Consider the following 72,089-nt stretch of genomic DNA (forward strand, 5'->3'; position numbering starts at 1 on the left):
AGAAAAGTAAATGGACTTCTAGACTGATATACCTGATAACATCTCTAGCTATCTGGAGACAGGACGTCAGAACTATAAAGGTGAAAATAATCAAGCTAGCTCACTCAAGCAACCCGTTTGGGCATATAAAAACAAAATAAATCAAGAAGCTATGACACAGTAAGCAAACATAAAATACACTGATACAATAACTTATAGATGGCTGGGAGACAACAGTCAATATCAAGTCACATAAAGAAACAGACCATGATCACCTCAAAAAGCTCTCAAAACAAAGAATCAAGGGATCTTCTCGATGAAAGTGCATTCCTGGAATTACCACAGGCAGAATACAAAAGATTAAGATCTCATTCAAGACATCAGGAATGAAATGAGGCAATACACAGAACAAGCCAAGGAACATACAGATAAAGCAATTGAAGAAATTGAAAAGATTGCTCAGGAACATAATGAAAATTTTAATAAGCTAGAAAAATCTGTAGTCAGCAATCAGAAATTCAGAAGTTTAACAATAAAATCACAGAAGTAGACAACTCAATAGAAAGTTAAAGGAGAAGAATTGAGCAAGTGGAAGGCAGAAATTCTGAACTGGAAGATAAAGCACTTGGCACTAACACATTTGAAGAAAAATCAGATAAAAGAATTTAAAAAAATGAAGAAAACTTAAGAATCATGTGGGACTCTATCAAGAGAAATAACCTACGAGTGATTGGAGTACCAGAACAGGGAGGGATAACAGAAAATACAGAGAAAATTGTTGAAGATTTGTTGGCAGAAAACTTCCCTGATATCATGAAAGATGAGAAGGTATCTATCCAAGATGCTCATCGAACTCCACACAAGGTAGATGTTAAAAGAAAGTCACCAAGACATATTATAATCAAACCTGCCAAAACCAAAGATAAAGAGAGAATTTTAAGAGCAGCTAGGGATAAAAGAAAAGTCACCTACAAAGGAGAGCCAATAAGAGTGAGCTCGGACTACTTGGCAGAAACCATGACTCATATAAAAAATTGAAGGAAAAAAATTGCCAGCCAAGAATCATATATCCAGCAAAGCTATCTCTCAAATATGAAGGTGAAATTAGGGCATTTCCAGATAAATAGAAGCTTAGAGAATTCATAAAAACCAAGCCAAAACTAAAAGAAATAATAAAGGGAGTTCTTTGGTTAGAAAATCAATAAAATCAGGTATCAACCCAAGACTAGAACACTGGGCAGAGCAACCAGATACCAACCCAGACAGGGAAATGAAGATAAAAAACACTCAAAACAGGGTAACGGCAATGTTATTATCTAAAAGAAAACAACATTAAGACCATAAAGAGGGACTAAGAAATGTAGTCATGGATCTTCCATATGGAGAGGAAAATAAGGTGCTACAAAGAAATAAAAGTTAGATTTAAATTTAGAAAAATAGGGGTAAGTAATAAGGTAACCACAAAGGAGACAAACTATCCTACTCAACAAAATAAAATACAAGAAAAAAATAGAGACTCAGCAGAAACAAAATCAACAACAACAAATATGAGGAAAGGACAACATAAAAAGATAATTTACTCAGCACGTAAAATTAAGCAGGAAAAAGAAGCTGTCAACAACACACACAAAAAAGACATCAAATGATAGCACTAAATTCATACCTGTCCGTAATTATGCTGAATGTAAATGGACTAAACGCACCAATAAAGACACAGAGAGTGGCAGAATGCATTAAAAAAAAAAAAAAAATCTGCTGCCTACAAGAGACACTGATTAGACTTAGAGACACAAACAAACTAAAACTCAAAGGATGGAAAACAATATATCAAGCAAACAACAATCCAAAAAGAGCAGGAGTGGCAATATTAATTTCTGACAAAATAGACTTTAAAGTTAAATCCATCAGAAAGGATTAGGAAGGACACTACATAATGATTAAAGGGACAATACACCAAGAAGATATAACCATATTAAATATTTATGCACCCAATCACAGGGCTGCAAGATACATAAAACAAACTCTATCAGCATTGAAATGTGAGATAGACAGCTCCACATTAACAGTAGGAGACTTCAACACACCACTTTCGGTGAAGGACAGGACATCCAGAAAGAAGCTCAATAAAGACACAGAGGATCTAAATGCCACAATCGACCAGCTTGACCTCATAGACATATACAGGACACTACACCCAACAGCAACCAAGTATACTTTCTTTTCTAGTGCACATGGAACATTCTCTAGAATAGACCACATATTAGGTCATAAAGCAAGCCTTAGCAGAATCCAAAAGATTGAAATATTACAAAGCACCTTCTCTGACCAAAAGGCCATAAAAGTGGAAATCAATAACAGGAAAAGCAGGGAAAACAAATCAAGCACTTGGAAACTGAACAATACCCTGCTCGAAAAAGACTGGATTATGGAAGACGTTAAGAATGGAATAAAGAAATTCAGAGAATCCAATGAGGATGAAAACACTTCCCGTCAGAACCTTTGGGACACAGCGAAAGCACTGCTCAGAGGTCAATTTATATCAATAAATGCACACATCCAAAAAGAAGAAAGGGCCAAAATCAAAGAATTTTCCCCACAACTTGAACAAATAGAAAGAGAGCAACAAAAGAAACCCTCAGGCACCAGGAGAAAACAAATAATAAGAATTAGAGCAGAACTAAAAGAAATACAAAACAGAAAAACAATTGAAAGAATTAACAAGACCAAAAGCTGATTCTTTGAAAAAAAATCAATAAAATTGATAAACCACTGGCCAAACTGACAAAAGAAAAACAGGAGAGGAAGCAAATAACCCGAGTAAGAAATGAGATGGGTGATATTACAACAGACCCAACTGAAATTAAAAGAATCATATCAGATTACTATGAAAAACTGTACTCTAACCAATTTGAAAACCTAGAAGAAATGGAGGAATTCCTAGAAACACTACCTACCTAAACTAAAACAAACAGAGGTAGAACAACTAAAAAGACCCATAACAAAAGAAGAGATTGAAAAGGTAATCAAAAACTCTCAACAAATAAAGCCCTGGCCTGGAGGGCTTCACTGCAGAGTTCTACCAAACTTTCAGAGAAGATTTAACACCACTACTACTAACTAAAGGTGTTGCAAAGCGTAGATAAGGACGGAATACTCTCAAACTCATTCTATGAAGCCAGGATATATCCCTGATACCAAAACCAGGTAAAGACACCATAGAAAAAGAAAATTACAGACCTATGTCCCCCATGAACTTAGATGCAAAAATCCTCAACAGAATTCTAGCTGATAGAATTCAACAACATACCAAAAAAATAATTCACCATGACCAAGTGGGATTCATACCAGGTATGCAGGAATGGTTCAACATTAGAAAAACAATTAATGTAATCCATCATATAAATAAAACAAAAGATCCACATGATCTTATCAATTGATGCAGAAAAGGCATTTGACAAAGTTCAACACCCATTCATGATAAAAACTCTCAGCAAAATAGGTATAGAAGGAAAATTCCTCAACATAATAAAGGGCATTTATACAAAGCCAATAGCCAACAACATCCTAAATGGAGAGAGCCTGAAAGCATTCCCCTTGAGATCAGGAACCAGACAAGGATGGCCTTTATCACAGCTCTTATTTAATATTGTGCCTGAGGTCCTAGCCACACCAATTAGAATAGATAAAGAAATAAAGGGCATACAGATTGGCAAGGAAGAAGTAAAATTATCTCTATTTGCAGATGACATGATCTTATACACAGAAAACCCTAAGGAATCCTCAAGAAAACTACTGAAACTAATAGAAGAGTTCAGCAGAGTATCAGGATACGTGATAAACATACAAAAATCGGTTGGATTCCTCTACACCAACAAAAAGAATATCGAAGAGGAAATCACCAAATCAATACCATTTATAGTAGCCCCCAAGAAGTTAAAATACTTAGGAACAAATGTTACCAGAGATGTAAAAGACTTATACAAAGAAAACTGCAAAACATTTCTGCAAGAAACCAAAAAGACCTACATAAACGGGAAACCATACCTTGCTCATGGATAGGAAGATTTAACATTATAAAAATGTTCCACCAAGAGCAATTTATAGATTTAATGCAATTCCGATCCAAATTCCAACAACTTTCTTTAATGAGATGGAGAAAAAAATCACCAACTTAATACAGAAGGGAAAGAGGCCCTGAATAAGTAAAGCACTACTGAAAAAAGAACAAAGTGGGAGACCTTACTCTACCTGATTTTAGAAGTTATTATACTGCCACAGTAGTCAAAACAGCCTGATACTGGTACAACAACAGGTACATAGACCAATGGAACAGAATTGAGAATCCAGACATAAATCCATCCACATATGAACAGTTGATATTTGACAAAGGCCCCAAAACAATTAAATGGGGAAAAGACAGTCTTTTTAACAAATGGTGCTGGCATAACTGGATATCCATCTGCAAAAAAATGAAACATGACCATACCTCACTCCACGCACAAAAATGAGCTCAACATGGATCAAAGACCTAAATATAAAATCTAAAATGATAAAGATCATGGAAGAAAAAATAGGGACAACGTTAGGAGCCCTAATACATGGCATAAACGGTATACAAAACATTATGAAGAATGCAGAAGAAAAACTAGATAACTGGGAGCTCCTAAAAATCAAACACTTAATGCTCACCCAAAGACTTCACCAAAAGAATAAAAAGACTACCTACAGACTGGGAAAAAGTTTTTAGCTATGACATTTCTGATCAGCGCCTGATCTCTAAAATCTACATGATACTGCAAAAACTCAACTGTAAAAAGACAAGTAACCCAACTGAAAAATGGGCAAAAGATATGAATAGGCATTTCACTAAAGAAGACATTCAGGTAGCTAACAGATATATGAGGAAATGTTCAGGATCATTAGCCACCAGAGAAATGCAGATCAAAACTACAATGAGATTTCATCTCACTCCAACAAGGCTGGCATTAATCCAAAAAACACAAAATAATAAATGTTGGAGAGGCTGTGGAGATATTGGAACACTTCTACACTGCTGGTGGGAATGTCAAACATTACAATCACTTTGGAAATCGATTTGGCGCTTCCTTCAAAAGCTAGAAATAGAACTACCATAAGATCCAGCAATCCCGCTCCTTGAAATATATTCTAGAGAAATAAGAGCCTTTACACGAACAGATATATCCACACCCATGTTCATTGCAACACTGGTTACAAAAGCAAAAAGATGGAAGCAACCAAGGTGCCCATCAATGGATGAATGGATAAAAAATTATGGCATATTCACACAATGGAATACTACGCATCGACAAAGAACAGTGAGGATTCTGTGAAACATTTTATAAATATGGAGTAACCTGGAAGGCATTATGCTGAGTGAAATTAGTCAGTTGCAAAAGGACAAATATTGTATAAGACCACTATTGTAAGAACTTGAGAAATAGCTTAAACAGAGAAGAAAACACTCTTTGATGGTTATGAGAGAGGGGAGGGAGGGAGGGTAGGAGAGGGATCTTCACTAATTAGATAGTAGATAAGAATTACTTTAGGTGACGGGAAATACAACAGACGATACAGGTGAGGTCAGCACAACTGGACTCAACCAAAAGCAAAGAAGTTTCCTGAATAAACTGAATGCTTCAAAGGCCAGTGTAGCAGGGGAGGGGGCTTGGGAACCATGGTTTCAGGGGATATCTAAGTCAATTGGCATAATAAAATCTATTAAGAAAACATTCTGCATCCCACTTTGAAGAGTGGCGTCTGGGGTCTTAAATGCTAGCAAGCGGCCATCTAAGATGCATCAACTGGTCTCAATCCACCTGGATCAAGCGAGAATGAAGAACACCAAGGACAAAAGGCAATTAGGAGCCCAGGAGACAGAAAGGGCGACATGAACCAGAGACTACATCATCCTGAGACCAGAAGAACTAGATGGTGCCTGGCTACAACCGATGACTGCCCTGACAGGGAACACAACAGAGAACCCCTGAGGGAACAGGAGAGCAATGGGATGCAGACCCCAAATTCTGATAAGAACAAACTTCATGGTCTGACTGAGACTAGAAGGACACCTTCTGTTGGCCCAGGACAGGAACCATTCCAAAAGACAACTCATCAGACATGGAAGGGACTGGACAATGGGTTGGAGAGGGATGCTGGTGAGGAGTGAGTTTCTTGGATCAGGTGGACACTAGAGACAATGTCGGCATCTCCTGCCTCCAGGGGAGATGAGAGGGTAGAAGGGGTTAGAAGCTGGTGAAATGGACAGGAAAAGAGAGAGTGGAGGGAGGGAGCGGGCTATCTCATTAGGGGGAGAGCAATTGGGAGTGTGTAGCAAGGTGTATACGGGTTTTTCTGTGACAGACTGACTTGATTTGTAAACTTTCACTTAAAAAAAAAAAGCACAATAAAAATTAAAAAAAAAAAAAATCATTAACCTATGCTTGCATTTAATTGTTCTTTCCAAGCCTGAGTCAAATCACTAGCCTTCTTTGAAAAAACATGAGACAAAGTGTGATATGACTTTTGATAGATGACTTACCCTGGATTTATTATTTGTGTCAATTTAAAATAATACAAAATTATGAAGATTCTAAAAGAGCTCTGTACACAAAATTATATAGACCATGGGGATTTACAGCTAGCCAAATATTTCTTAGATGCATTTCACCAATTCAGCTTATGGTAAAGCCTCTTCTCCTCCCTCTCCAGCCTTTACCTCTTCTTTCTTTATTTCTCTTACTTCCTTTCTTTCCTCAGGGGTGGGACCTGGGGACATCTCACCTGGTTTTCTAAACTAATTCTATTCTGGAAGAATTTCCAAATAGGTATTTCAAGAATCCAATGGTATGTTATCATGACACTTTAGCAAAAAAACACTTTAGCTACTGCAAAAAAAATAAAGCTTTCACCTGAAATGCTTCATGTAGAGCATGACCAACAACCCCTTTCTCTTGGACATTGTCCCCTGTCACATAATTGTTTACGTGCAGACTTATTTTTATGTCAATCCCCTGATTGGATTATGATCAATTTCACTCTGCAGGGTCATGAGGGCACAAGAAACCTTCAGCCACAGCCTTGTTTTGTAATAGAGTCTGTACCTCTTCAGACAGCTGAAATAGAATGAAAGGATTTGCTTTTCATCATAGGACAAATTAAATCTTAATTGCCTGTTAAAACACAAATGTCAAAAGCAAATCTTAAGGGCAGGGTTGTAGTCCTGTCATGTACCACGTTTTTGTCCTATTTGCATGCAAATTAATTCTTTTCTTCATTTTAAATACATATATTTCACAGAATATTCTAAAGCTTTGTTTCAAAATATTATGCAGTGATGCAACTTTACAAGAAAAAAAAGTATCCGTATACAGGCAGGAAAAACAAAACATCAACCAACCATATTTGTATTGAGTCTAACTTCAGATAATCACCTCAGGTAAACGCGGTTCTTTTAAACCGCAGCGTTCATAAAATCTGACACCGTGCATTAATCAGATTTCACGTCTTTTTGTTTTTGTCTTGATGGCATTACATTGTTTTAAATGTATTCATATGTTTCTGATGTACCTATTTCCCTTGTAGTTCCTATTAGATTGTCTTCGTTTTAGAAAGGACAGTAAAGTTTTGTCAGCAATAAGCTGTATTCTGCTAGGTCTTGTTTGTAAAGATGTGAGAGTAAAAAATAAAGGACATATTCTTAACACCCTAGCAATGCTGATGTGAGCATAATTAGTTAGTTTCATTCAATTATAATTCAAATATGGCATGTAATTGTGAAACTTATGGAACTATGAAAGTGGAAATTTTTAACGATGCAGGCTTAATTTCATTAATTTAATGCATAAAGCACATATTATACAGAGACAGACATCAAATTAAAAACTCTCAGACTCTAATTAGCTTTAGCAATCTCTTATGTCTAATTGATATGGCTGTCATAATTAATTTAAATAGTGATTTCAACCTGGCTATGATGCAGAAAAATGTCTCATTCATTAATAATCTTTAAAGTGAAATAACGTAAGATATGGACATATCAATAACTGCTTATGTCTAGATATAGATAATTATAGATTATCTGATGTTAAACACAATACAAAAGTGAAAGAAGTTTCAATAATGATAATTGAAAGTGGTGATTTTTCTTTGCCACCTATAGATAGAGACACACAGTCATGTGTCGCTTAAGGTCCACGATACGGTCTGTGAAATGAAATGTTATGTGATTTGAACGTTGCACAAACACCACATTATATATGTAGCAAAGCTATATGGAATACTTTTTGTTTCACTTCCAAATTGACATTTCTGGTTTGTATCTTGCTGCCGATAGCACTAGCACTGGTTTTGCTGGGCTTGGGAGCCATGATGCACTTCATAGTAATATTTACAAAAGAAAATTAGAGACATAAGGCTACAACACTCAAGGGGCATGCAATATACAAGAATGAATGTACTGGTTATGAGTCGAAGCATACACTTTTATATGGTAAACTTTTAATTTGTAAATAGGGAAAGTTCACAATAAAATAACAATAGAAAGTAAAGCACAGTACATATATAAGCCAGTGACATGGGCGTTTATTATGACTATCAAGACATATGTGTTATAATTTGTATACATACTGTACCATTATATGCCTGGCAGCACAATCACTTTGTATACAAGAGATATGAGATATACATGTTGTGTACAGGGAAGCTGTTGCATTCCATACGTCTGGTTACATTGGCTTCGTCTCGTTCTCCAATTGGGATTTCTGAACCCTATTATAAACTTAAGAAACTATGGAAGTATATGTGGTTGGACATTGCCCAAACAGACCTTATGCAGCACGTGACTGTTATAAAAAATATGAAAAAATTTAACATTTTTATTTAATATAGCCAGTTGATCACATAAGAAGTACTTCTAAAAATTTTATTTCTACAAGTACATTATCAAAGTCGTGTTAAAAAGTTATGTGATTAACGGAACTTTTTTAAATTCACAGGATATTCACTTTTTTAATCACTAGTTCTGAATCCCTTCTACCAAAATTACGCAAGTGAAATATTTAACTGATTGGAGAATCAAGCATAGATAGATATTTTAAACAAAAATGATAGGTACCTAGATAGCTAGACAGAAAGACAAACATAATGTGGATAGAAGAACAGGTTGAAGAAGGTGTAGGCCTTGGTAATGAAGTGTAATTAGTTATGAAAATAAATAAATCCTAGTTTGACTTTTAATTTTAAATCATGGCAGCAACATATTCCATTAATTGATCACCTAGACACCTCAATGTTTGTGAAAATGCACATTTGTTTACATGGTGACTTCTCGTCACTAAATGTATGTCTCTATAGCCATATAACGTCCTCAGATCTGTTAAGTCTGGGGAAAAATAACTGTCTACATTAGATATTGGGTAAAAGTATGCCCTATGATTTAAAAAAAAGATAACAGATAGTAAATATTATATTTCATTACTCATAAAGAAATTTAGAAGATAAATGTTACAATCTTACTATATAGTTTTCTTAGATCATGGCTAAACCACAGTGAAGAAATGGCGATCTCTGAATGAGAGACAGGTAGGAAATTTAAGAAGACAAATGTTACAATCTTACCAAGTGAGCTAGTAGTCACTGTTTTTCCATATACAGTCATGTTCGCAGGTTCCTTTCGATGCTGGCTATGTTCCACCACCTACATCCACAGCTCTTGTTTACTAGCCCCATGCCCATAGCTCCAATTCAGAGTTACAAAAACACTGCTCCTTTGACGTTCAGGAGGCAAGGGCTGCAAACTGTTGCTAGTCCCTGAGTGCTTCAACCTCCTTTGTAAATCCCCCTAATCTGCCTTCATGTTTATATAGCCCCTTCATTAAATGTTCTTCAAATACCCCTTTGAGTGTGTCATCTGTTTGGTATCAAGACCCTGAAAAATACAAATGTAATGCCATCCTATCTATTTCTCTTCCCTAGAACTCAACCCACATTTTTGATGATAAACCAAAACCCTCTTAGATATAGCCCTCTTATTTATAAACCAAGTGGGTTATAGATTTATAGTTAAACAACCAGCAAAAAATTAGAGTTCAATTTTGAACACATCAACTACAAATATAAGTATGTATGGTTAACTATATCGATATATAGTGTTATAGATGTAGGTATAGACAGGAATAATAGTGTACTTCAGTTAATTATTTTTCTCATAGAAAATATCCCACTGATTGAATGGCAAAAAGGATAAAATTGTGTTTAGAGCCAGAAAATCTATGTATAACAGAAGGAAACACTGTCTGGTCCTGCATAATCCTCAAAATCTTTGTTATGCATGAGCCCATTGTTGTAGCCACTGTGTCAATCCATCTCGTTGAGGGTATTCCTATTTTTCCCCGACCCTCTACTCTACTAAGCATGATATCCTCTTCCAGGTACTGGTCCTTCCTGAAAACATGTCCAAAATATGTGAGACAAAGTCTCACAACCCTTGCTTCTAATGAACATTCTGACTGTACTTCTTCCAAGATGGATTTGTTTGTTCTTCTGGCAGTCCATGGTATATTCAATATTCTTCACCAACACCATAATTCAAAGGCATCAGTTCTTCTTCGGTCCTCCTTATTCTTTGTCCAGTTTTCAACTGCATATGAGGTGATTTAAAACAATGTGGCTTGGGTCAGGTGCACCTTAGTTTTCAAGGTGACATCTTTGCTTTTCAACACTCTAAAGAGCTCTTTCAACAGCACATTTGCCCAACACAATGTGCCTCTCAATTTCTTGACTACTGCTTCCATGGGCATTGATTGTAGATACAAGTAAGATGAAATCCTTGACAGCTTCAATCTTTTCTCCATTTGTCATGACGTTGCTTATTGGTCCAGTTGTGAGGATTTTTGTTTTCTTTATGTTGAGGTGTAATCCATACTGAAGGCTGTGGTCTTTGATCTTCTTCAGTAAGTACTTCAAGTCCTCTTCACTTTTGGCAAGCAAAGTTGTGTCATCTGCATATTGCAGGTTGTTAGTGAGTCTTCCTCTAATCCTGACACTGCATTCTTCTTCGTTTAGACCCCAGTATTAGCTACTTACTCAGGAAACAGACATTGTTGGTCTCATTAATCAGAACTTCTTCGTATAGTCTAGCATCTCAGATTATTTGCTCAGCATACAGATTGAACAGGTATGGTGAAATGATACAAACTTATGTACACCTTTGTGACTTTAAACAGTGCAGTATCCCCTTGTTTTGCTCAAACGACTACCTCTTGATCTATGTACAGGTTCCTCATGAGGACAATTAAATGTTCTGGAATTCCCATTTTTCACAATGTTATCCGTAATATGTTATGATCCACATAGTTGAATGCTTTATCTGGGTGTGCCCTAAATGCAGTCCACGTGCATCCTTACAACAGAGAGGCATAGGGAGTTTTTTAAATTTTTATTGTAACCTTTTTTATTGCATTTTAGATGAAGGTTTACAGAACAAACCTGGTTCTCATTAAACAGTGCACACATTGTTTTATGACATTGGTTAACAACCCCACAACATGCCAACACTCTCCCTTCTCGACTTTGGGTTCCCTATTACCAGCTTTCCTGTCCCCTCCTGCCTTTTAGAACTTGCCCCTGGGCTGGTGTGCTCTTTTAGTTTTGTTTTGTTTTATGGGCTTGACTAATCTTTGGCTAAAGGGTGAACCTCAGGAGTGACTTCATTACTGAGCTAAAAGGGTGTCTGGGGGCCATACTCTCAGGGCTGCTCCAGTCTCTGTCAAACCAGTAAGTCTGGTCTTTTTTTATGATTTAGAATTTTGTTCTACATTTTTCTCCAGCCCTGTCCGAGACCCTCTATTGTGACCCCTGTCAGAGTAGTCAGTGATGGTAACCGGTCACCATCTTGCTGTACTGGACTCAGTCTGGTGGAGGCCATGGTAGTTATGGTCCATTAGTTCTTTGGACTAGTTTTTCCCTTGTATCTTTAGTTTTCTTCATGCTCACTTGTTCCTGAAGAGGTGAGAGCAGTGGAAGATCTTAGATGGACACTCACAGGGAGGCAGAGGGAGTTTAGACACAGATACACACAGAGGAGAAGGCCGTGTGAAGATGGAAACAGAGGTTGTAGTGATGCAGCTACAAGCCAAGGAACACCTGGGGTCACCAGAAGATGAAAGTGGCAAGGAATGGATTCTCCCCTAGAGCCTTCTGAGGGAATGTCGCCTTAACAAGATCCTGATTTCAGACTTCTGACCTCCAGGACTCTGAGAGAAAAAATATTTGCTGCGGCTGCTGACCAAAAGGTCAGCAGTTTGAATCCACCAGCCATTCATTCCTTGGAGACCCAATGTGGCAGTTGTACTCTGTCTTATAAGGTCTCTGAGTCTGAATCAACTCCGTGGCAACAGGTTTGGTTTTTTGCTTTTCAGTTTTAGGTCACTAAGTTTGTGGTGATTTGCTACAGCAACCACATTAAACTAATACAATGTGATAAAACATGGGCTTTTGACATGATCTGGAGTGAGTAATTTCTTATTGTCTTCAATTTCACATCTATAAAATCAATGTAAAATAGTTCCTACTTCATGGAATTTTTGTGAAGGTTAAAAAAAAAGTAGCACATTAAAGAAGCTAAGCATAATGATTATCATAAAATAAGAAATATCATTAAATATCAATTATTGCTAGTTTTTATCATTACCTTTAAACAATAATACAAAAATCCTTTAGGTTTCTTCTTCTATTTTGCTGCATAGGCACCCTGGTGGCCCAGTGGTTAAGCGCTCAGCTGCTAACTAAAAGGTTGGTGGCTCAAACCCACCAGGCGCTCTCTTAGAGGAAGATTTGTCAGTCTGCTCCCATAAAGATCATAGCCTTGAAAGCTCTATGGGACAATTCTACTCTGTCCTATCAGGTTGCTATGAGTCAGAATCTACTCAATGGCAATGGGTTTGTTTTTGTGTTCACTTACGCTGTGGCAAAACATTACTGATTCAAAAGTAATTCTTTGCAGAGATTTATTTAGATATTGAAACTAATAGCTACGTGGTGTCATTTGCTTTATTCACTGTTTTCATGTTGGTTGATAGAAATGCCTGTGTTGACATGAATCCTGAAAATCTGAGTATAAATTATGTCTGTTCCACTGAGATTCAGCTTACTAACCACACATTCTCAGTCAATTCCTCTCTTGTCCATTTTCCCTGTAGAAGCTAGAAAAGCTGAACAGTTACTTTCCAGCATTATTTGAAGCTAGGTGTGGCCCTATGATATAATTGTAACCTGCAGATATGGGTGTAAATTTCCTGGGCTGACACTGTTGCCTCGTCCCTGCTTTCTGTTCCCAATGTGGATTCAGTGTCGGAATGAGGCAGCTGTCTTGTAACTAATTAGTTGAAAAACATAAACCCAGTAAGAAAAACATAGGCAAAGGAAAAATATATATATATATACGTATTTCAGACAGGGTCCTGCCTTAATATCATAATCTGTTGAGTGAACAACAGCAGCCAACTGTTGAGCCAAATACTCAACCACATATTGGTCTTTTTGTTTGTTTGTTTTTTAATGCGTGAAAAAGCCAGACAATGAAAAAAGAAAACAGAAGAAAAATTGATGCATTTGAATTGTGATGTTGGCAAAGAATATTGACTATACCGTGGACTGCTAGAAGAACGAAACAAGTCAGTCTTAGAGGAAATACAATTGTAATGCTCCTTAGAATAGAGAATGGTGAGAGTTAGTCTTCCTTCCTTTGGACACATCATCAGAAAAAATCAATCCCTAGATAAATACATCATGTTTGGTAAAGTAGACGGTCAGCAAAAGTGAGGGAAACTCTCAATGAAATGGATTGGTACAATAACACAATGGGCTCAGACATATCAAAGATCAGGAAGATAGCACAAGACTGGGCAACATATTGTTCTGTTATACTTAACATAGCCATGAGTTGGAGCTGACTTAATGTCATCTCATAGCAACAACAAATATATCAATTTTACCACTGCTTGCAGCTGAATGAAGTCCCAACTGATACATTGTAAGGAGGGACCTGACAGAATGTTCTTTGGCTGAAAGCAGTTGTTCAAATCTTACCACTGTCTTGTGCTTCATGTGTGACATTAAAACATTAAAAAAAAAATTTTTAAAAACATTAGGTGAGGTAAAAAAAAGACCTCTCTTTGCTTTGGCTCTTCATTTGTGAAATTAGAATAATAGTTACGGCTCATAAGGCTACTATAAGGATTAAATAAACTTATAATGACAAAGCACTTATAGCAAAAAATAACTACTGTAAGTCTGATAGATAGATAGATGATAGATAGATGATAGATAGATGATAGATGATGATAGATAGATAGATAGATGATAGGTAGATAATCAAATAAATCACTTTTGTAAGAAGTTAGAATTAAAAAACTATTTCAGCTATCCTGATAGACAATTTACAAGTTCTTCACTTAATCACTGAAGCAGTTAAATCTTCCCAGTAAAGAAGAAAAAATATATTTTTTTCAAAAATTGGCTGTCTATTTTAAAATTACTTTTTTTTTTGCACAGCAGAATTTTTTTTTTTTAATTTTCAATTTCATCATATGTGAAATTTTCATGGCAGTTTCTATGAATTTTTAAGCAATGCTAAAGCTCCTTAGTATGTACTAATATCACAAAAACTGTGCATACATACACACACACACAGAGGAAATGAAAAGGAGAAAATCATTTCCACAATTCGGCTTGAGAACTACTATTTTTCAGGCCAAGAGATGAAGCTTGTAATTTTATTTTCTGGAAAGTTTGCAGTAAGCAAGGTATAAATTTTGAAAAAAGAAACACAAGAAAGAAAAGAAGATTCTGTGGGTATATGTATGGGCTTGAATGTGTTTTTAGTTCTGCCATTTGGCCTTATCAATTTTTTTTTTTTGGCCATTTTTTTAGGAATTAGCAGCTGCATGCAAATTTCCATTTTGAAAGCGGCCTTCGAGTGGTGAATTTGATAATTGTATGAAAATGAAGAGTTTTAATAAGCTGTGGCAACATAATAAACTGTCATAGAGGACTAATTATCACTTAAAAAACCTACAATAGCTGTCATCTTTTCATACTGAGAATGCAAACCCTAAACAACCAAAGAAAAAGGAAGAACAATCAACCTTCTACATAAGCATGTGAAAGAGTTATTTTCTGCTTTGTTAGGAGTAATAAAGGAACCAATTGTGAATAGTCATTCATCATGCAAATGAATGGAGTCATTTGTTAAATTTATACTTTATGAAACTGAAAAGACACTCAAAAATCTCTTTATTAACATTTAGGACAAAGTTGTATTTTTTACTCATATTTCTTAACATTTGTTGCAAAATGAAGTTTGTTCTTTCCTAAAACATCTTCCTGGTCATTCAAGTTCCCTTGGAAATATCAGGATTCCTGTTAATTTTGTTTTAAATTTCTTATAATATTGCTAGCTTCTGTTATTAGAAAATCTATTATTTAGAAATGTCAGACTGTTAGTAAATGTGGAATAAGGCTACATGATTATAGCATATATTCAGAGAACTAAAGACATATCTACCTCTCAAAGAAGGCAGACAACTATTTCTGAATATTTAGTCTTCAGTAGAAGAGTTAGAAGTCAAAATCTTTCCTCATCTCACATATTCTTAAATTGAATACATGGCCTTTCAGACTTAAGAGATTTGTATCTGTGAAAATGCCCAACATGTTGGAAAGCCCAGGTGCTGGGTTCCAGCCTGAGTCTGTTCTTTCCTTAAGAAGCCAAAAGTAAGAATTCTGCTTCCAGATAGTATGTGAAAGGACACCCTCAGAATGTCAAGAAAAATCTATGAAGTATAAAAATCACACTCATCTAATGGACTGTTGTTAGATGCAACAACACTTTGATAAACTGATTTCTACAGAGAAGAGATGCTGCGTCAGGTGTGGTCAAGTGGAGAAGTTTTCTCAAAGACCAAGAAGCTTTATTGATTAAGCAAGAAAAGGCCAAACAAGTTATTTTTGATGCAGGAGCCAACAGAATTTTGGCCAGTTCTAAATCAAATCAAAACTTGATAAAATGTGAATGGTCAACTTTTTATTTCAGCCTTTAGACATAGAAAAGGGTTTGTACACTCAAGGAAAGACAAAACAGAATAAAATCATAACACACCTCATTCTTCTACTATCTTCTATACACAATGCCATAACTATATTGCAGGGAATAAAAGAACTACCCTAACTATGAAGGAGCCCTGGTGATGCAGAGGTTAAGAGATCAGCTGTTAACCAAAAGGTCGATAGTTTGAATCCACCAGCTGTTTCTTGGAAACCCTATGCGGCAGTTCTACTCTGTCCTATAGGGTCACTATGAGTAGGAATTGACTCGATGGTAATGGATTAACTATGAAAAACTAGATTTTGACTGTGTATTGTGAGACAAATAATAAATAACTACATATTTAGTATATTTCAGTTATTAAATTTGTTATTCACAGGGGTACAGGTTAGCAAGTCAAAAACAAATCTCTGTGTATACTAGGATGGAGCAAATAACAAAATGTATTGTGAATATCATGAGTCAGGTTGCTTTCTGTTAGGAAAAGGAATTACAAATAAGGAAAATGACAAAGCTAGAGTGAACATGGTTGTGCAGGATTAGTATAGGAGGTATAAGCAAGAATTCACATACATGTATGGGTAAATGGATAGAAAGGGATGGAAGGTAGGAAGGTAGGAAGGAAGGAAGGAAGGGAGGGAGGGAGGGAGGGAGGGAGGGAGGATGGATGGTTGGTTGGGAGGATGGATGGTTGTTTGGAAGGATGGATGGTTGGTTGGATGGATACATGGATGGATAGATGGATGGATGGATGGATGGATGGATGGATGGATGGATGGATGGATGGATGGATGGATGGATGGATGGATGGATGGATGGGCAGATACAAGTAAAGAAAGAAATGTGTGTGTCACTATTCACACATATATTTCTAAGTGATTTTTAACGAGAGACCCTAGAAGCACTGACACTCCAGTAGCACTGAAAACACCTAGAATTCCTATCTTGGTTTCTAAATACTAGTTTTTCAATAAAATGAACCATGACATTTTAAAGAAATGGTTAATACCAAGATTGGGTCAGAGAAAATGCAAAATGATGAAGGCAGATTGAAAGGACACAGAGGCCAACTTGAATGAGTTGCCAATGAATAAACACAGAAGAATCTGAGCAATAAAATAAGTGATAATGCTGTATTATGACAGAGAGAATAAAATAAATATTGATGAAATGATACAGGTATAAAAAAGAGAGAGGGAAAGAGTAAGTGGAGAAAGAGAGATAGAAAGGAAGAAAGAAGGGCAATTCCTTTTACAGCAGAATTCCAAGTAACAAATGTAGAAGGAATAAAGAAATTTTAAAAAATAATAATAAAATGAGATAACACCAAGTATAATAGCTGGAGATAAAAATCATCAGTACGTGCTGAAATTAGTTAGTGAAAGCATGATAAGGGATAGGATATATTCATAGTCTCAAACAAGATACTGGTTAATTACAATGGAAAATGGTGACTTTAAAATGGAGAAACCAAGAGATTAAAGTTAGCATCACCAGTAATAAGACATTTTGACATCAAGTACCTCTTTATATGATCACCAGAAAACACAATATAATGTCTTTTGTGGTCTCTTTGTCACAAATACATAACCTTAAAATAATCATGAGACAACCTCAGACCAACCCAAACTGAAGAGTATTCTACAAAATAACTGGCCAGTAATTTGCAAACAGGTCAAGGTCATGAAAGAAAAAGAAATACTTTGGAACTACCACAGATTGGAGGCTAATAAAGGGACATAACAACTAAATGCAATGTGGGATTTTGGACTGGATTCTGGACCAGGAAATGGAAATAGTAAGAAAACTGGCACAATTCTAATAAGATCTGTAGATTAGTTAATAGTATTATATTAATTTTTTTTTTTTTGGTTTTGATAACTCGTAACTGTACTGTGGTTATATAATAATATTAACATTAAAGGAAGAATATATGGGAACTCCATGATATTTCTGCAACCTTTCTGTAAATCCAAAATTATTTATTTTAAGTTACAAAAAGCTGAGTCCGTTATTATGCCAATATGAGACATACATGTGAGACATACATATGTCATAGGAGACATACACTGACGTAGATGTGAAAAAAAAACATTTTTTTAAGTAAATTATCTGTCAGGTATATACTGAAAATATATGGTGGTCTTGCTCATCTCAAAGGACCTACACATCAACGGGATGAGAGCATTGTAGGCTTCAGCGGTCTTTCATTGACTGCAGCCTGAGGGAGAAGAAGGGCATAGGAGTTACAGCCTCCATATCTGAAGTCAATCAGATTTGGTTTAAAAATCCTGATTTCTATACTTAGTAGCCATTTTGGGCAAATATCTAAATACCCTAAGCCACAGTCTCCACTTTTACAGTATGGGGCACATTTTTTCATCTATTGCATAGAAGTTTTTAATAGAATTTACTCAGATGACTACAAGAGGTATTTTGAATGTGGCACCTGATACATACGACATTATTATTACCTGTCTACAAAAAGCTAAAGGGAGTTATTATTTGGTCACTGAGAATCTGCAGCTGTTTTTTTCTCAATTTTTGTATAATGCCAGGAGGAGATATTGATTAGGCTTTGAGGAAAAACACATCCACACTCTTACATAAATACTAAACAATCGATCGACAAAAAACAGATGAGCAGTGGTAAAGAGGGCAGCTGAAGTGGGTGTAACGAGGGAGATGGCCTATCCATAAAGCTTGCATTCACAGTGGACTGCACTGGACACTGCAGATGACTTTGCAGCTCATAACCTGTGAGAAGTCACTATCGATAACAGTAGCGATACGAGGTGGAGTTGTTTTTTTCTGGATTTTGGTTCTGTTTTTATTTTTAGGAAGCATTTGGCATTGCCTTTATATGTACACAATTTTCTGATGAGCTTTTGGTGTCAAACACTGAGAACAGAAATCGTTGAAACTAGGAAGTTCAGCCTGGCAGAGCCCTGGGTGACACAAAGCTTAGCACTGAGCTTAGTATTCAATCTAGATCAGAAGAAGATATAAAAGACGGATTTTTGGTTTTGTTTGTTTGCTTGTGTGCTTGTTTCCATAACTGATAGCTTATACGAGACTTGGATAAAGAATACAATGGTTAACACAACCAGATTCCAAAATGCTAGGATGATATATCTCAACTAAGGCAATAAAATAGAGACAATCAGACTTTTCAGGAATTGGGCCCAGAATCCAATGACAAAAGCAAAGGGTAAGACTAAATGAATCATGCATTGAAAATTATTGTTCCAGATATATGCTGAAGTGTTTCTGGATCCACAGACTCAGAGTCCTGATACAGAGCTCTGAGGCAAAATGATTTGGTTCAGGGTTTATTGCTGCATTTTTTTGTTAGAATAGTCTGACCCATTGAATAGTGAAATGACCTCAACCTATTGGGAAAAAGAACTTGAATTAGCTCCTTTAATTTGTCAGCGAAATTCAACAAGGGACTATGGGTAAAGACCAGATGAAATTCCTAAGTATATAGGAAATCCCTGGTTATTGCTATACAATTTCCCAAACAGTAATACATACCCGCATATGCTTGCCCATGCACTCGCGCATGCACACACACACACACACACACACACAGATTTAATTGTATTTCCTCTTCAAATTGTTTGAGAGATTATATGAGTACAGAAATGTTGTTTTCTTACTCCAAAATTTCTACCCAAACAGAATTACACTCATAAATTGTATTCCATAGGTGTGCAGCATATTTCAAAATTCCTGAGATGCTCTCTGGTGGCTTCTTGACTGGGGTGAGTTTGACAGACTGCATTGTTACAGTTGTCATGATATACACAAGAAATACTCTGTGTGGGATCATAGAGGGTCATGGCATTTGTAATCTTCAGAAGAGGTACGGAGGAAGAAATCTCATGTTTGGAAAAATGTCAAAGAAAGGTGGCATTGAGAATACTTAGGAGAATATAGGACTTTCAGGGAATTTTTAAGACAGTATGGAAAACCCAATTCAGAAGTAACACTGTCAGATACATATATTGTACATTTACTTACAATTTTATTAAATAAGCCAACATTTACTTGCATTAGATGGTATTTGTATGAGTACCTGGAAATTTTAGATGAAGCTTTAGATATACTTCTCTGTAAAGTCAAATCTAATAGGAACTAACAGGAGCATTGTCTCTTTTACCTATAATAGTAATAATTAGACAAAAGAAGAAATAAGTTCCCAATTCTGAATTATATTTCAGAAAATGTATTTTGGAGACAAGGGAAGGAGTATCATTTTCTCCACTCAACTTTCCTTCACGAAGCTGCCTACCTGAGGTCCCAACATAACGAGTGTGATCACGTTACTTTTCTTTGACTCTCAGTTGTCTGTAAGTAAAGTCTAATGTGCTTTGTGAGACCATCTGGCTTTTCTCCTACCAACACTCAACTACCTCCTCAGCTTTCTCTGAAGCGTCCTTCCACCTCACCTCCAGTAGAACCTAAGTCTATACTGGACCTCTCTTTCCTGAGCTCTTTTATTTTGAATAAGTTTTTTTTTTTTTTCCCCCTTGTAGAACTATGGTTCTCAATGGGGATGACTGTGGTTCCCAACTAAGGAGATATTTGGCAGTACCTGGAGACATTTTTGATTTTCACAACTGCAAAGATGCTACTGGCATCTAATAAGTAGAGGCCAAGGACACTGATAAACATCCCACAATGCACAGGACAGCCTCCCTTCCACCACCCCCCAACATCATCCAAAATGTAGATAGCTCCAAAGTTCAGACACTACTGTAAATTAAACACATCCTCCATTTTATACCTGAGGAAATTATCTTTAACCTTCTGGCCCAGCTCTAATGTTGCTTCTTCCCTGAACCTCCTAAATTTAATTGAACCTGTATGTTGTAGTTGTTGTTAGGGGCCGTCTAGTTGGTTCCAACCCATAGCGCCCTGGATACAACAGAAGGAAACGCTGCCCATTCCTGCATCATTCACACAATCATCATTGTGCTTGAGATCATTGACCTTTTTTGAAATCGCCGTGTCAATCCCGCTTGTTGAAGGTCTTCCTCTTTTTGGCTGAATTTCTGCTTTACCCAGCACGGTGTCCTTCTCCAGGGTTGGGTCCCCCCTGATAACATGACCAAAGTACATGAGACAAAGTCTCGCCAACCTCGCTTCTAAGGAGCAATCTGGCTGTATTTCTTCCAAGACAGATTTATGTGTTCTTCTGGCAGTCCGTGGTATCTTCAATATTCTTCACCAACACCATAAATTCAAAGGCATCAATTTACTCTTCAGTCTTCCTTATTCATTGTCCAGCTTTTGCATGCATAGCAGACAACTGAAAATATCATGGCTTGGATCAGGTGTGCCTTAGTCCTCAAAGTGACATCTTTTATACACCTGGGACTGGTACACTGGTACGCCGATTTGCTCATAGTAGGTACTCATCCTTTTATTTTTTATTGTTGGATAATCTGGCACTTTTTTTTTTTTTTTTATGATGAGTTTCCTCATCTTTAAAAGGAGCTGATAAAGGAGCATATGTACTGATGGAATAAGGTGAATTTTAACATGTAAATCATTGCAACAATGGCTGCCACAGAACAAGCACTGAGTAAATGTTATTTTCATTATTTTTTAATATTGATTATTCCCTTGTATACCTAATTCTAAAAGGCAGAGTAACAAAATTATATTCCCACTTTTGAGTTGCAACTTCCATCATTCCTGAAATCCTTGTACCCAATATTTTTCAGGAAAACATTTCCATTCATAGATACCTGCAATGTTTTCGTATAGTCAGCTTCAATCATCCCGTTTAGTTACATGGAGCATCCATTTTTACATTAAAAAAAAAATCAACAGCACTTCTCATATTCAAATCTAAAATCTAACAAAGTTAATATGTATGAATAACAAGTGTTAGTCTAGTGACAAATATTTCATTTGTCTACATTTATAGCATTGGCAGTGAGTTTGATGCTATTGGGCAGCTTGGATTATCTGGCATTGCTTAAATGTAAATAGAAACTTGGGTTCATTTTTTTCCTCTGGATTTTTCAGGCAAATTTTGAAACAAATATAATTTCAACTTACTACCAGCCCCACCTAGATAAATCATTAACATTATCCTTTTAGTATTAAGCTTGGAGTTACTGCATCCTGTGTAGAAAGAAAGTCAGGCACATCACTCCATCCATAAACAATTAAGGCCACATGGTTAGGTGTGATTATAATAATGGGCTCTAGATGGTTAGGTAAATACTCAAGACCTAACATTAGTTTATTGAATTAATGGCTTGTGACATGAGGATAGGAACTCTTTAAATGAGTTCATTTCTGGCAATCATTTCAACATCTTGGAAGCCCCCAACCTTATCAGAATTGTGAATTACTTCAGTCTAAAAATATTAGGTAAAAACGTAATAATCACTCTCTAGAGATGACTGCTTCTTCCTGGTTCAGATATGAGAAAAGAAAATAAAACAGGTGAATCAAGTGAATACAAAATAATCAAGTTCAATGTGTCAATAAACTCTCAAACCCATTTTTATGTTATCATAATTGCATTATCCATATTCTTTTTATGAATAACTGATCAGAAACTCTCTTGCCTTCTACCTTGTTATCTAACACAGGAAAATGAAACAATTAGAAACAAAGAAATAATTAGAAATAAATTTAGAAATAGTCAGATTTGCCCCCAAGGTAATTGTGTTAAATTATGGGATACCTTATTAAAAAAAAAAAAATATATATATATATATATATACACACACATAGGGAGGGTCACTATTAGTTGGAATTGACTTAATTGCAACGGGTTTGGATTTGGACTGAAAAGAGGGTTCTCATGGAACTCTGAGAGAATTACTTTCTTTATCTTTTGTGCTTTCCCTTTTCCTTCTCTTTTCTTATGATAGCCAGACAGACAGATATGCAGGCAGACAGACAGAAAGGCAGGCAGGCAGACAGATAGACTATAGTGATACGATATGGACATTTAAAGGAGCCCCAGTGGCACAATTGTTAAAGGGCTTGGCTACTAACTAAAAGGTAGGCTGTTAAAATCCACCAGCCACTGTGCAGTATATTGTGCAGTAGAAACGACCTGGTGAGCTGCTTCTGTAAAGATTACAGCCTAGGAGACCCTATGAGGCAGTTCTACTGTGTCATACTATGAGTCGAAATCAACTCGACAGCACACACAACATCATAGATGTTTAGCTAAATTCCCAGTATTTAATTAAAGGCTCACTTTTTGTCAAAAGAGGTCCCATTAATATCACTGATATTAAAAATATATATGCATAAATCCAAAACTAAACCCACTGCTGTCGTGTCAATTTCCACTCATGGCAAACTTATAGGACAGAGTAGAACTGCCCCATAGAGTTTCCAAGGAGCACCTGGTGTATTTGAACTGCCAACCCCTTGGTTAACAGCTGTAGCACTTAGGTTAACAGCTGTAGCACTTAACCACTGTGCCACCAGGGTTTCCATATATATATATATATAAATGTTGCCGTGGAGTTGATTCTGACTTGTAGGGACCCTGTAAGACAGAGTAGAACTGCCCTATAGAGTTTCCAAGGAGTGCCTGGTGGATTCGAACCGCTGATCTTTTGGTTAGCAGCTGCAGGACTTAACCACTATGCCACCAGGGTTTATATATGTGTGTGTATATATATATATATTTTTATATCTCATACCGAAAAACTTCTTATTATAAAACACAGTCTATCTGTTTTCCGAAGCTGAAACCTTCTGCCTTTACATTATTATAAAGACCATCTGGGAAAATTATTTAGTAAGAATTTTCTTCAATGGGTGAAAATAAAACATTAATAGTGATAGTCATGATTTAAGTCCATTTGACTTAAGTCAAAACCATCCTAGAGACAAATGTTAGATCTTTTAAAAATCTCTAAGAATCTACTTGTTACATAAGTATAACATACAGGGGGCAAACATGGCTTCACAATTTATAGAGTGCTCCCCATGACTCACAGGGGTAGCATTAAACATATTGACGTTTAAACAAAAACTGCACCTAGTTTAGATACAGACACGTGGAGTTAGCTACAGCTGAAAAGACTGAGCCCACCTACTGTGAGAATTTGCTGAAATGGTTGAAATGAAAAATCAGATAAACACATAAGAGGTTCACTTAACAGAAATCTTTCTCCCTCTCTCTCTTTCTCAACAGCATTGACAATTAGGACTACTCAACACTGACATCAAGTATTTCAGGGTGACCTTGGGAGCACTAGATGTCTGGTCATTTCTTACGAGTGTGCTAAACGTACAAAATCTCTAAAGCAGGCAGGCAGTCTCTTTAATTTCTGCCCAGAAGAATTGACTGGAACCTCTTTGTCAGCTAGGGATCGCTCCTTGCTGGTGACCTTGGGTTCTGATCCCTTTACCTTCCAGCTTCTGAGACTTGCAGATAGGCCATAGATATTGTAGGTCTGGGTCATTTTCCCTTTGAGTTACCCCAGTAACGGCCAAGGCAGCCAGAACTTGTAGGAGCACTCTTTGGTATGGAGGAAGGGGCTTAACCACTTCGCTAACAGACTCTGTCCGGTTTTTCTCCATTCTGATGTTCTTTTTTTGTTTTTTTGGTATAAAAAACATTGCTTCTCATTAGCTTAGTCCCTTTCACTACTGGCTTCTAGAATTCACAGTCTTCCAAATCTCCTCTTGACAATATCCCTGCGCTTCAGCAATTTTCTTAAAGTAGGTGTCATTTCTATTCTTCACTTTTTTTGGAAAGAGGCAAGCAACAACAGCAACATTAACAATGACAACAATATAGAAGGGAAGCTACAGTTGTCCATCAGTCCACAGTTCCAGTAACACCCACTACAGGTTGTGCTATGCAATCACACCAAATTCTTAGAACATCCTTGCAGACCTTCTGCTTTGAAAGAAACAACTACTCCTTTAATATTAGTCGTCTAATAAAATCATCTCAAGGCAATGAGAACAGAAGGGTGCTGGGGGTCTGTAAAGTGCATTCCAACAGTGGTTCAATTTTATTGTGTAATTACTAAGTTCCGGAGTCTGTGCCAATTTTTTTTTTTTTTTTGCATTATGTCATTTAATCTTCAGCGTAATTCCAGAAGGTATTGATACTAGCACACCCATTTAACAAGATAAGGAAAAGGAATTTAATAGAGATGAAATACATTTCCAAAGGTTCTATAACCAATGAATCTCAAGGCTGGGATTCAAACCTAGTGTGTCTATAGGTTTCTAAGTTTTCTAATATGAACTGCTGGGCTATCTTGCCTCTTTAGCTTCTGGTACCCATTTTGTTTTAACCTAAGGGTGTGCTTTGAACCAGCCATGTGTTATCTTTTTGCCTCAGTTTTCTCACTTGTCGCAAGGAAAGAAGTGAACTAGATGAAGTTTAAAACACAGGACTGCCTTTCTATTCTGTTTCTATGGAACACTCTTTGGCACCTGCTCCTTCCTAATACTTTCAATTAGAAATTTGTTTCCCCAATGCTAACTACAATTTTGTATTCAAATCATCCCCTTCTGTTTCAAATGTCCCTTCTATAATCACCATGACAATGACTTAGAACACAAAAAATCTGTCACCAAATTCACAGGCATTGGTCCTTTTTGGGCTATAGTATTTTCTGTTGTGCTTATAAAACCTCGATGAAAACTTAGTTTAGTTTCTGGTAAGATGAGAAAGTAACAACACTGCCTCAAAAGACTATAAAGTGAATCCATTTTGAATAGAAACAAGCAAGTCCAACCAAAACCAGCAATTACACATCTGAACACCAGAAAGGTAGAGAGTACCCAACACCAATCAAGAAATATCAAAATCCCGTAGGCATATTTAAACCTGAAATGATTAAACAGTATCTATTACTGTATCTATTGATTCTAAGGAAGACAGAAGAAGAATTGATGCACTCAAATTGTGGTGTTGGCGAAGAACACTGAATGGATTGTCAGAAGAATGAACACATCAATCTTAGAGGAAATATAACCCAAAATGCTCCTTAGAAGTGATGATGATGAGACTTCAGCTTGCTTACTTTGGACACATGGTCAGGAAAGACCAGCTGCTAGAGAAAGAAAGACATCATGGTTGGTAAAGTGGAGGGCTGTGAAGGTGAGGGAGGTCCTTGGTGATAGGGATTGGCAGAGTGGCCTTAACAGTGGACTCAAACATAGCAATGATCATAAAGGTGGCATAGAACCAGGCAATGTTTCATTCTGTTACATGTAAGGTTGCTATGAGTCAGAGCCAACTTGAAGGCAACTAATAAAAACAATATATAGGAAGTGATAAGGAATTCTATAGTAGGGATTCCCTTCCTGTTGGAACTCATATAAGATACTACCCCTCCTGTTAAATAGGGTTTAGAGCAGTCCTCTCTTCACCACCAGCATTGTTGTGCTTATAGGGAAGAACATTATCTTCAAATTCACTCTACATGTATTATCTCATTTCAAGAAGCAGAGTCACAAAGGTACTTCCAGAACTAAGAATTGAACTCAGCAACCAAGGATTTGAAGACAATATAAAAAATATGTGAGGTCTTCCATGGAAATCAGTTGATAAAGACTTCTTACTTACAGACTGTGTTTGAATAAGCACGTGCTGTGAATCAGAATAAAGATCTTGCAGCAAGACCAGCATAGACAGTGAACAGCATAGTTTGCACCGACAAGAAGAATCGATTTCCTTATCTCTTAGAACCATTCCCCTCTCCCCACTGGTGAAGGGGCTCACTAGTTCCATAGGTGAAAGAAACTAGTGGTCAAGGTCAGAACCCACCACTGAGCATTAATACTCCTTTCTACTGATAGAGAGTAGAGTAAAATACGTTGGTTTCTCTTTATAAATCACAGACCCAATCATTGCTATTTTTTTAACCATTTTATAAATTTCTAAGTTAAAAGGAAAAAATGACACTATATATTTTTTAAACAAAATAGATTAGTTGTTCCTCATACCACCTCAGTGATACAGTCAAATTCTGATTTCAAGGATAGGGGGAGTCCATAATTCAGTTTTTGAATTCTGTCTCACTGAGAGTAATTTCTTGTTGAACATGTTCTATGCTACAATGAGAACCACTGTATGTACAGATTACTTATAGTTTAATACACTCACACTAAATTTGTAACCAGAAGGCTCTAATTTTAAGTATGCTTTTAATAAGCCCCATTTCGTGCATTACACATCCCATCACAAATATAAAGTAATGTATTTCAAAGAGACAAGTAGGTTAATACTTTTGTCAGTCATGTTTACACACACACACACACACACAAAGAATACAGCCCTGCTTAAAATGCAATCTAACTTTAAGAATAAATAAACCTATTCCTCACTTATCGTCTACCTCATTGCCTGACATTTCACATTTATGACAAAAGCAAAAGACCTATTATCCTACTACTTGGTGCATTAAAAATGTACATCTGGCAGTAATGAATGCTGATGTACAAGGACCGTGTATCGCTGGCTGTGATGGTTAAGGTTATGTGTCCACTTGTCTGGGCCAAGATTCTCAGTGGTTTGGCAGTTTTTTAATGATACAATTTGGCAGTTATATAATGATGTAGTCATGCTCCATTTCATAATCTGACATGGTCATCCTCCATTTTAGCATAACACCAATTTTCGCATAATGACCTTGTCTTTGGAACCTACACATGTTGATAAATGAAGAGTGGGTATAAAGGAATGATAAAACAAATTATAAATCTTTCTTCTCTTGCTATTAAATTCACAGTTATCTCTGGTGGGATTAGAGGTATTTCTTCTCCTTTACCACTATTTTTTATTTTTATGCCATTGTTGCACAAGCATGAAAAATAATATCAATTTTGACAATTTTTTATACAAAAATAAATTCTTTTGTTGATGAAAACATTTTCTACAAATGGGTTTCTCTTATTCTGTTTCAGATATATAGTAATAGTGTATAGCAGTATATAGTATAGTGACACTATATAATAGCATAGAGCCATATTTTTATGCAAGTAAAACACACCTTCTGCATCTGTTTGCCAAACATGCTCTCCCCCCATGAGATATTTTCATAAGTGCCACCATGCCATTTTTATTTATCATTTTGCTGTAAAAAAATTAGCATAGTACACTTACAAAAATACCTTGCATGGGAGGCATGGTTGGCAAACAAACATAAAAGCGTGTGTTGTTTGAATAAAATACAGTGATCTCATTTTCTCTTTGCAAAATAGTTTAGATCCAAAATTATTGCATTTCTTGTAAAACACTCTACACTACAAGGTGGAGTTTTTTTTTTTTTTTGCAATTTTAATTTGTCAAGATTAATTTGCTTAGCAGCCATCTAACATACATCAATTGGTCTCAACCCACCTGGAACAAAGGAGAATGAAGAACGCCAAAGACATAAGGTAAACATGAGCCCAAGAGACAGAAAGGACCACATAAACCAGTGACTACAACAACCTGAAGCCAGAAGAACTAGATGGTGCCCGCCTACCACCGATGACTGCCCTAAAAGGGAGCACAACAGAGAATCCCCGATGGAGCAGAAGAACAGTGGGATGCAGACCTCAAATTCTGGTAAAAAGGCCAGGCTTAATGACCTGACTGAGACTAGAAGGACCCCAGAGGTCATGGCCTCTGGACCCTTTGTTAGGCCAAGACTGGAACCATTCCCAAAGCCAACTCTTCAGACAGGGATTAGACTGTACTATAAGACAGAAAATGATACTGGTGAGGAGTGAGATTCTTGGCTCAAGTAGACACATGAGACTATGTCGGCAACTCCTGTCTGGAGACGAGATGAGAAAGCAGAGGAGGAGAGGAGCTGGTTGAAGGGACACGGGGAGTACAGGGTGCAGAGAAGGAGTGTGATGTCTTATTATGGGGAGAGCAGCTAGGAGTACATAGCAAGGTGTGTGTAAGTTTTTGTATGAGAAACTGACTTGATTTGTAAACTTTCACTTAAAGCACAATTAAAAAAAAAAATTAGTTTTCTTTACCTATGGTTAATATTATGAGGAAACTATTTCTAGTTACACATTTGCCACGTATACACATAGCTTCATACAGTCCATAGAAACATGCCTTTTCAAGCTAGATAACAAAAGAAGAAAAAGAGAAATATTAGGTCACTAGATGGTGCCATAATATTATTTTTTACTTCATTATCAGGTTTACAGAAAGATATTTCATTTACTTTTAAACAGCATCAAGTCAGGTGTCAAGTAGAACAAAAAATAAATGAAAACAACATGGATATTTAAAAGATAAAATGTTAAAATAAAAAAATGAATTGTATTAGATGTAATTGGATTAATTTGGATTACAGTCCATCAATATACATTATGGACAAGTTTTGACGATATCAAGATAGAATAAGTTAATGTAAAGATGTAGATATTTTATGCATGTTTTAGATTCAGTTTAAATTTGTTCCTGAAACTACTTGTAATTACTCATCATATATGTAAACACATATATAGAAAAGAATATTGTTTCCCAGCCTACTCAGAAAAGTCACAATTCTTTTTTAAAAAAAAATTATCAAATATATTTTTGTATATTGAAGGTATTTAAAGATTTCTGTTCAATCAAGGGTTTTTTTTCCGAGAAAGGAGACCTGGATCTTGTGTCTTTTATTGTTCTTATTCTTAAGCAAAAATGGCAATGAATAATACCTACTGATAGGACATTTTTTTCCTATATACCAAAAGAAAACCAAACCCGTTGTCGTCGTGTCACTTCCAGCTCACAGCAACCCTGTAGGACAGAGTAGAACTGCTCTATAAGGTTTCCAAGGCTTGCCTGGTGGATTCAAACTGCTGACCTTTTGGTTAGCAGCCAAACTCTTAACCACTACGCCACTAGGGTTTCCTATATGATTGATATTAAAAGGAAGGTACAGCTGAAATACTTTTTCATACAGACAAAAACATTATATCACGCCTGAAACAAATCAAGAGTACCATTCTTGTTTCTGTAAATGTCAAAACTTGAGAGGGTTATAGGTAAAAACACTAAGCAGGAGAAACAGCCACATATAAGCTTGAGAGAAACTCATTTGCATTTCTAAACTCCCCCACTGGCATAATTACTCTGCAGAAAAGAAAGGAGTTTTTCCCTCTTCAATTCTCAACCACCATTCACATGCACAATGTTCAAGAGATCTAACAATTTTAGGCACTTTGGAGACTTAATGGCGGAGGAGAGGAGAAAGACTTAAAAGTCTCAGAGTGCTTCTTTATTTCTCTCATTATTGGAAACAGTTTAACAGTGTACTTTTAGGTCTCCTTTCAACAGAGTTTGCTCTTTTCCACATTATTATTCAACATGAAAACTGATTTTTCAGCCCAGATAGAACAACAAGGAACCTTTAGAAAAAGGTGCAAATTTCAGTGTCAGATGGATTTAGATACTTTCGATAACAGAATTCAGTATTCCCCCAACTACTGATCTGAGATGTTTCTGAGGATAAGCCCACTCCGTAGAGGCAGAATTTGTATAATGTTACCAAGATCACCATTTCTAACTTTCATAATGCAGGTTCCTGATGGATTTTGGAAGGAAAGCAGGGAACAAAGGGGGAGGGAGAAGACTGTTTCTAGGGAATATTCCTTCTCCATTTTAATTAGACAAGATAACTGCTCTTCTCTCACATATTGAAAAGAGTCCTTCAACCCAAACTTGACAAATTAATATCGAATGATATATGAGTACATGAGAAGATTTTACAACCTTGTTATAACCTCATTTTGGGGATGGACTTTTCTGATGTAATTTACAGTAAGGTTGGGCTTGTTTCTAACTTAGGCGAAGATGTACTTAATATAGATTATAGGGCTGCTTGATACACTATTTTACAGCATGCTTCCCAGGGGATGTTAGTTTGTAACAATCTCCTTCTTCCCTAGTGGCTATTAATGATATTTGGCACTGCTTTACTTTTGTTGGCTGGGTACAATTAAATACTGACTTTGACATTTTGACTGTGCTTTGGCTGAAATGATACATATAAATGCTGATAGTGTTATCCTGAGTCACAAGACTTTCATTGGATAGGTGCGAAAGCCAAAAAAATCAACTGTTCTATATTTTTGCTTGAAATGCTGACTCTCAGCCCACATTATTGCTTGATTTGGATCAATTTATTGAGTTGGGGTTTCCCCAAGAAGACTGAGAGTGTCTTGCTTTCTCTCACAGCATCCAAATAGTTTTACAGATGCCATTGGGAGTTTATGTACTAGGCACAATGCTGACTGCTTTACAAAATTTATCTCCTCTGCTCACCCTTGCTGTTATTGAATAAAAGGGTTATCATTAGGCTTCTTTTGTGGCTAAATGAATGAAGGCTTCAAGGTAGTTAAGTAACTTGGTCAAAGGCACAAATTTAGCATACAATAATAGCAAATCAATATAACTGTAACCCAGGCCCTTTTCAACACAGTCAGCTATGTTGGCCTTATAATGACAGAGTGGAAAAAAAAATATATATATATACATATATATATATATATGTATATGTAAGTTTATCTGTGGTTATAGAAAAGAGGATAACAAAGTGGGAAGCAAACTGGGAGATTTTATATTTCATCCTAATATTATAACAAGTTTTGCCTTATTATTTATTAGTAGCTGCCCAGAATTCTCATTTGCACTATCGTTTTTACCTGTCCAGCAACTATTTTTTTTTTTTTGTTGTTGTTAATTTCCTCCCCCCGCCTTTGGGAACACACCATTTCCCTCATTTGGTACCATCTTTAAGGCTGTCAGTTGAGGTACTCCAACCTAATCTGGCAGTTGGTGGTAGGTGACTCCAGTTAGTCCAATCAAATACTCTTCTCCAGAATTCAGATCTTCCCAAGTGTGAGCCAAAGACTGAAGGTGGGTGAGAAGGAGGGTTAATTATTCTGACTAAGCTGCCCCAGAGTCCTTAATTTCTGGCACAAGATCCCTCTAGTCTCCCTGTTTCTCAGTCTTTCTGCTATATGCTTTGATCCCATAAATACCTCATACCCTTTATGAACCTAATATTCCTAATCAGTAAGGTGATAATAATAATTTAATGAAAGCTTCTGAGAGTTTTTATGGGGACTAATTTAAATAATACAAATTAAGTGTTGGTTACAATATCTGACATAAAATAATGGTTCACACATTAGCCTTTTCCCTCATCACCATTAAAAATACGCCTTTCAATCATCATGGGACTTTTAATTTAAGGCTATCATATTGGAACACTGGAAACCCTGGTGGTGTAGCGGTTAAGAGCTACGGCTGCTAACCAAAAGATCAGCAGTTCAAATCCACCAGGCACTCCTTGGAAACCTTATGGGGCAATTCTACTCTGTCCTATAGGGTCGTTATGAGTTGGAATCAACTCAATGGCATGAATTTGTTTTTTGTTTTTTATTCAAACACTTATGATCTTTTTCCCCTGTTGCATTGTTTCCACCATTGCCCTGGCCCTCTCATTTCAAGACAAGTAGTGTTTCAACAGTAGAAATTCCTCATTTTTCCCTGATTTTGACCAAAAAGAATACCAAATCCCTGAGAGTGAGCATACCATGATGGGTCCAATTTGAATGAACAGGGGGGTGGGGTGGGTAATGGAGACATGGTGGGCTAGGGAGGGAGAAAGACATATTTAAACCCTATTGGAATTTAAATTGAAACATATTCTGAAAAGGCCCCATTCCTGTTTATACATGTCTCTTTAGAAAAGGATTTAAAATTACAACATACAGATTAGCAGCAGACATTTTCCCAGCCCAGCTCTGCACATGTTGATCAATGAGGCATAAAGATATAATTGGTTTATAGACATATTTGTTGGAATGTATTTACCAGGCTCTTAAATACCACATTTTACTTTTGAGCCTAAATCATCAGCAAATAAATATCAGCATAAAAAGGGAGTGTCTCAGAGATATTAATTAGTTGATTTGCAGATGGATGTTAAAAATTCTCCCATTCTCATTGTAAGGAACTCATTCTAAGGAATGGCAAGAAATAAAAATGTGTTTTGTCAGTAAAATGCCTTCCTGCAAAAGTGCAGAGATCTTTCCTATAGAAAGTATCAGATAAATACTTTTTTGAAGCATTAAGTTACCTGTTTATGTTCCTGAATCTAGTGAAAGTTGCAGAGGCTGAAATTTGGACCTGGGTGAGGACCTTGTTTCCTGGGTTTCTCAGTCTTGTCCTTGACTGGCCACCTTTCAAATCCTCCGAAGAGATATACACAGAGAATAATACACTGAACATAAGGTCTTCTTGATACAAGTCTTTGGACCACATCCTACCCCTCATGTCTGCTCTTCATCCCTATTGACAAAGAACTCGTATTTTGTAATCTAAGGGCAACAAATACAGGCTCCTTGCACAGCCTTGGAAACTATGTTGACTCACAACACACTCATTTGCATTGCAGATAGTTTAGTTTCACTGATAAGAACTCCATTCCTACAATAGGAAATAATTGTATGCAGGCAGATCAACCCATTTTGTAGAAAGAATTTGCCAGGATATAAAGAATTTTACAGAAAGAATTTAAATACTAATTTAAAAAATGTTCAGTTGGAAAGGTCACTAACTGCTTTAGAATCCTTAGCATTTTGACACCACTAGTAGATATATATCAGCACATAGAATACATTTTATTTGCTATCTTTACTGTAGAACATTGCTGTTGTTGCTGCGTGCCCTAGAGTGGATTCCGACTCATAGCAACCCTGTAGAACAGAGTAGAACTGCCCCCATAGGGTTGTCTAGGCTGTAAATCTTAATGGGAACAGATCGCTAGGTCTTTTCTTCCATGGCTGGTGGGTTTGAACCCTTACTTTTCATTGAGTACTTAACCATTGGGCTAGGAAAATACATCTAAAGATCATTACATACAAAATATTTAAACTTTTTATGAAGGCTAACTAAAGGAGATACCCTTTCCAGGGGAGTAAAAATGTAATAAGAATATAAATCAAACTTCAGCAATAAAGATATACAAATATACAGGATATCACTGATCATTATAATTAGAAATGCAACTTTCTTGACTGGAGTTTACCAAGCACTTTCCACTCTTACGATGTCGTGTCATTTACACTCCATAACCACTCTTTCATGGAGATATTATTACTTCTCCCCATCTCTCTCCAGCTTTGGCAGCATGCTTTACTTCTAATGAGTCACATACACGATTTTTTGGGTAAACCTCCCTTTGGGGAAATGGAACTACTTTGCCTGTAATCTCAGCTAGCAAGATGGGCCTGGGAATTTACTTCCCCCCCCCACCACTCTAGAAAGCCCATTCCCCAGTGATGACAGGTATGGAATTATGAAAGCCCAAGTCACTTGCCTTCATTGTGAAAAATCCAGAGCCTAACTTACACTCTCAGTTCCCCATGAGACCAGGTTTAAGGAGCCTGGCTTGGCTTATTCCTTTCCCTATCCTGCTTACCCCTGTCTTAGGCTGAGTTCTCTAGAGACGCAAAACCACTAAAGTGATTAAATATATACAGAAAGAGATTTATATCGAGGAAAAGGCTCATGTGATTGCAGAGGCTGGAACAGCCCAAGTCCTGATTCGTGTAGCTGCAGGGGCTGGCAAATGCAGGATCAGCAGCTCGGAGACCAGGGCTCTTGCTCACAGGCTGTAAAGATCTACAAATTCCAAGATCAGCAAATACTCTGCTAGCTCCAGTCCCAAGATCTGGAGGTCAGAGGAAGAGGAGGCAGCTGCAGGATCCAAAGGAGGCAAAAGCCAGAATGTCCACTTATATTTGTATGCAGGCCACATGCCCAAGGAAACACACTTTCAACTGATTGGCTACTTGCAGCAGATCCCATCACTGGGGTGATCACATATAAACACTGAGAATTATGGCCCAGCCACGTTGACACACAATCTTAACCATCACACCCCCCATCCTTTCCATGTTCCTCTTGGGAGTACCAATGGTGACTCACCATCCTAGTTTGCCCAGTGCTTTGGGGTTGTTGCTGTTCTTGCTGTTAGTTTCCTTCAAGTCCATTCTGACTCATGGCAAGCTCATGTGTGCTGAGTAGAACAGCTCCATAGGGTTTTCAAGGCTGTGACCTTTTGGAAGCAGATATCCAGGACTTTCTTTCAGGGTGTCTCTGGGTGGTCCAAACTACCAATCTTTCAGCTAGTGTGGAGTGCTTAACCATGTGCATCACTTAGGGATAACTATGGTGTTACCTGGGCAAAAAAGTTACCGGCAGGCAGAGCTCTCTTTGTAAAAATCAGGACAGTCTTGGGCGAAACGAGATGGTTGGTCACCCTATAAATCTCCTTCCAAGGAACTTAAGACAACAGGGAAAGCCTGTCTGAGGAGATGGTGTTTATGCTGAGAAGGGGCCAACCATTTATAAAGCTGGGGGGAATGTTTTCAAGGCAAGAAAATAGCAAATGCAAATTATAGGAAAAAAAGAAATAATAGCTTCTTTGAGAAACATAGATCTGTGTGGCTGCAGCAACATGAATAAGGGCAAGCATATGAATAAATGAAGATAAAGAGGTAGGAAGGTACAGAACATGTAGTGACTCGGCGGAAAAAGTAAGGAAAGGAGTTCATTATTACCCAAACTCTTACATGTGCTATAGACATTTTTATGACATAGAATTCATACATACATTTTTGGGTTATGCAGTTTTCCTAATAAAATTATGGTTTTGAAAAGCACTATATATATTTTGAGAAAGCAGTCTTCCAAACTGAATACAAGCTTAAGTGTTTGGGAAGCTTCTATCTAGATGGAGTTCGTAGTTTTGATAGCAGAGTTGAACATGAATACAACTAGGAACTGGAAAGAGAAAGACATACTGGGACCCTCATGCTTGAATTATAGGTACAGAAGTCAAAGCAGGAAAAATGATGTTTTATAGTTTCTACAGTAAAACAGCAACTCCAGGTGTTTAGGTGTTTTCCCCTGTATTTAGAGGCTTTCTGCATCAGAACCTCCAATCGCAGCTTCCTGGAGAGGCATCATGATGAAGTTCTAAGGATTTTGAAGTTTAATAATTTTGGCTAGAACATTGACTATGCCATTTCTTTGATCTTTGTTTTTATCTTGAGGGATCTATTTTAGTTCTGAACCCCTTATTTCTTCATTTGTACAATAAAAGATGTGGGTGCTGATCTGGAAGATAGAAATGTTTTATGCAAATTACAGAGCGCTAGTAACACTCACAAATTTATAGTTATGATTATGATAGTGGCTGAGCCCCTCTTTAGAACACTGACCCTCTTCAGAAGCAAGTATTAAAAAATTGGTGACAGAAAATAAAACATAAGTGCAGCTTGGAAGGAGAAAATCTGAAACAGACTGGGTTTCAGGGAAAGAAAAAAACAAAATAAATGCCTGAAGGATCCTCTGAGCTTCAGAATATTTTCCCAAGAGCATTTTTCTGAGTAGTTGTAAATTTTTTGAATAAAAGAGTTAACTTAGAAAAGCCCCTGAGGAGGAAAAAAAAAGCCCACATAAGTAATAATTTTTCATTGTTGAAAGAACAAGGTAAAGAATCTAATAGGTCTTTTCTGTTGGCAATTTCAATGCTTTTATTATAATTGTATAATTGTAATGCACAGAATGTAGTCTTACACTTGAAGAAAGATTAAGAGTCAAATTATATTATTGGTTCACCTCTGTAGCTTTCATTAACTTAAATATAAGTATTGCTTTTACTTTCATGGGAAATTAGGCCCCTTAGGCCCACGTATGCTTATTTTTATGCTTATAGTCACTGGAAACCCTGGTGGCATAGTGGTTAAGAGCTACGTCTGCTAGCCAAAAGGTCAGCAGTTTGAATCCACCAGGCACACCTTGGAAACGCTGTGGGGCAGTTCTGCTCTGTCCAGTGGAATCACTATGAGTAGGAGTCAATTGGACGGCAACAGGTTTTTTGATTTTTGGGATGTCAATAAAGAATAATCTCTCTACAGTTTGCTAAGACCTTTTACAATTAATTCATTAATTCTTTTGTTAAGAACTAATGAACATAGTTTAAATATTCCTGTGGTAAAAACAATCCAACTGCAAAAAAAAAAAAAAAAACCCTCTGTGTTAAAAATATCCAAGCACACATATATATTAGCCCATGTGTATGTCTGTGTGTGTGTGTAGAATATGTATTACTGAATTGCAGATACTTTAGTTTAACTGATACGAACTCCATTCCTAGAATAGGCAATAATGACACGTAGGATGATAAAACCATTTTGTAGAAAGAATTTGCCAGGATACTAAATTTTAAAAATGGTCAATTGGAAAAGGCACTAAATGCTTGAATTATACATAGAAAACATCAACAGTGTCATTTTCTAACCTCTGTTCTGCTGGCAAAATTATTTGTGTGTCAATGGTTGACATAATTAGATTATTTTACTTTCAAAGTAAGGTTAGCAAGCTAATTAACTGACTTACTTCCTGAAAAAGATTTTGTTGGGGGAAAAAAAAGATCATCCTGTAAAAACAGTGGGAAAGATTTTAAAACCAGGTCAACTTCTGGTTTCGTTCTTCTGTTTTGTTTTTACAAGTCTAACATGTGGTTGAGTAAATACGAAAATAAATAGACAAATACCTAATAGATGGTACCTGGCTAAACCCCTAGGGTTAAGGGACATATACTTCATTTCTAAGAGTCTGGAATGGGGAACCATATTTTCACTGACAGTAGTCACTGACAAAAGTCAAATTTTCTCCAGAATGTAATAAACCTAGGAGCTTTGATAGGTCTGCTCTACAATTTTGTGTCCTATGACCTCAAAGTGATGTTTTCCTCTTTCCTCCTCAAGGGTCAGAAAATGTTCAGGATTGAATTAAAGAAAATTTTAGGAAAATGATCTCTACATAAAATTGACAGAATTGAAGTTAATGAGTATATGAATGTTGACTTCCATTAGTGTTTGTAGGAAATTACGTGAGACTTTTTTTTCTGAATATTACCTGTAGAATGTGTGATGGAATGGAGAAAAAATAATTTGGTGATTTTTGCTTTTGAAATCTCTTTGCAAACGCAACTGCAAAACAACACCATTCACCACCCTCCACACACCCACATAACAGAATGCCATTCTGATATTTCCTCCCATGTAGAAATTCTTTAAGTTGCCCCTGCGGTTGAGGGTGTTTTTCTGGGGCTGGGGATAGAGCTCTTGTCTCTGTCTTCTCAAGCAACATCCATCACTGGATGTGTATAACATGCCACATTAGAGGTTCAGCAAGTATTCAGCCAGGATATCCAGTTGAATTCCAAGCATGGATGATGCGAAGGCCGTGAAGCCAGCCTCTATCTAGTTCTTCAGTTACTGGTCCATCCACAGCCTATTCTGTTACAAGAGAGAAGACTGTTAGGGACGGCCAACCAGTTATTGTGCTTAGGCAACTTTAAGGGCTTTATCTCATCTTTCAGATTTGCCATCACAAATGCTATCCACAGGCACTGCCCAGGCTTGCTCTCTTTCATCTAGATAAGCCTTAGCTACCATCATCTCTCTGCTTACTTCAGCCCTTACCAGAAAAACTAGACAAGTTCTCTTTCCCAAAATACATGGGAGGAAAAGGTGTTCTAGGCTAAACTGTTGGAGGAAGATAGCTCAAAACTCATCCTTACACAGAGACAGAGGGAAAAAAACAAAAACTGTCAGGACCACCTTTGTTGAACTCTGGAAAACAGCCAGTGGTTTACAGCAACCCAGAAACACTAAATTAAGAAAAAAACCTGTGGCCATCGAGTTGATTCTGACTCAGTTACTATATAGGACAGAGTAGAACTGCCCTATAGGGTTGTCTAAGCTGTAATCTTCATGGTAGCAGATTGCCAGGTCTTTCTCCTGTGGAGCTGCTGGGTGATTTTGACCCACCAACCTTTCAGTTAACAGCTGAGCACTTTACCATTGTGCCACCAGGGCTCCAGCAGTTGCTAAACATTTTTTAATGTAACCAAAAAGTTTACTCTCCTGAAAGGCAAGTATCTTCTACATCATCCTTATTAAACCGGAAATTAAAATGGAATTTAAATTGGTACCAACTTGTGCCGATCCAAGGAGCACTGAAAAGACAAATTATCTTCTGCTGAAAATCATAAAAAAATCATAGGTGTCCTTTATTCATTAATCTGTCTAAAACTTTCAATCAAAGATTACTACATGCCTAGCCCTCCTCTAGGCTCCAGGGCACTATGAGGATACTCAACAGAGATAGTGCCTGCTCACATGAAACCGTCTAATGAAGGCAGAGACATTACTGGAGCAATCACATGAATAAATGTATAATGGCCAACTGAGAGAAGTGCTAGGAAGGTCAGGACAGTGACTCTAGGAGTCACATGGCATCAAGCTGGTAACAGCTGGGAAGGCTCCTTGAAAACTGATGCTGAGGTTAAAACCTAAAAGATGAGCAGCAATTAATTAGGTAAAAAATTATATGCATTTTGGGTGTGTGTGCATGTGTATCTGTTTAGAATAACATTGCAATGTAGATTTTTTCTGCATACATAAAAGTGATTTTTTTTTAAATATAAGAATGAATAGTACCTGTTCACCAGAAGGCATCCAAGTTCGTGTTGAACTTGCATACTTATTTAATAGAATTCCTTTGAGATCAATACCCCTTCAACTCGACTCCAGGTGTACGTTTTTAGCAGGAGACACTCAAGGTTGCTATCTGCTCCAACAAATGCAGTAATAGCTAAGCCTGCTGATGCACAGGGAAGCATTTAAAAAAAATTGAGTGCAAGATAGCAGTAGGAGCAGATCACCTCCCAGGACAGCATTCTTCTTCTGCAACTATAATACAGAGTCAGAAGGCAATATATGCCTTAATAAACATGGCGTTGGTAGAATGTAAGGACCCTGAATGCTTGTATTTACATGTGGGTCACCTCACTTTTCAAATTTCTCTGGAAATTCCATAATCCTTAATAAAAAGAAAAAAAATTACTAGTTAGAGAGTTAAAAGAAAAATGCATTTACAAGCACCTCTGTAATCAGTCCTGGTGGAAGTCTTGCTTGAGATCAATATGTAAATGACTGACTGGGCTGAAAACAGAAGGCGTTGTTAAAAATGGGACATTCAAGATCTTACCTCATTAGGCTGGATAGTTAAGTGGAAGACATGCCTTTGGTGTGCAGAGGGATAAGTAGTAAAAGATCTTGGGAAGACCTATGAGATCAATAGAGTTAACCAAAAACATCTTCCTTCATACATAGCAAAGATAAACAACCTAATTAGGACAGCTAGCATATTTTTTAAAATGCCTGAATATTAAATTCTAAGGAATGTGTAGTCAATAGGTAAAGACAGAAGGGCTGATTCTAAGTGGAAGCTATTGCTGTATATTTCTGTCTGAAGGGAAAATTCATGTCTTGAAATGCTTGTCCCCAAAATAGAGTCAATCACATAAATACTATCTGAATAAGATACTTACATTTGGTAAGCATAAATTCACACTGAAATACCATTTCCCTAATAACCACTGCAGTTGTTATTCTTGTTTGCCCTAGAAATACTAAAAAAAAAAGAAAAATGCAGTGATAATAAGAAAGCATACTTACATTTTCCACTAAATTTAGAATTTTAGTAATTGAAACAGATGCAATGGCTTTGACAAGAAATTAATTTGATGTTAAGTGCCTTACTAGGGTTAGATATATGTAGTTACTCAGCATGGACACATTCCTTATACCAATGGTTGTGTATACACAGCCTACCACACACACACAGACCACACGCACACCACACACGCACACACACACCACACACAAGCAAAACTGAAAACCCAAGAGAAATGTGAGCTGTTACAAATGAGAATATTTTGAATTACACAAAATAATAATCCGGAAACACATTTTATTATCTACTAGTATGCTCTTTTTAGAAATTTTCTATATAAAGTTTTTTAACAATTCTGCACCATTTGCCCTGGTAGCAGACATCAACTAAACAATTTTTTTTTTTTTTAAAACCAGTATACCTAAACTTTTACTACTTAAGTTTTTACTCTTTCCTGTGGGTGACAAAGAAAACAGGAGTTCAAATTTCAGTTCTTTACTAGCTTATGCAATCTTAAACATTGCTTGTATCCTTAAATAACTCCCTTTCTTTCTTCATTCCTTTCTTTCTCTCTTCCTTCCTTCCACTGCCCTCAGCACAACAAACTGCCTAGCTAATTCATATTCAACCATTAAATCTCATTTCAAAGGTTATTTCTTCAGGGGAGTCTTCTCTGAAACTCTTAACCCATCAGACTATACCATGAACTATCTCAATATATATTATCTATTTTTTTTTTTTTCCTTCAACATAACTACCCCAGTGTGACTATTTGTGAATATTAGTTTTATCGCTATACTACAAACTCTAGAGAGGGTAGTGACCCATCTCATTTGACTTTTTTTTTTTCCATTCCCAACACATGGTACAGTGAGTAGCTTTTAATAGACTCTCAATAATTATTTTTGTGGGATATTCCTCACAAATTGGAAACTACATGTGCTAGACCCTAAAATGATAGGATGCTTGTAAGTTTGGGGATATAATAGGACTCGGTTGAAAGGAAAAAGTTAGAAATATAAAAGAAGAAAAATGAGAAATTAAACTATACAGAGTAATCACTATCTGGAAAATAGGTTGTGTTAAAGGGTTGGTCTTTATCTGCAGAAAAATGTAAAAAATTTAAAGGTTTATTTTCAAGGGAATGATGTGGTAAGATTTGTATTTTTAAAAGATTTTTCCAGCTGCTTTGTGGAAAACAGATGAGATAATACAGGAACGGATTCTGGTAGTTAAGATGCTTTTATCCAGGTACAGGCCAGTTGTAATGATAGCCTTAACTACAGTGACAGTAGAAGGTGTAGAGAGAAAAGGACAAATGTCTGAGATGCTTATAAGATAAAATCTATGAGAAACAGTGCTAGGGAGGTGCAGGGAGGTGACAAGCATGGCTCTTCCTTTGCAAAATTCACTTTAATCACTAGAGAAGCACCCGATGGGGGGGAATAAACAGGTTTTTTGTACCTTTATTACTAATAATGGTGATGTCAAGATGGCAGATGGATAAAGTTTAAGGTTGTTGGAGAAGAAACTGGGCATAAAATATTAAAAAAAAAAAAAAGCCAATCATCACACGGTCATCGAAGCCTTCAACTTACATAAGTTTGCCTGGGAAGGTACAACTAGAAAAAAAAAAAACATCTAGAGTATATGTTAATAAGGACTGCAGTAACAAAAAACTCCTTAATCTAGGGACTTAATGAAAGCTTTATTTTTTAATTTGTTTCATGTTTTTGTTTGTTTTCACACAGTTTACATTGTATAGATAAGTAAACTGCTCTGCTCCATATAGTCTTTCAGAAACCCAAGCCGATGGAAGCTCCATTATCTTGTACCTCAGTGAATCTCAAGTGAGGCAATTTTTCCACCAAAGAACCTTTGTTAGTGTCAATATTTGTTTCTTGTCACAACTGGGAAGAGGGCTACTGGAATCTAGTGGGATGCTATTAAACACCCTACAATGCACATGGCAGTGGCCTCCACAACTAGAAAAGACCTACCCCAAAACTTCAATGGCGCCAAGGTAGCAACCCTGTTGTGGCTGCACGATAAGCACATTCTTAGACCCCACAGCAGGGACAAAGGCAAATGGCTCTTCAATGCTTTGTCTTGAAAATAAGACACATCACTTCTTTCCACAGCCCAGCTGCCATAAGTAGTCACATGCCCCTGTTTAAATGCAAGGAGGCTCGGAAATGTAGTGGAGAAGATGACATATTTCATAAGCACCACTAGTACTGCCGTCTTCTAAAACAGGACCATGCTGTAAATATATTTTGCTATTGGAGTTACTTCTTTACATTATGGTATTAGGATAGTGGGAGGTGGAGGAGAATATGACTGACGTCTGATCCAGGTGCTGGGAGGATAAACATGAGACTGCCAGTGAAAGGCAATATATTAGCTTTCCAATGTAATTTTCTCAGATATGTGTGAAAATGGAATTCATCATACTTGAGAACTGAATATTAAGGGTAATTAATGAATTTGGCAGCTCTTTTATTCTCAGCATTAGCTGGGAAAATTCCAAGGTTCACCAAATGAAGCAGTTTTTCTAGTTTTTCCAAGTCACCACTTCAAGTGGAACAAGTGACTAAGAATCTAGCTGCATTTATTTATTTTTATTTACTTATTTTATTTTATTTCTTTAATTCCAGAGGATTCTAAAATTAGAGACCAAGGTGGCTTGGGAACAAATCACAATGTAATGAAATTCATCATTCGGTTGTTCCCTGTTTCTAGCAGATATTGATTTTCTCAAAGTTAATCTCTTAATAATTGTAGCGAAAGGCAACTTTTGTTAAAGCAGTATAGAACAAACTTTAAAGCCATGGACCTAGAATCCTGCCTCAACTGTTTAGTAGCTGCATGTCCTTTGGCCTCAGTTACCTCATCTTTAAAATGACTACACACTTCAAATATATAGTCATAGCAAAGATCTTGGAAAGTTCCTCTCATATAATAAATACTCACTGTATGCTATTAACATTATCATTACTGTAATTTTTATTATTAATTTCATCTTGAACTGATCATTCATTTCGTGGAGGATGAAGCAGAGTACCAAGACCTGTACTCTTTGAGTGTGACGCTGAGATGCTTTTAGTCAAAGGTGACAGATTTGTAACGTAGTTTTGTATGTTTATTTATTTTTTATATGTTTATTATTTATGCCTATGCATCACTCAGTGTCCAGAAAGGAGATAGGAACTGCACCAGTAGTTTAAAAGTTACAGTAGTGTGCTGAGTTTAGGAGATTGTTAACTCTTAAAAGACATTAAAAAGGACTCAAAGAAGTCCAGAAATAGCAAATGCAGAAAGCAGCTAAAATGTCTAGGCTGAGAGAAAGCGGACAAGGAAGGAACTAAGAAATTAGTAGAGAACTCCCCCATTGCCATCAAAAGTTGAGATATAGTTCTAGTCTCACACAGTGTAGCTGCCACAGGAACACACAGTCTGCCAATGGCAAAGAAATGTCCTAAAGTCATGGACCAGGGCTGGCCTGTAAGAACAGTTCAATGAATAGGAGTGAGATATGGTGTAACAGCTGCTAGCCTCTTGCATACCTATCTGTGGTCTCCTGCCCTGAAAGAAAGCATGCCAAAACCGTACACGGAAGCTCTATCCTCCTGCTCTGGTCTTGAAGTGTCCCTTAAGTGGCCTCTATCCACAAAGTCTAACATACAGCCAGATAACAAAGAAGAAATGTTGATAGGTTCCAGCTCCAGTAGCATTAAGAGGAAGATGAGAGATAATAACTAATAACTGTCGCAGCCAGCGGTGTGATGGAACTGTACTGGCTCATGAGAGCTGATTGTACATCTCCCACCAACTCTGCATTCAATGACATCATGGTGCTGCTGCAAGTATCCAGAAAACAGAATCCAGCAAACATTACAAGCCAGTTCTTGTCGTTGTTGTTTTTGGAGAGTCAGTTTATCAGCATACTACTAGACAACCCACTCTACAGAGAACAAACATCCTATAAAAGAAAAATAATAATAATTTGTAAAAATCACCTAAAGGCATAAAGAACAGAAGAGTGCATTAAAAATATATATATCATTGTGACTTGGGGCAGTATAGATTCCATTTTTTACCATTTCTTACCTGTGTGACTCTGAGTAAGAAACAGAACCTCTGTAAATTACAGTTTCTGCACCTGTTACACAGAGAAAAAAGATACTACCTCACTAGGATGCATGCCAGGGAAAAGATCCCTTGGCCCTTAGATGATGTAGATATTATGTTTCTTCAGAACATATCAAGAAAAATGCCCACTGATAATTAAAAGAAATAGTGGGATACAGCCAGTGACATTTGAAAATGATTCTGGTCAACCTTTATTTTAATTGCTGCCTTTTAAGTAGTGATCATTGCTATTCTACAGTCTTTAGAAGATGATGTTAATGGATTAAAGAGGGCGATTTCTTCTGTTTACTTCAACGTCTGACATTCATACCTCCGAAGAGCACTGTCTTCTTGTGATTTCAGATCTTTTTTTTTAACCTAGTACCAAGTGCTGGGAAATTGTGAATTTTCAAAAAGTATTGATTGAATGTTTGATGATTTCATGCTGGCTACTTAAGCAAATAGAGTCACAGAAATAAAAACACACAATTAGTTAGCACTAGATTGCTAACCGAAAGGTTGGCAGTTAGAGCCCTTCAGTCGCTCCGTGGGAGAAAGTTGTGGCACTTTGCGTCCTTAAAGATTACAGCCTTGGAAACCCTTGGGGGCAGTTCCACTCTGTCTGATAGGGTTGCTCTGAGTCGGAATCAACTCAACAGCAATGAGTTTCATTTCAGTTTTATTCTCCTCTCAACCTACAGAGGCACTATGGAATAACCTAATGTCCCTGTGGAGTCCCTGGGTTGTTGAAACAGCTTGGACGATAACCAGAAGTTTGGAGGAAGTCCACCAAGAAGTACTTCAGAAGAAAGGCCTGCTGATTAACATCCAAAAAAATCAGCCATTTAGAACTATGTGGAGTACAATTCTACTCTGACACACACAGGGTCCTCATGAGCTGGAATCAACTGGAAGGCAGCTGGTTTGGTTTTGGCTTATTTTCAAAATGTATAAATTTTTATATGAAATATCTCATTTAAATCTCTTTCTAACCCTATAATGTAGTTTGTATTTTCCCCATCTTACAGATGATGGAAATAAGATCCCAAAAGTAAAAGACACTGCTTAGGCTAAGGCAGCTTATTAATGTCCTATATACTATACTATTTAATCAAATCTAGATTCCATTTAGTATAAAATTGATAAACACTTTGGCCCTGTAGAAAAAAAAAAAGTTTGTTAATTGTAAGATGCCATCAGTTATCATAGGCTCTCTATGAGTTGGAACCGAATCAATGTCATATAACAACATCAATTATAATATGCTACCTGAATTCTGATATGCTAACATTTGAAAAATATGTATCTTAAAATCAATGAAATATAATAATACAATGAGACATTGAGATTGCATGCAATTGCCAACTCATTCCCAGATTTTGCCTTACAAAATTATCACATCCACATAGACATATATACATACCTATAATCTACACATTTTTTTAATGATGGCAGTGGGTTTTTAATCTATACATAATATTATATGTATTTTATTATGATTACATAATACCAGTAATAACAATGTGTAGATGGACAAATAAATCCGTAAGTACTCATACAGACATGCATGCTGTTGATATACAAATACATCATGTTAGAAGATGCCAACAGTTTCACAAACAAGAGAAAGATCCCAATACTTTTAAAAGAAGAATTTATATTCACTTAGCTCATTTCCCCAAATGCCTTTGTTCATTTTAACAAAAACACTTCATTAAATATGGTATAAACCCCCCACATTAAAAAAATAAGATTATTTAAGTGCACTAATAGCAAAACAAACCTGAAAACCTAGAGTTTATGATGCCTCTAGGCCAAATTTAAGGATCCCTGTTGGCACAGTGGTTTAGCACACAACTGCTAACGGCAAGTTTGGTGTTGTATTGTGGGAGAAAGATGTGACAGCCTGCTCTCATAAAGATTACAGTCTTGGAAGCCCCATAGGGCAGTTCTACTCTGTCCCATAGGGTCACCAGGAGTTGAAATCAACTTGATGGCAATGGGTTTGATTTTTGGTTAGGCCAATTTTATGTAAAATAGTCATCAAAATTTGATATCTGATTTCAAAATAAATTTCCACACTCCACCCAAGTTATAGTTTTAATTATTTCTGTGTAGGATGCTAAGTGTCTTGAAATCCTGCCTAGTTATTTTATGCTTCCCAGCCCCACCACCCCCCTGCCCCGCTTTCAGTTTTCCCAGGTGAGACTGTGAAACCCAACTCTGGTAAGCTGAACTATAGGAATTCTTTTATTTTTCAGACTAAGGAATAGAAATCAGCCAAGGTAGCCTATAGAGGTAAAAGGATGTCTTCACAATGGCTTCCTGCCTATCTCTCTTGACTATATCAGAAGTAAAGGGTTTCTTACTTTTGAAGTAATTCCATTCATCATTCTGACACATGGCAACTCTCTTCTGTTAGCCTGCCTCACACAGAATCAAATATTCGTTCTTCTTTCCTGTAATGGCTCTTTGCTTAATATCCCTGATAGTTCCTGAATTCCACATTATTATTATTTTTTTCTTTTTCCATGCATATACCTTAGAGATTTCTATTAAAATGACTTCTTACTTTAGAGTATGTATTTAGACTCTACTTGTAAAGGCATGGAGCCCTGGTGGTGCAGTTATTAAGAGCTCGGCTGCTAAGGTTAGCAGTTCAAATCCACCAGCTGCTCCAAGGAAACCCTATAGGGCAGTTCTACTCTGTCCTATGGGATTGCTATGAGTTGAAATCGACTCGACCTAAGCGAGTTTGATTTGGTTGTAAAAAAGTAATCCTTTTCTCCCTGCTTTTGTTGCTGTTGTTGTTAGTTCCCATCAAGTCGATTCCATCTCATTCCTCCTCCAGGTCTTAGGTCTCATAAAATTAAAAAAAAAAAAAAATCTGTTGATTAAATCACAAAAAATTTCTTTTAGTGATGGGGAAAAAAATGTTATGGAAACTTCATTAAAATCCTGATTCTCTAATTGAATAAACGTGCAATCTTACCAAGTTGATCTACATCTGTGGGGCTCAGCTTCTTCCTCTGTAAAATTCTTCTTAATTAATCATTGTTGATCAGAATAAATGTGACAACTTGAAGTATTTAGCACAGTGCCTGACACTTATTAAGCATTTAATAAAAGTCATTCTCCTCCAGCTTAGCTTACATTTACTGAGCATCAGTGTGCTAATTCAGCATGCCCCAAATATTTAAAAATGAATTAAATGAATAACACAAGAAGAAGCTTACATTTTAAGATTACAAACCTTCAGTATGGATTACATCTCAACATAGAGAAAACAAAAATCCTCACAACTGGACCAATAAGCGACATCATGATAAACAGAGAAAAGATTGAGGTTGATAATTTCATTTTACTTGGATCCACAGTCAACACCCGTGGAAGCAGCAGTCAAGAAATCGAGAGACGCATTGTGTTGGGCAAATCTGCTGTGAAAGACCTCCATTAAAGTGTTGAAAAGCAAAGATGTCACCTTGAAAACTAAGATGCTCCTGACCCAAGCCATGGTATTTTCAATGGAATCATATACATGCGAAAGCTGGATAATGAATAAAGAAGACCAAAGAAGAAACTGATGCCTTTAAAGTGCGGGGTTGGCTAAGAATATTGAATATACCATGGACTGCCAAAAAAACAAACAAATCTGTTTTAGAAGAAGTACAACCAGAGTGCTCCTTAGAAGCAAGAATGGTAAAACTGCGTCTTACATACTTTGGACATGTTATCAGCAGGGATTAGTCCCTAGAGAAGGACATCATGGATGGTAAAGTAAAGGGTCACCAAAAAAGAGGAAGGCCCTTAATGAGATGGATTGACACAGTGGCTGCAACAATCGGCTCAAGCATAACAATAATTGTGAGCATGGCGCAGGACCAGGCATTGTTTCGTTCTGTAGTCCATACGGTCGCTGTGAGTCGGAACCAACTCAATGGCACCTAACAGCAACAACAAAACAACGAGCTGTGGTTGGAGACAGGACAGTGAATAAATGTATTAATGTTTGGCTAAATAAGGTCAAGAATTAAAAGGGGGAGGGTGGAGTGAAGGTATTCCAGGTAGAGACAGCGTAAAAAGAATATATGGCAGGTTTTATCATTTTCTCTAAAGTATCTGTTTAATATCAACACATTCTCAACCGTGCATCGCATACAGACCTGCATTAGTTTTCTAGGGCTTTTGTAATAAAATATCACAAAGTAGGTATCTTTAGGCAGCAAAAACGCACTGTCTCCCAAATTCTGAAGGCTAGTAGTGTGAATTCAGGGTGTCTACAGGGCCATCACATTCTCTCCCTCTCTCTGTAATTCAGAGGAAGATTTTTTCCTTGTGTTTTTCAGCTTCTGGCAGCCCACAGGTTCTTTGCCATCCCTTGATGTGTAGATGCATACTCACATGGCCATCTTTCTTTTGTCTTTCTGTGTCTCTTGTCCTCTTTTATAGGACAGCAACTAAAACTCTGCTGCCATCTAGTCAATTCCAACTCATCGTAACCCTAAAGGACAGAATAGAACTTCCCAATTTGGAAGGGTTTCCAAGGCTGTAATCGTCACAGAAGCAGATTGCCTCATCTTTCCTTCTAGGAGCCGCTGATGGATTCGAACCGTCGACCATATGATTAGTAGACGAGTGCCTAAGCACTGCACCATCAAGGTTCCTTTTATAGGCCAACACTCAGATTGAATTAGGACTCGCCCTACTATAGTGTGACCTTGTTTTAACTTAACTGATAACATCTTTAAAGAGGCTATTTGCAAACAAAGTCAGTGACACAGGTATCGGGGACTAGAACTTCAACATAAATGTTGGAGGGGTGCAATTCAATCTATAATTAAGATCCAACACCGTCACTGCTGACAGGGTTTATGGTCACTGCCAATTCACTGTTCTTCATCTCACCTTTCCTAGCCTTCATTTCACAGAGTCAGGGTGTGGCAATCCTCTGGCAGAAAGAGGTGCTGGTGGACATCATGTAGCTCTTTGCGAATATAGAGGAGATTGAACTCTGTAATTAAAGAATCAAGGTCCCGGGGCGGCACACATTCTGCTTGACTGCTAACCTGAAGGTTGGCATTTTTGAATCCACACAGTGGTGCCACAGAACAAAGGACTGGCTATCTGCTTTAATAAAGATTAAGCCAGGAAAATCGTATGAATCAGCTTTACTCTGTAAACATGGGGTCTCCATGAGTTCAAAATTAACTCTGCGGCAATGGGTAATAAAGGAATGATGTCATTTTCCTTGTACTGGGTTTTGGAACACATTTTCTAACAACTGCAATGGTAGAGTAGTGGTTTAGAGCTATGGCTATGAACCAAGAGGTCAGCAGTTTGAATTTACCAGACGCTCCTTGGAAACCCTATGTGGCAACTCTACTCTGTCCTATAAGGTCAGTATGAGTCGGAATCCACTTGACGAAAATAGATTTGGCTTTTGGTTTTTATATGTCTAAATCTAGGCTTCTTCACTTCTAAAAACAGTATCTACTTCCAGGGAGTTTGTGAGAATTAAATGAAACAATGAGTGAAAAGAACACAGCACAGCTCATGGCACACAGCAAATACTCAACTAATATTTCCTTAGATTGTTCAGTACAATGGTGATGTTGGAGATAAGAGTCAATGGATATACTGCCTGCAAGCTATTTCTTTACAAAATACAGCCAATCCACACTCTGCCAATAGAATTTCCAGATTACTTCAAAGAAAACTCTGCACCGATTCAGTGTCCTTTGAAATGACATTTGTGCAATTGACGTTATAATGCAATACTGAAGACAACGATTACTGCAGAAAGTCATATGCCTGATTTACCAGAATAAATGCTTAGTGCTCTAATGTCTCCAAATAATCCTAATTGAGCTGTTCCCAATATTTAATGTACATTTGGCAGTGATTTCATAATAACACCCAGATAATATTTTAATCTAGTATCTACTAAAGAGAACGATCAGTGAGGTGTAAGACCCAAACTTTTAAACAAGGGGCTTAACTTATCACAAAACTTGTTGGGCTTTGATTGGCATTTCATTTATCAAAGGAAAAAGTGGCTTCATTCTCTGGTGGCTATCATGTGAAATGTTACAAAGGTTATATGATAAAGCTCTTAACCACTATGCCTCCAGGTTTCTGATAAAGCTGTAATACATGTAAAATCTTTTTCTTTCAGTGAATAGGAAGTTGTCTTACCAGTTCTATTTATAAACCTACCACTGACTCCTGACAACATTGGAGAAAAAAAAAAAAATTCAAGTCTTGAAAAAAAACTTTTTTAATGGCAAAATAATGGGTAAAGCAATTTCCTTGATAACTCTGTTGAAAGTGGGTTTGGAACTCACATGGATCTATGGAGACCTAGTTTAAGAATGCCACTTAGAATGACACAGGTATCAATGTCACTAGGAATGCCATCAAAAATCAAGTGAAAGCAGATCATTTGCTATTTCATGAACATGACTTTCAACAGGTAGAATAAAAAAACAAGCCTGTATAGCTTAATCCTTTGGGAACATCCCAGTTTCGGTATTCCCTTTTGGTGTTTTTCTTAGTCTCCCATCCTTCCAAAAGCAAGCTTAAGTATAACAATAAGAACAGAGGAATAAAGAAAAGTGGTAAATGAAAAAGTCAAGTAATATTATATCTATAAGATTGGATTATTGCTTAGCCATTTATATATGATCTTATAAAAGCATTTAATTATGGTATAAGGCCAAAGAAAAAGGATTGAAAAGTGTGTGTGTGTATAAATTATTTCAACTTTTTAAAAGAAAGTGCATCTTACAAAGGAGATATGACAAGTTCACTAAAAATGTTAATACCCACTTTTAAGTACTGTAGTTGTAGATACTTACATGTTTTTCTACTCTTAGCAGTTTTATACAAAGACCACACGTTGATTCGAAGGGACACACCCATACTCATCTATACATATATGTAATATATTTTAAATTCCAGTGGTAGCCTTGCTACTGAAGAATTGTTGAAAACAGACAAAAAGGACATCAATTCTTCCACATCCTACAAAACCTTTCTACCAACGTAAGCTACATAATTTGTAGGTTCCCAAATGAAAACGTGGGACTTCTTTTTCAAAATGTATTGAGAATTTCAAGACAAAGACAACAGAGTATTAAACCAAGCATGGAATCTGTGTTACTGTACAGGTTGCAGACTCTTGAGGCTCCCCTGCTCCCTACTCCTCATATTTGTGTTTGGCGAATCCTTTTACACCTTTCCAGTTGTGAGACTTTTTATCGCTAAAGGTACCGTGATTTTCAAACCCAGCCACTATAATTCTCTTAGACTTCCACCACCGTTTTGTCTTCAGTTGCTCGCTGCTTTTCAGTTGGAAACACATTCATGTTTTTGGCTTTTAGTAAACTTCTTTTAAACTAAGTGATGCTATGCTTTTGCAAAGGAGCCCTGGTGGCACAAATGTTAAGCACTCAGCTGCTAACCAAAAGGCCAGCAGTTCAAACCCACCCAGTGGCTCTGTGGGAGAAAGACCTGATAATAGGTCAGTTCTATTCTGTCACATGGGGTCACTATGAATCAAAAATCGACTTGACAACAGTTAAGAGCAACAACAACGCAACATGCTATTGTAAGCAGTCCCTAGGTGGCACGGCTAAGTGTTTGGCACTGACAGAAGGGTTGGCCATTCAAATTCACCCAGAGGTGCCTGGGAGGACAGTCTGGTGATCTACTTCTTAAAGTTTGCAGCCATTGAAACTCTATGCATAGTTCTATGCTGAAACACATGGGGTTGCTATGAGTCAGAATTGATTCCACAACAACTTTTTTTTTTTTTTTTTAATGCTATTGTGTGATGCAAAAGTGTTTTTGTCATTGCTGCTTTGGTTTGGTTTAGATTGGTTTTTGGGAAGGTAGAGGTAAGGCGGGTTTATGGTGTGTGGTGTGCCTCCAGTACACCAGGCACTGAATTCTAAACATCAGGTGGAAAACTATGAATAAACCATGATCCACACATGACTCAAAGAGCCTATGAACCAGGCACAGACAGAAACCAAAATGGATAGTTTCAACACCAAGACTTTCTATTTTCCAAAACACTGGGAGGCCTAGAGGCAGGACAGTGTGCTGAGGTAGGAAGAATAGAGAGTAGCACATACTGTTGCTGAATACCACTCTTAATCAAACCCGGACTCTTCTGCCTCTCAGAAATCTGGCAGCCCTTCTCCACTTGCAAGGGGGCTGCTTCCTGATTATCCAGGGCTGTTCACTGTGCCCATCTGCTAGTGCCGGGGTACAGACCACACTGGATGACACTGCCTGAGGGGGTGACACCAAAATGACTGCCTATAAAATTTCTGTGCAGTGTTTCAGCAAAAGATTATTATTTTTTATAAAAATATCCCTGTAGTTAGTCATAGCAACAAAAACATTTTTCATAAACCCAGCTTACATGTGTCAATATACCTTCAAAGTTACAACTCTGGGGCCCTGGTGGTACAGTGGTTAAGTGTTTGGCTGCATACCAAAAGGCTGGCGGTTCGAATCCACCAGCTGCTCCTTGGAAACCCTCTGGGGAAGTTCTACTCTGTCCTATAGGTTCGCTATGAGTAGGAGTCAATTCAATGGCAATGGGTTTTTTTTGTTTGTTTGTTTTTGGTTTGATACTGTTCGGTCAGAGCTGCCATTACTCAATTACAATGAAGCTTCGAATCACATGGCTTCATCTGTATTGGTGCACTGGCGATTTCCTTGCAGCTGGTGTTTTTATAGTCACTGAGTTTGTCAAATTTTATGGTGTTTTCGCTAAAATATTGTGGTAATTAGTATTTGTGGACCTATATCAATAATTTTTTTGAGAATGAAGTAGTAATTAAAGGAAAAGGAGAAAAATCAAAAAAGCCTTCCTCTCAGCTACTAATAATGTTGTAATTAAGAATATTGTAATTCAATACACAATGATTTTACAAAGTAATTTTCTTGTTAGTAGTTACATAATCTAAGAAATATTACATTTAAGCAATTTACAACTATATTCATCATAGTATTATTCTATGACTAAAATTGATAATAAACTTATAACAATTACTTCTTGGAAGAAGTACAGCCAGAGTGTTCCTTAAAAGCGAGGATGACAAGATTTCATCTCACATACTTTGGACACGTTATCAGGAGAGACCAGTCCCTGGAGAAGAACGTCATGCTTGGTAAAATAGAGGGTCAGCTAAAAAGAGGAAGGCCTCAGCGAGATCCGTTGACACAGTGGCTGCAACAACAAGTTCAAGCATAACAATTGTGAGAATGGTGTAGGGCCAGGCAGCGTTTCGTTCTGTTCTACACAGGGTTGCTAGGAGTCGGAACTGACCTGAGGGCACCTAACAACAACGATAACAATTATTGATTTTATAACTCTTTAATAACTAAATAGAAAAAATGATAGTTCAAACTGAAGTGGAAGAAAATGTTATGTTTCTTAATACATGTTTAGAAATAAAATTTAAATCTTAAATTCCGTTTTTTTTTTATTTTCTTTAAAAATATCACTGTCTTGCAAATAAATATCTGACTTAACTGAAATTTTCAGGGCTTATGTTTGAATTACGGTTGTAAAAAAGTGACTCATTAAAATTAAGCACATTTAGGCTATGCGTATGATATTGTAATTTAAAAGTGTAATTTTAGCTTTGCTAGTTATGTCACTACTATTGCCATTACATTTGGAGATAAATGGGAATAATGATTTACAAGGAACATTAGTACAAAAAAGCATTAATAAGGATTCTAGATGGTCTGGAATGGCAGGATGTCAAGGCTGGGGTGACACCATGAGTTACCACACTGGATGACACCAACTCTTTTGACACCACTGATTTGCACCTCTCTTTCTACATCTCTTTGGAGATTAGTGTTCTCAGTGAAGCTGCCCAGGCATGGAAGCTGGGAGCAGGCGGGGGTGTGCCAACTATATCATGTATTACGGTGTCACCCTTTGGATTGTGTAGTTTATTGTGCATTCCATCTGACAAGGTGAAATCTACACATCAGTTCAAATTATTTAGGAACAAATGCTTTTCTTCATGGTAAACTGGACAAGCAACAGGAAAAAAACAAAAAACACTTCCTAACAGAAGACAGAATGCAATTAAAAACCAAAACCTTGATTGGAGTCCGTGTAAACAAACCGCCCGCCTTAAAATGAGTGAGACACTAACAGAATCCACATATACACTGAGAAGACCCAAAAAGAATACCTGAATTCTTTTTGCTAGCTGACACTGGGCCTAGATATCTCTCTTTGTTCAAGATGTGCTGTAGCATTAACAGAAGAAAACAAAATAAGACCTATGGAAAAAGGCACTAAATGGGACAAAAGCATTTTCCATTGATAAATAGTTCATGAAAAACAAAAATTAAAAAACAAAAATATTTAACCTTTACATGCCAAATAATATAACAACCCTGTATAACTCAAAACATGTTAGCAGCTTGAGGAAAAATTGCCTGAAAATTCAATTATAGAAAACCTAATTTGTCTGGGACAAAGGAAGCACAAATGACCCCATTAACAAGATTAATAAAATAAAAATATGGGTGGTACGACATACCCTCATACAGGCATTAGGGCCCCAGTTACCAAGAAACACGTACCTTACTACGGGCTGTCGTTTCCAATTTCAATAAAATACAACTGGTAATAAGTACAAACATACACCTATACACCTACAACTATTTGGGAATGAAGAGCAAACAAAACAAAATCCAGAAGAAAATTCAGAATTTTAAATGCCTTCATTCTTCTAAAGCAATGCTACCCAGTGCACCACCAGTGCCGTCGAGTCGATTCCATTTCCCAAGAAGATACTCATTCCCACCCACAAAAATGGCTAAAATAAAAATATAATTGACAGTACCAAATATGAGCACGCCTGTGGAGCAAATGAAACTTTCATACATCGGTGGAGGGAGGACAAAATTTTACAACCGCTTCGGAACACAGTTTTTGGGGGTTTGTTTTTTGTTTCTTACAAAGTTAAACACTCACCTTCCCTAAGTAACTAACTTAGCAATGCCTTGGTTCTTACTCCAGTATATTAACAAAAAGAAATACTACTCCACGAAAAAGAAACAATTGAGTCACTGAAAAAACAAAGAAGAATCTGAAGCACATTATACAAATGAAAGAAGAAGCTAGGTGCCAAAGAGAACATGATTCCAGAGATACTATGTTGAAGGATAAACAAAAGTTATCTATGGTGATAAAATAAAAGTCTTGGCATTGAGTGGAGGTGCAGAGTAACTGATGGGGGGAGGCATGGTGGTAAAGGAATATTCTGGAGTGACAGGAGTGCTATCAATCTTGATTTGGTGTGACAGTTATACAGAAATATTCAATGGCCAAAACTCATCAAACTGTGTACCTAAGGTCTGTGCATTTTATTTTATACAAAATATACCTCATTAAAGAAACCTTTAAAAGTGAGTGATGAAGTAAAGCCTCAGCAAAAATAAGCAAATAAAGAGCAACACTTTCAACACTAAAAATCAGGAGCAAAGCAGGAAAAGTGAAATTAAAAAATAAAACCTTCACAAAGAATTAGAACAGTGGTTCTCAGATCTGAGCATGCATCCGAATCCCCTGGAGGGCTTGGTAGAACACAGTTTCTAAATGATATGCCTGGGGAAAGCCTCAAGAATTTCCATTCCTCACAAATCTTCAAGGGACACTGACTTACTGGTGTAGGGACCATACTTTGGAACCAAAGAATCAGAAAATAGAAAAACAGCAAAAGTAATACCTCTGAGTATTAAAATGTCTAGAGAAAACATCAGAAAATGTTAACGTACAAAATTAAGAAAGGTATAGCAACTAGTCTTTAATTTTAGGAATTTCAAAAATATCACTTTTCAACATAGATGAACTCTTTTCAGTTTAAAACTTGGAAGGAATGAGTGATATTTTAACTTTTTGAAGATCAGTTATCTGGAACTTATCCTGAAGTGTATCCAGATCATTCTAAATATGAAAGCCTAGAGATGGTTCTGGTAAGGAAAGGGATTAGAAAAAAGAGATCCAATATAGGTCTAGAACATGTAGCCAGTGGAGCTTATTATAAGACAGAAATGTAAGACAAAATTATTCGAGTGCACCATTTTGTAGGTAGAATTAGCTCCAGAGTGTATGATTATGAACACAAACAAAGAAAAAAAGAAGGAATAGATGGGAAAACTCCAAAATGTTGGCAGTTAGTATCTGAATGTTTGTTATTACATGTTTTCTTCCTTGTCACCCTGGATTTTCAAAATTTCAAACAGTGAACATTGTTTTGTTTTTTTTCCAATCCGATCGCGGAAAAAAAAAAAATAAGTTGCTTACCAAAACAAATAATAATAATAGTAATGACATTTCAATCAATGTACACCTATTTCCAAAGGTTGAATTTTACATACCAAGGCTAGTTCATACTTAAAATATGTTGGGACACAACTAGTTCTTTGCTGTCTTCCAGATAGGTTCTTGGATTTCATGTGAATTCCTTTAACCTGCAGCACACAAGATAAAGAATCTTAAACAAAAATCCACTGTAATTCCAATAACTTGGAGAGTCTAAACATTTCTCAAACTAAGTTTGAGCATTGAGTCTGATTCACTTAGGACCAGGATATTTAATTTGATCACTGAATAATTAAAGAAACACTTTCCCTTGGCCTCTCTGTCATTGTTTAGACATTTAATTGTTGTCAACAAAATCATAGCCTGGAGAGGCCGTTGTAGTATACATCACAGAATTGAACCATATGCCTCAGACTTTCAGGTCTGAATATTGTCAAGGGGCCTGGAAATGTCTATCACATCCTTCCCTTTCCAGCCAGCACCAAACCCATTAAAAACCCATTGCTGTCAAGAAAGCCAGCACCAAGTCTTACTAAATATATTCCATTCCTAGTGCAGCTTCCCCATTAAGCCCTCACCTGCTCCCATGGGCACAAGTGTAAGTGTTGCTTTGCCTTCAGTCTCACCCACCCCAAATCCATCCTCCTCACAAAGAAATAACATTCTTTTCAAGCACAAGTCTGACCACACAATTCCCTAGCTTCTGACCAAACATGCCATCATTGAGTAAGGAGCTCAATTTCTACCTATACGTCTATTTTTCTAACACGTTCTCTGTTTCAAAATCCAGTAATGCAGGGTCATACACAAATCAAGAGTCAGGTTCGCCTTTGGTTCTCTCTTGTTATAAACACACAGATGTAGACAGATAGGCAGGCAGGCAGGCAGATAGATTAGCTGGGAAGATAGATAGGTAGGCTGGTAGGTAGATAAATAAATGAAAGAATAGATAGGTAGGTTGGTAGGTAGGTAGATAGACAGATAGATAGATGGACAGACAGGTAGACACATTGATACATAGATAGACACATAGATAGATAAATAAATATTAAAATATCTTTTATTATTAAGAACCCCTTTTCTCTCAATTGATTTTCTAGCTGCAGAACTCTGGCAAGAGTTCCTGGGGGAGACAGTTAGTAGCTATGTGGATAATCTGTAAGAATTTTTTTCAATAAATGGTTAAAATATCAGGTGAAATTATTTTGCATTGGAAAATGCCTCCCGAGATTTTTTTTAATTGTTTTGGGTTGTGGCCTCAGTGTTAGGAATTTCAAAGGATCTCCAGGCAATACTATCATGAAGCTAAGGTCGAGAAACAGTGCTTTAGTGTTGATGGGTTTTGAAATCCTTAAAAATAAAATCCGTAACTTTTTGTAGGTATTGACATTGGCTTGATCTTCATTATTTATAAGAAATGAAACTCGTGATGAAGCTGGCACTAGATCCCTAAAAAAATGTGCCAGAGTATAAAGTGAGAGTCAACTCTAGTGTTTTGCATTAAGCAAATTTAGGTGCTGTGCAGAGAATATCCGAGGAGTCTGTGAATATGGGTTGCCTCAGATTTGAGTGAAATCTCAACCATTACATGTTGAGGGGAGAGAAGCTTTGTTGTTCTCAGTCATCTGTAAGGACTGACTGAGGCAACATATATAAAAAAACACCCCAACAGAAGAAAAGCACTCTAAATGTTAGTTCATATCATTCTAATATTCTCTTTCAAAAACAATGTAATGAAATGTGCAGTGGAGCCTTTCCTCTGGAAAGTGTCCTTTTGGCTCTCACAAAGGGATTGCCTAAAACAGGAATCAGCAAACCACATTAAAAAAAAAAAAAAAAAAACCTGTTGCCATTGAGCGGATTTTGATTCATAGCAACCCTATCAGAGTAGAACTGACCCACAGGGTTTCCAAGGAGCGCCTGCTGGATTTGAACTGCCGACCGTTTGGTTAGCAGCCATAGCTTCTTAACCACTATGCCACCAGAGTTTCTGAGAGCCACATAATACAGCCTATAAACTCAAAATATTTTCTTATTTTTAAATCATTAAAAAAAAAAGAGAGAAACAATTAAATAAAATTCAAATTCCAGCGTTCATAAATTAACTTTTGTTGGAACACAGCCATGCCCATTCATTTCCATATTGCCTTAAGTGCTACAACAGTGTTACAGCAGTAGTGACAGTTTATGGCCCACAAAGCTTTAATATTTACTATCTGGCCCTTCACAGGATAACTGTGGCAACTGTTCTCTAAAGGCATTTGAGAAATAACCGGTCTCTAACTCTAGAAATCGGTATTCCAAGACATTCACGCCATTCTGACTTTGTTAAGAAAAAATCAAGCAAATACCACTCTCAAATTGTGCTAAATAAAGTTGATGAGCTAATAAAGAAATTTCAATAAGAAAAAATACATCAGAATTACTTGCCTTTCAAAACAAAACAAGACAAAGAAATGTGAAAGCTTGGAGCAATTAGCATCGCAATGCAGATACACCAGATACAAGCAACAGTTTGGCTGTTAGACTTTCTTTCTGCTAGTGAAAATACTGCCGTTTCCTATTAGACTGAGAAACCATCTGAAAAAATAAAGTTTGAAATAGCTGAGAGCCTAAAGATAGTCATACTAGTAGAATACCTTTAAAAAAAAAAAAAACTCTGTATTTTGTATCATTGGATATGCACGTGTTTACCACTTTATTGTAGAGAAAAACAGATTATCTGAATTAACTCTAGATGTCAATGTATATTTCGTATTTTTCCTTTCAGATAAACCCATTAATAATGACATTATTAAAATAGAAAATGGAAACTTCTGATTTTATGGCCACCTGCAAATCGACTGATTTCCTGGGTGGGGCTAAGTCATCTGCATTTTACTGGTAGTCCAGACTCACATACAAAAGAAAGTTTGAAGAACTGTGGCAGTGAGTGCGTGACACAGAGTGAGTTAATCCTGCAACACATAGGGTCAGATCTTAAATCCAATACTTCCTTTTCAGATTGAGCAGTTTACTCCTCCTCCCCATTTAAAACAAAGATTTGCAGAATGAAAAAAACTGGAGCCCTGGTGGTACAGTGGTTAAGAGTTCAACTGCTAACCAAAAGTTTGGCAGTTCGAATCCACCAACCACTCCTTAGAAACCCTGTTCTATAGGATCACTATGACTTCGAATCGACTTGATGGCAATGGGCTTGGTTTTGGGTTTTTATTCTGAAAATTAAGGTCCCTGGGTAGTGCATACAAGTTGTGCTCCAATACAAACCCAAAGTTTGGCAGTCCAAACCTACCAGTGGTGCCACAGAAGAAAGGCCTGGTGACCTGCTTTGTAATGATTACAACCAAGAAGACCCTATGGAGCAGTCTTACTCTGTAACACATATGGTTGTCTGATCTCCCCTGAAATTACCCTAATTTGAGTGCCCTTAACATTCCCTGCTGGGACCCTAACTGACATAGCACTTTATGGAATTGTCAGGAGAAAATAAGAAAGTCCCTGTAAATGCTGAAAACAATTCCTGTCTTGTATTAAAGTCCTCGATAAAATGTTTGCTATCATTAACCTGATTGTTCTAGTTTAATCTCTATAGCAATGGCTTCAAAGCGCTTGGTTTCTGCATTGATAAATGTTTCTGAGCATATTGAAAATCCTTCCTCATCTTTTCTAGGTCCTGCTGGGTATCTCTCTCGGGGACTTCAGCAGCATCTTGGCAGTAATTCAAAGGCTGCAGCAGCCTTGGGGTCAAAGATCCCATCTCTCCAGAGGCCAGGGTCACTTGGCCTGCTCAAGTACGGCCAGTTCCCTTGAGGCTATGTGGGAAACATCTTTCCAGAAAAAAAAAAAGGAGGTGTTGATCTTCTAATTTTACTGGGGTGGGAACAGAGGTGGTGTTCAATGATCTCACTCAGCGAACAAAGCAGGATGCATCTTTTTTGGGGAAGACAGAAAATAATATTTTTAATCTGGGCCCCAGAAAAAAATATTTTGCACCTAAATGTGAAGCTTCATAGAGATAATTCACTGTTTTTTTTTAAGTATCTCTGAGGAGAGTATCTGTTCTATCTCTCTCCTAATCTCTGACCCCACCACACAACAGCCAATTTCCCACCTGGCCTCCCAGGCTGTGGTAACCATTTTCCACTCTGAAGCCTGAGTCATCTACCCGAACTGGATACCTGCTCAGGTTGCTCCCCAGCCTAACAGTCTTTGCATGAGTTCCATTGCTTCCAGGATAAAACATAAATTACTCAACATGACCCCCAAATACATTTCTAGCTTCATGTGCCACTCACCTCAACCCCCTTGTAGTTCCCTGGGCATCTGGATATGCCTTCTATTCCTATTCTGTGGAATATTTTTTTAAATTTGTTTCTTCCTTGAGAACCTCCATTGATAAACAAACAGGTCAGTCAAGAAATACAAACTGATACAGGCTCTTGGGATTGTTGTTATAATTACCATTTTTTATGATTAAATTTAGTTTTTCTCTCCAAACCTGTTCATAGATAAAAACAGTTTCTGTATGAACAGACACCTCCCTAAAGGAGACATTCGGGTAGCTAGCAGATACATGAGGAAATGCTCACGATCATTAGCCATTAGAGACATGAAAATCAAAACTACAATGAGATTCCACCTCACTCCAACAAGGCTAGCATTAATCCAAAAAACACAAAATAATAAATGTTGGAGGGGTTGTGGAGAGATTGGAACACTAATACACTGCTGGTGGGAGTGTGAGATGGTACAACTACTTTGGAAAAAGATTTGGCACTTCCTTCAAAAGCTAGAAAGAGAACTACCATACAATCCAGCCATCCCACTCCTTGGAATATATCCTAGAGAAATAAGAGCCTTTACACGAACAGATATATGCACACCCATGTTCATTGCAACACTGTTTACAATAGCAAAAAGATGGAAGCAACCAAGGTACCCATCAATGGATAAATGGATAAATTAATTATGGTATATTCACACTATGGAATACTACGCATCGATAAAGAACAGTGATGAATCTCTGAAACATTTCATAACATGGAAGAATCTGGAAGGCATTATGCTGAGTGAATTAGTTGCAAAAGGACAAATATTGTATAAGACCACTAGTGTAACAACTCAAGAAATAGTTTAAACAGAGAAGAAAATATTCTTTGATGGTTACGAGAGAGGAGAGTGAGGGAGAGTGGGAGGGGGTATTCACTAATTAGATAGTAGATAAGAACTACTTTAGGTGAAGGGAAAGACAACACACAATACAGGAGAGGTCAGCACAAATGGACTCAACCAAAAGCAAAGAGGTTTCCTGAATAAACTGAATGATTCGAAAGCCGTGTAGCAGGGGAAGGGGTTTGGGGGCCATCATGGCTTCAGGGGACATCTAAGTCAATTGGCATAATAAAATCTATTAAGAAAACATTCTGCATCCCACTTTGGAGATTGGCATCTGGAATCTTAAACGCTAGCAAGCGGCCATCTAAGATGCATCAATTGGTCTCAACCCACCTGGATCAAAGGAGAATGAAGAACACCAAGGACACAAGGTAATTACAAGCCCAAGAGACAGAAAAGGCCACATAAATCAGAGACTACAGCAGCCTGAGACCAGAGGGACTAGATGGTGTCTGGCTACAGGTGATGACTGCCCTGACAGGGAACACAACAAACAGCCCCTGAGGAAGCAGGAAAGCAGTGGGATGCAGACCCCAAATTCTCATAAAAAGACCAGACTTCATGGTCTGCCTGCAACTAGAAGGACCCTGGTGGTCATGGCCCCAAGACCTTCTGTTGGCCCAGGACAGGAACCATTCCCAAAGCCAACTCTTCAGACAGGGACTGGACTGGACAGTGGGATGGAGAGGGATGCTCGTGAGGAGTGAGCTTCTTGGATCAGGTGGACACTTGAGACTCTGTTGGTATCTCCTGCCTGGAGGGGAGATGAGAGGGTAGAGGGGGTTAGAAGCTGGTGAAATGGACACAAAAAGAGAGAGTGGAGGGAGGGAGCAGGTGTATGTAGCAAGGTGTATATAAGTTTTTGTGTAAGAGACTGACTTGATTTGTAAACTTTCACTTAAAGCACAATAAAAATTAAAAAAAAAAAAAACTTTTTTCTGAAAGCCTTTGCCTCAGCCTACTAACAATGAGGAGCTCTGGTGGCTTAGTGGTTAAGTAACAATGTGCGCCCCAGTTTGACTTTCTCATCCAACCACCCAAAAGTAAACCCACTGCCACTGAGTGGATTACAACTCATAGCGACCCCATAGGACAGAGTAGAACAGCCCTGTAGGCTTTCCAAGGAGCAGCTGGTGGATTCGAACTGCTGACATTTTTGGTTAGCAGTGGTAGTTCTTAACCATTATACCACCAGGGTGGAGCTCCTTAATCAACACCTTCGTCTCTGGCCAAAGTTCCCACAACTCAACAAACAGTCCCCCAGCACTCTCATTCTCATGTTAGTGAACCTAGTTTTGTTTGACCTACGTTTTTCAAAGTCTGGATCAAATCAATCCACAGCCTTTACCACACTTGATAATCACTATTAATGTCTATAAACCTTCTTACACTATCATATGAAAGTACTGATATAATCTAACAATGACTAGATTTGAGTGATGACTCAGCCAGCTATACCTTCAACATTGGAAACTAGTTTACCCACTCTGCACCTTTTTTTCCTCATTTGAAAAGTGGTTACAATCATACCCTGACTTTGGATTGTTAGGATTGTATGCAAATAGGTGTGAGAAAGAAAATAGTACAAGCCCTGACACTTAGGGGGAAAGTGGAGCACTTATTACACATGAATGCCTTGAAATCAAATCCTGGAAAGGCATTGGTGGATCTATCATTATTCAAAATTTAAATTAAGTCTGGTTTTCATTTAGCCTATTTAGCTATTTAAAGGGCTTTATACTTTTTAATGAGCTTTACATTAATAATTCTTTATGAATTTTCTTTAAAAAAAAACACAATAATACAGTAAGAGTGTTGGCAGCCCTGTATTTTGGAAGAACTACTGTCTTTGAAATGTAGTCACCATCTGTTTGCTAATCACACTTGATTCCCACTTGCTGTTTGGCCTCTTTTAAATAGACACATCTTCAGATGTGTTCATTTTATGAGGTCACTGACTGTGTTAGCAATATACGTGACCAGTGGGAAGTGATCATGGCCAAGACAGACCAAACCAGGAAATAGTGGCTCAGCATTGTCAGGGTAGATGGAAGAGGAAAAGAAGAGAGAAAGCAGAGAGAGAGGAAATATGACCTCAGCCAAATTCATATAGAAGAGATTGGACCAATTTTTATGAAAGCTGATCAAGTCGCAAAAACCTTCAGCCCTGAGTATATTCAGGGCAAAGTGTGATGCAAGATGACAAATTTGCAAACAGAAGCAATGGCTGAATTCTATGTAAGCTATAGTTTCAGTGTTGGCAAGCAATTTCAATTAATGCAACACAATCGACTCGACGGCAGTGGGTTAACACAATGTTTGAAATCTTAACTGTGTTTCTGTTTTTTAATTTAGTTTCTTATTTATTTGGAATCTAGGGAATGAAAGCATCAGAAATTTTTCTACTAACTATCATAGAATATTTCAATGTGCCCAACAAATGAAATCTTGCTTGTGTAATTTGACAGAATTCATGGAGAATTGTTCTTCCTAGGAAAAACAAAGAAAGGAAATCTATTTGAAAATTAAAAAAAAAAAAAAATTATTCTATGTTCTCTATCGGCAACAAGCTAAGAAAGAAAAAGCAATTTGACAATTACTTTGTAAATATAATTTGTAAAGTATATCTATTAATGATCCTCCAGTAAATTTAATTTTGGTATAGAAAATTCTGGAAGACTAACCAAGCCATGGTGTTTTCAACCACTTCATATGCGTGCAAAAGCTGGGCAATGAATAGGGAAGACCAAAGAAGAACTGACACCTTTGAACTGTGGTTTTGGCGAAGAATGTTGACTATGCCATGGACTGCCAAAAGAACAAACAAATCTGTCTTAGAAAACGTATAACCAGAATTCTTCTTAGAAGCAAGGATGGTGAGACTACACCTCACATAATTTGGACGTGTTATCAGGAGGGACCAGTCCCTGGAGAAGGACATTATGCTTGGTAAAGTAGAGGGCCAGCGAAACAGAAGAAAACCTTCAACAAGATGGATTGACACAGAGGCTACAACAATGGGCTCAAGCATAACAACGATTGTGAGGATGACGCAGGACTGGGCAGTGTTTCATTCTTTTGTACATAGGGTCGCTATGAATTGGAAACAACTTGACGGCACCTAACAACAACCAATTGACTAATTTCTAAAACATTCGTTTCTATTGAAAACTTAGATATCATTCTTCCTGAAATTGCCACAATTATTTTATTTTTGCATTTAAGACCATCATTGGCATATTGTTGTTAACAGCAGGAGGCTTCTTAGAAAAAAATCTCATGTATAACCCAAATATTAAAAGAGAAAAAATAATCCTACTGCAACCATAATTATTCTTACTGAAATTGAGTGGAAACCCTGAGATCTGTCTATTTTGAAAGCTATTGGAATTTCATTTTATTTCTCCCTGGGAAGAGAACCTGACCTAGAAATTCAACATAATTTTACAGAGTTGTGCAGACATAACACAAAGTTAGAATATGCAACTTCTAATTAGATGGCCTCCTCCACTGTTTTCAATGGGAGATCTCTGGCAGACTCATCTAGAACATACGTTAAACACATGGTAAAGATCCTGAGCCCCACCTCATAATTACTGAATCAAAATCTTTTGGGGCAGGGTCCAAGCATTTGCATTTTATTAGCTCCCCATATTATTCATATGTACATTAAAAATTAGGAAGCACTGTTCTTTTTACTCCAACAGAGAATCAATTAACCATTTGTTTTACAGGCAGCATTTTCCATTTGCTCCATCCACGCATTCATTCATTTCACAAATGTTTATTCTTATTTTGTATTGAATATGGTACCAAGTGCTGAGCATACAATATTGAACAAAAACATCCGATGCCCCTGCCTTTGTGGAGCATAAAGTCAATTGAACATTAACGAAGTCACTGAAATAATATCACACACCAAACAAGGGAGTTCTTTGCAACATTTCCTCCCTGATAGAGGAACAATTAAGAGCAGTGAGTTGAACTGAATCGCTTCGTTAATGGTGGTCCTCCTTCCTTAGATTTTCCTGAGATAATTTGTATCCATTTACAAGGCAGTACTTAAAATGGCTTTACATTCCCAGTGATTCCCATTGATTCTTTTTATATTTTGCTTCTTTCTCTGGCCATCAAGAGCTTCAGTCTCTTGGTAGCAGAGGCAGTACTTGAATTACCATGGTAACAATGCATTTTGGGGGATAACAAAAGTAAATATGCATGTATTATGTCAGCACATTGGTTGCTAATTCCTGGTGGAGGTCTGAAATAGTGTACGGCAGGCTTTTGTTTTGAAAATGGTCCAAATGTTTTAAAATACAGTTTGTTAATTAAATACTTGTAGTTTATTAATTAGAGTAAAGAAAGACACATTTTAACAGCCATTTAGGAAGGGTCAAAGAGAGAATAAAAATGTATCCTTTAAAGACAAAAATAGTTTAATGAATCCAATAGGACTAAATGAGGCATACCAAAAAAGATCAAAATGACATCCAATTTTAATTCCTGTTCTCAAAAAAGATTTTTGTATTGATCTTTCAAATTCAGGGAGTGGAAAAATAAATACAGTAAATGTTTATTAAGTAACCCAATGTCAGAAAATAGAGTCAGAGAATATGAATAAAAAGGATCCTTGGAACCATACCCAAACTAGCTGCCGAGTAGTCAATTCCTACGCTATAGGACAGAGTAGAAACTCCTCTTAGGATTTCCAAGGAGCAGCTGGTGGATTCGAACTTACCTTTTGATTAGTTGCCAAACGTTTAACCATTGCACCACCAGGGCTCCTGGAAACCATACAAACTAAAACCAAACCCGTTGTCATTGAGTTCATCCAACTCATAGCGACCCTATAGGTCCGGGTAAAATAGTGAGTTGGCGGCAATGCCTAATCTTGAACTGATTCCTTTTCACTCCCTTTCTTATTTCCTCAAGAAACCATGGAGTGTTCCTTTTAAATAATAAAGTGTAATAATTAGGTTTTTTAATATTCACTCACCCTGCTGCCTTTGTCACCTCCTTCTCACCTGGAATATTGTAGCAATATGCTCCAAATTGTTATCCAATCTTCATATGACCTTCCCAGTCTATCTTCTATACTTTCAGAATAAAATGTCTGTTCCTCAAAGCATGTGGCATAGCCTATATTGCTTGTTTTGACTTTCAAGGCATTTCAGTGACGTGAACCCAGACTTGATTTTAGGACAATCTCCGACCACCTCTCTATATGAGGCCCTGGTGTTGCAGTAGTTATGTGTTTGCTAACCAAAAGGTCAGCATTTCAAATCCACCAACCACTCCTTGGAAACCCTATGGGGCAGATCTACTCTGCCCTCTAGGGTCTCTATGAGTTGGAACCGACTCAGTGGCAACCGGTTTGGTTTATTTCTCTATACGGTCTTTTTGCTCCGCAACTACCAACCTACTTGTTCTCCCATGAACACTCCTATCCTTTGTCATGTTTTCCTAGTTTTGCTCAGTTAATCTACTTTTCCTGTGATGCATGCTGCTTTTGCCATGTGAGAAAAGCCATGTACCAGTTAGCATACCATAGAGAGAACATCTATTCTGTCTCTCTCCCATGATCTAATCCCAGGCAACGGCATGGCTAATCTGTGTTTTTTGGGGGGATCATACAGCACTTTGCACACCAGACTCTTAACATTTCACCATGTTGCAATTATGGGTTTACAACTCTGTATTTCCCTCCTGACTGTGCTCAGAAGCCCACACCACAGCTGGCTCACCTTTATGTATCCAAGGAAAGACATGGGGCCTGGAAAAATGATGGTGAATAACAGAATGAATAATCAAACCTTCTGAGGTATAGAATTGTTGTTCTTGACACCTACTAAGCAGGAAATTATACATAAAAGCAAACAAAAAATCTCTTATTCTCTCCCTTGTATAGGCCTGAAGAAGGTATGCTAATGGAAAGAAAAGAAATATTTTGTCACTTCCCCCCTCATCAACCAGTTGTTAATAACATATCCGTTCTCCAAAGATCGACGTTACTCTAAACCTTCATGAAATGTACAAAGGAATGACTAACTAGAAAATAATATTGATAAAGCCTTTTTTTGTACACAGAACTGATATTCTATTCTCTGTATTTGTAGATTCAAATTCTGTCACCTGGAATCACAGAGTTTACATTTACTCTCTCTCCCACATAAGAATTCTCAAGTCTTTGATTACTTTAGTCATATCCATTGTCCAGATCCTACTCTTAGCTCCACCAGCTCTTCATCATTAAGCATCATATCCAGGTCCTTCATCATTCTGATTGTACTAGCTGCATGCAATACTTTTCTGGCAAATTCTCCAGGGACCAATTCTAGCAGTAATGATAAGTCCTGGAAATGCTTTTGTTTGTTTTTAAGAAAGAGAGGTAGGTTTATTTATAGTACAGCTTATGTATTATTAAAGAATTCTTATTATCATTGATGACATTATGAAATAATAATAACCAGTTATTGATTCTTTTTTTTTTTTCTTCTATGAGCCAGTGCCTGTGCTAAGGGCTCTACATTCATTGTATCATTCAAGGTGGCGCACCTCAGTCTAAGAAGATATGAGCCTCATATAGAGGTATCTAGTCTCAGGTGACCCTGGTGGTATAGTGGGTAAGTGTTACGGCTGCTAACCAGTTGGAATCCGCCAGGCGCTCCTTGGAAACTGTATGGGGCAGTTCTACTCTGTCCTATAGGGTTGCTATGAGTCGGAATCGACTCGACGGCACTGGGTTTGGTTTTGGTGGGTAGTCTCAGGTGAAAAAATGTTCAAGTTTCTGACTCTAAACTATGTGTTGTTTTGACAAAAAATTAAGAAACAAGTTGTACATCTTCTTTACTTACCCTAGTTTTTCTTTTAATTTACCAAAGTCAAATACCGTGTTAAAATAATTAAATTACTACCCTACAGTTCGATTTCAGAGATTTGGGTGCCTCAGTAAAATTAAACGAGAACACGGATACGTAGGAATACAGAAGAACAAACATTTTAAGTTCCTTAGAGGAATAAATTTCACTTCCTGATGCCGTCTTGGCTAACAGAGGTTTGGCACAGTGCAGTTTCTATATGCTGTTTCCTTCTGTGGCAAAGGCAGCATCAATAACCGTGTTAAAAAAAAAATATTTTGATTGTGCTGCAAAATACATTTTTTATCTGCAAGATACTATGTTGTGGTGAAGACTAACCTACGAAACGTGCTCCTGGAAGTCTGGTTATTGTTTCAGATGAACGGCCAAAAGATAATTTTGCAAGCTGTAACCATCATGGAATTTTAAAAGTTTGAATCAACTTTGCCTTCTTGAGGTATTTCACACCCAGAGGCAAGGAAATAATCTCTCTTAAACATTTATCTTTTGCCTAGCCCCAGTGACTACCTTTGTCTCATAAAAATGAAGCACAGTTAGCATTTTTATTCTCCCACCAAAAATTTATCATTTTCAACACCTCTGCCTTTTGAAACTCCAACCTTCCAGTTGACAATAGATGTGACTGATGGCAAAAAAAAATTAAAAAAAGGAGAAAACAAGATTGAGGATGCAGAAAACTTCCTGTTGAGGAAAAGCAGGGCAGCGATTTAAGAGCCCCTGCTTTCCAATACGAAACTAGTGGTTAAGAGCTACGTCTGCTAACGAAAAGGTTGGCTAGTTCAAATCCACCAGGTGCTCCTTGGAAGCTCTGTGGGGCAGTTCTACTCTGACCTACCAATAGAAACCTTTTAGGAAAGAAGTTGAGGGAAGGGAGAGAAAACAAAACAACAGAAGGAGGAGCACTCAAATAAACTGAGTGCTTTCTGATAATTCATTGAAACTAAGGCCTAAGAACAAATGCATGAACGCATTTTGTGTACACTGGAACACAACAATTTTACATTTAATTTCTGCAGATTCACAGATTACTCAAAGCTTTCCCACATACTTTCTAATGTGTACGTGTGTGTGTATGTGTGTGTGTGTGTGTGTGTGTCCCAGGTCTATCCTTTGCAGTAAAATTTGAAAAGAAATTTTATCGTTCATATTTTATATATAAGGCAAGTAAAGGTCAGAAATGTGTATTACCATACTCGAGGGCACCTCATTGACGAAGTTGGAAATTTAAACCTTAGATGATCTGATGTAACTTGAATGCCCCCCCGCAATATACATCAGTGTGATTTAAAAAAATTTTTTTTTTTTTTATAGGCAGGTGTATTTGTGCGTGAAGTGAAAAAAAGAAAAAAGAAACCCGGTACATGACTGGCAGCATCTGCATATTTTACCCTTTAAAAATATCAAAATAAATGTAAGGTCATTTTGACATCAAAATATTCTAAAGGTACTAATTTAAAACAAAAATAGCTACTTATATTGAATAAGCATATATAGTTAGTATTACATTATATTGGACAACTATGGTACAGCATTTCATATCTTCTCTCCCCCCGCCCCCATGTCACTCCCACCACTCTGTAGCCACCACTAGCAGCAGAGGCTTGGCAACAACCACCTGGGTCTTTGCCTTCTAACCCTTGGTCCTGCCTCAGGGCTTATCTGAGACGAAGGCACAGGAAACCAGTACAAACTCACTCAACACTCAGAGCTGCCCAACTCACCAAGTAAGAAAGAGCTTTCTCGCAGGTCCAGGCAGTGTTACCCGCTGTCTTGCCAATGCTCCCGCACATGCAAAAATACTAGAGTTATCTGGGCTGGATAGATTAGTGTGCCGCATCTCCAGAAAGTCCCAAAAGCCGTGCCTGCACAGCAGAGAACTCCTTGAAATTTGAAATGCAGCTCCTGGCTTGCTGCTGCGCCCTGGTAGAGATTGAGAGCCTGTCCAAGGCTGAGCATCACGTGTCCATGGGATGAGAGCTGCCCTTCCTGATTTTTCACGAGGTCAAAAAGGTACCTCTGCAATCCACCAGGGCAGGCAATGGAAATGTTACATCCAGAGCAGGGTCAAGCTGCTTCAGAGAGCACAAATAAATTACATGCACATGCAGCCCAGACCCCCACATCACTTACCTCTGTCTCACCAGTCCCTTTCCCTCAGCTCACTGACTCCTTCAGCACCTGCCTCATGTTTGTTTGTTTTTACGGGTAAGGGAAAGAACTTGAGCCTGGTTCAGCAAAGGGTCAGTGTGATAAGTACCATCTTCGAATGGACTGCTGCCTTACCAAAAACCACCCAGGTGTACTCCCAAAGGAGAGCGATGAAAATCTTCTCAGTGAGCAGAGCTTCTTGCAGTATGCCTAGTCATCAACTTTGTGTGAAGGGGCAAGTGACCTGAGGTGAAGATGAGCAAAATCTCCTCAGTGGGTGGTTGGCCGGTAAGTAAAAAACCCAGGAGAAGCAAAACTGGAAATTTGGAACAAAGAAGTCTGGGGAGAAAGCATACTTGGGCTTACAGGAGGCAGCAAAAAGTGTGAAGATGTTTATGTCTCATATTAATGCCCACCCAAGAGAATCCACTGAAGAGAAGGCACTCAGCTACCAAAGGAATGAATGCCTCGTGCTGTGCATACTACCATGGTTCATGAGTGGAATGGCTGTGAGGCAGGGATGAAGGATGTAACAGGCCAAGGAGCATGAAGTCTTGTCAACAAGAATGACAGGCCTACTGTGAGTACTGAACCTCCAATCTACAAGAGACAGCCTGTATCATGGACCCTTATTTTAAACAGACTCACCAGCCACTTGATGGCAGGTTGATATGTTGGACATCTCTGCTGAAGGGGGCAATGATCTTTCACATTCAGGTTTAC

The sequence above is a fragment of the Loxodonta africana genome, chromosome 21 (assembly GCF_030014295.1).
Source record: "Loxodonta africana isolate mLoxAfr1 chromosome 21, mLoxAfr1.hap2, whole genome shotgun sequence".
In the NCBI taxonomy this organism is placed as follows: Eukaryota; Metazoa; Chordata; class Mammalia; order Proboscidea; family Elephantidae; genus Loxodonta; species Loxodonta africana.